The sequence below is a fragment of the Cryptomeria japonica genome, chromosome 5 (assembly GCF_030272615.1).
Source record: "Cryptomeria japonica chromosome 5, Sugi_1.0, whole genome shotgun sequence".
NCBI classification, from domain to species: Eukaryota; Viridiplantae; Streptophyta; class Pinopsida; order Cupressales; family Cupressaceae; genus Cryptomeria; species Cryptomeria japonica.
In genome coordinates, this window is record NC_081409.1 from 919831692 (window position 1) to 919903780 (window position 72089).

The following is a 72089-nucleotide window of genomic DNA, read 5'->3' on the forward strand; positions in this document are numbered from 1 at the left end:
TTAACCTAGACAATGTGATGTGTAAAGAATGTCAGTTGGGTAAGATGACTACATCTTCTTTTAAGAGAAAATATTTTTCTTCTGAGCATATTCTAGATTTGGTGCACACTGACTTATGTGGTCCTATGAGGACCAGAAGTTTTTATGGCGACAAATATTTCATGATATTTAATAATGATTTTTCTAGAATGATGTGGGTTACTTGTCTGAAGGAAAAGTCAGAAGCTTTCAACAAGTTCAAGGCATTCAAGGCCTTAGTAGAAAAGGAAACTGGTAAGAATATTAAATGCCTGAGATCTGACTGGGGTGGAGAGTTTACTTCTTATGAGTTTGTGTGATATTGTGATGAAAATGGAATAAAGAGGTAGTTATCTACTCTGAGGACACCACAATAGAATGGAATTGTAGAAAGGAGAAACCAGAGCATTGTTGAAGCAGCAAGGACTATGTTGATACAAGGAGATGTACCTAAGATGTTTTGGAGAGAAGCAGTCAGCACTACAATATACACATTGAACCGAATACTGGTGAAGAAAGGTAATGACAAGACACCCTATGAATTATGGTATGGTAGAACTCCTAGTGTTAGTTATTTCAAAGTTTTTGGCAATAGGTGTTTTATAAAGAGAGATGATTATACTAGTAAATTTGACCCTAAAAGTGATGAAGGAACATTCCTTGGCTACTCTACTAAGAGCAACACATTCATGTGTTTTAACAAAATGACAAAGAATATTGTGGAAAGTGTGAATGTAAAAGTTGATGGATACTGATGAATTTGATGATACCAACAAATATGATACAACAGATGATGAACAAAAGCTTGTGATTATTGAACTAGAAGTGCAAAAATATGTTGAGCAGAACAGTGCAGATGAAGATTCTCAACCAATAGAAGATGAAGAACAAGAAGAGGTTATTGCACTGGAATAGGTTATTCTTAGGTATGTAAGGTTAAATCATTCTGAAGACCAGATAATTGGTGACAATAATGCTGGAGTACAAACTAGAAGGAAAATTAGAGAAAGTGCATGTCTGATTTCTACAGTTGAACCAAAGATAGTTAGAGAAGGTCTTAAGGATGATGACTGGTTAAATGCAATAAATTAAGAACTTGATCAAATTGAGAAAAACAACACTTGGTCACTTGTTCCTAGACCTTATGAAAAAAAATGTGATTGGTACAAAATGGGTATTTAGAAACAAGTTGAATGAAGATGGAGAAGTTGTTAGAAATAAGGCAAGACTAGTATGCAAAGGGTATGCACAAGAAGAAGGTGAAGATTATGGAGAGACCTTTGCACCCGTTGCTAGGATTGAACATGTTAGAATGCTACTTGCATTTGCAGCCTTTAAAAGTTTTAAATTTTACCAAATGGATGTAAAGTCAACATTTCTGAATGGTATTCTTGAAGAAGACGTGTATATTGAACAACCAAATGGGTTTGCATTGACATAAGATAATGATATGGTATGCAAACTACATAAAGTTTAATATGGGTTAAATCAAGAACCAAGGGTATGGTTTGAGAGACTTCATGCACATCTAATAAAGAGAGGATTTCAGAGAACCAGTGAGGGTATAAATATTTATTTAAAGACTGAAGGAGACAAGATGTTGATTGTAGAAGTATTTGTTAATGCCATCATATTTGGAGGAAATGATGATATGCATATGACTTTTGCAGATGAGATGAAGAAAGAGTTTGAGATTTTTCTGATAGGTGAGATAAAAAAAATTCATTGGGTTGTAGGTCCAATAGCTGAAAGGTGGATTTTTTATTTGTTAGTCTAAGGATGTGAAGGAAGTGTTAAAGACCTTTGGAATGGAAGACTGTAAATTGATTGGAACACCTATGGTTATAGGTTGCAGATTGTCAAAAGAAGATGATTCACCCTCAATGGATGAGAAGGAATACAAGTCCATGATTGGGAAATTTCATTATGTTATTCATAGTAGACCGAATATTGCCCATGCAATTGGTTTAGTAGAAAGATTTCAAAAGAGCCCTAAGGAGACACATATGACAATAGTGAAGAGGATATTCAGATATCTTAAAGGGACAATTGATTATGGATTGTGGTATCCATACATAGGCAATTTTTGTTTGTAGGTATTCACTAGTGTTGTTTGGTTAGGAAATGTAGATGAACAGAAGAGCACAATCGGTGGTGCATTCTTTCTAGGTGGTAGACTGGTATCTTCGACCAGTAAGAAATAGATCGGTATTTCTCAGTCTATAGCAAAAGTAGAATATGTGGTTGATGAATACTAAGAGGGGTGGGGAGTGAATTAGTATACCAAAAATTACTGTAAACAAACTCTTAAATAGTTTAGCAAATAACTGCTGCAATAGATTCACTAATAAACCAGTTAAGATAAATGCAAACCAAATAGAAAACAAAGCATTCACCCACAAAAGAACAATCACCATAACACAATATGTTTGACGTGGAAACCCAAATGGGAATAACCATGGTGAGAAGAAACTCACAAGAAACTATCTGCAAAATAGAAACTAGATCGGTTAAGGTCATACAATGTTCTTCGTGATAACAGATCCTGTTAGGAATCTAGATCTCTGTTAGGAGATAAGTCTTGTTAAAGGATTTCAGATCCACAGTCTTGAACCACCTTCTTAGAGGATTTACAAAGGCTTTGCTAGGCCTACCCGATTAAGGATTTCAGACTTGTCGAAGATATTAGTAATCAACAAGTGAATGATCTAGATAATAGCACAATATGCTTAGTTAGATCCTTGAAACCTCATTGTTAATTCATTTCAGCATTACTTCAGTCTTCAATATCTCCACACTTTGTCTCTTCACACATATCATGCATCTCACATGAAAAACCTAGACATGATGTCCTTATAAAGGAAACTGATTTCATGTCGGTCCAATAGGATTAGACTAAAAGTTCCTAGGTTTAGTGCATCTAGACACATTTGGTAACATGACACAAAATCACCACCAAAGTGTCGGTGGATGATAACTCATCACACATTACATCAATATCAGTTAGTAACTCATCACAATGTAATACCGGTTGGTACAATATACCGATTACCGGTTGTCAAAAATGAATATTGGTAGATCACAATGTACTGATCAAAAGTTAACTACCGCTTGGTTCCTTCGTACCACTTGAGATCCTCGAACCACTTGAGGTCTCCATACGGCTTGAGCTCTTTATTCAATCTGTGATCGGTAAACATCTTCTTCAAAATACCAATAGTCTAAAGACTATGCATTCAATAATACACAATACTGGTTGGACCAATTACCGGTTGAGCATAACTCATACATCAAGAAAGTGTGTGTCCATCATCAAGAAAGTGTGTGTCCATCAATGACAATCAAAACATCATCAAAATGCCAACAATCTCCCCCTTTGGTGTTGATGGAAACACTTAGGAAAATTTTGACATCTAAGTGTTTTTACAATGAAAATTGCCATAATCAAAATTACTCCCCCTAAGCATATACACTATCCCTTTTGCAGAAATTGCCAACAATGACAAAGTAATGCAAAGTAACCCCTTTTTGCATATATAATAAAAATAGAGTAAATGTTCATGACAATAAGGATTGAAATTTCTCAAAAATAGATTTAAAGTCCTGCATAAAAGTTTTCATGGCCAATGTCCATGACTCAAGTAATGAGGTAGAAACCTCACTTTCAGTCTTCACCTAGAATGTCAATTCTTCCATTGCATCAATGGTACTCATATCTTGAGTTACCGTGATAGCTTCTAGGTTGAGAAAACATTTCTAAAGAATCTGCAGTCTTGGCAATATGAGAAGTTGAAGCTCCTGCAAATCTTTAGACCAGTTGCTGATCTCTAAGTCCATCTTGGTAGTCTGATACTGATAATGATGAACATTTTGTCCATAGGTGGTGAATGAATCATATGGCATCTTGAAATTGTTGAATTGTTGATATATGCTTGTAACTCTGATTGGAGTTTAGCTTTCTGGTTAAGCACATCGTCACAAAATAGATAGGGTTGGCTGATTTTACTCAACAGTAATTTACCTTCACCCATAGCAACACTGATACCATTCTAGTGCTTCAGTAGTTGTGCCCATATTTCATTCATTTGCTTGACTAAGGCAACATTGAGTGTCTTTTGATGGTTCTTCTTTGTGGTTGGTTCAACAACATCTTCCAAGCATTGTACCTAGTCCTCTACTATGGTACGCAAAAGTTTTAGCTTGGATAGAGAGGAATCGGTACTGGGGAGGTTTGTACCAGGAATCAGATTGGTAAGGGTGTCAACCACAATTCGTATGACATCCTATTCTTTCTTCCTTTACAATGCTTCCAGTCTCTCTTGTGCAAGTTTGATGCTTTGAAGTAGCTCAGACTCATCTACTGATTGAAGATCAATAGGACTGGTGGTATCAACCTGTTTGGTTTGATCACCGATTTGCTTAGGAGTCTCCGCTTGTTTGTTCTTCTCTTCTTCCTTCTCCTCTTCTTCTTTTTTCTTATCCTCTTCTTTCTTTTTTTGCTCCTCTTCTTTTTTCTTCTTCATTTCTTCTTTCTTCTTGTCCTCTTCTTGCTTTTTATTCTCTTCCTCCTTCTTCCTTTCTTTTTCCTTTTTCTTGTCTTCTTCTTTCTTCTTCTCTTCTTCCTTCCTCTTCTCCTCTTCTTTCCTCTTCTCCTCTTCTTTTCTCTTCTCTTCCTCTTTCCTCTTCTCCTCTTCTTTTCTCTTATCTTCCTCTTTCTTTTTCTCTACCTCTTTTCTCTTGTTTTCTTCCCACCTTGCTTTTTCCTCTTGCTCTTTCTCCACTTTCTCTTTGTCCTATTTCTCTTTTTCATCTTTTTCCTTGTCCTATTTCTCTTTCTCTGCTTTTTCTTCATCCTGTTTCTCTTTCTCTGCTTTGTACTATTTCTCTTTCTCTGCTTTTTCTTTATCAGGTTTCTCTTTCTTTTTTTCAGGAGTGACATCCTCATTATATAATGTATCCACATCAATAGGATCAATTTTCTCTGTCACTCTTTCGCCTTGACTATCAAACACTTCATTCGGTTGGTCTAAGGATAGGTCCAGTGCTTGGTCAGCTTGCTTAGCAGCTTTAGATACTCGGTACATATTGATAGCAGCTTTCACATGTATGTGAGTATCCTTTTCCACTTCAAAAGCTTTTCCTTCTAGTAGTCTAAATCTTCTCCTTCTCATGAAGAAGATGCCTTTGTTCTTATCCATTATCTCAAATAATTATAAATTTGAAGCATCAGGAAAGTATTGTGCAAAAAATTTATCCCTGATCTCCTATTCTTTCTCAATGGCAATGTGCCTTTTATTATCCAAAGAATTATACAAAGAATATAGTATAACCGATCTAATCTCAGATGGCAACTGATCATTAACACATAAATATTTGATGACTTCTTGTTCTACTTCTTCTTTCTCACTATCAGTAAAATCATCAAAATATTCCTTTAAATAATCAAGCACTTTCCTCTTAATATACTTTAATGTCCTCTGACAATGTGTCATTGTCTTATTAGAGGAAATATCTATATTTAGCGATGCTGAAGTTGCACGAATATTACCAGTAGACTTTGCCTACTTTCTTGATTGCCTTGTCTTCTTTGTTTGTATTTTCAGTTCAGTGTCCTCTGACTTCGGTGAGTTGGTTTTGGTTTTCCACTTCCTCTCAAATACCTTCTCAGGTTTCTTCTTAGCTGGTGACCGCTTGGTCACTTTCGGATTGGTAGAGGTAACCGGTGCAAATACTGATGGCACTGCTTTGTCCCTTTTCTATTTTGGTTCTTCAACCAGTGTGACCCTTTCTAGGTAGGTACCGGTTCTCTTTTTCTTAGAATCCAATGGAGAGGTAAGTAAGGTAGAGGCATACCTGATCAACATTTCATACATCTCTTCATACCCTATAGGGCCAACTACTTCCTTTCTCGGTTCCACTGCTTCCATTATGCAGTCATCAATCCTTATTGTGAAGCAGATGTCATCTTTGTACTTCTTCACAATATCACCAGATATCCTTATTCTCTGGCTCATCTTCCACTTGAATTCATCAAAATATTTATTCAAAACCTCAGGATATGTAGTTCCCTCTACTTGTAGACTTTCCTTAATTTTTCTGGAGACCGGTAGGTCAGTAGACCATTGCACATCACCTACTCCAGGGAAATAACCTTGAAAATAAAAGAATAAGCCAACCAGAAGTTGCCCAAACCTGAACCTTAGAGAATTGTCCTGTTTGATGGACTTTAGATTCAACAACAATTGCTTCTATAGATAGGTACATAGGTCAAATGTAGTGTCTTCCTTGATCATCCTATAAGTGGCATTCACTGCAATAGCAGGGACATAATTCATTCTGCTGGAATAAAACATCTGGTAACCAATCACCATGCAAGCATACTTCACTAGATCATCTTTAATGGTGTTGATGGTCATCACTCATTGGTCACTCACAGAACTAGTGAGCTTTATCATTTCAGTTTTGGTGACCTTCCGTAAAGCTAGTACCCCTCCAGTTTTGCAAAAACTGGTGATCGCATAAATTGCTTCCGGTGTGATGTCATGCGTATGCTCGAGATACTTCTTATCACTGTGCACTCTGCTAAGGATGATGCAAATATGATCTTCTGTGAACTCTTCCAGAAAATATACCGCATTGTGCAGTTTCATCTTTTCAAGGATACTATACTAAGGTTTGATCTTCTTGTCATCCCCATAGAATAGACTTAGCTAGGAATGGATTACTCGGGATCCTAGGTCTTCCAACTTATAGTCTATATACCCTAAAATGTCTTCCTCAACAATAACTCTGGCGGGTATTTGAGATAGGGCATTGTATTTCATTTTCTTTTGAAGAAATTCGGCTGAATCTACAGGTGCACTAGAACTAGAGTGCGATGCAGAAGCCATGATAAGAGATAATTTTGAGAAATACCTTCACAATCCAAAATTTAGGGTTTGCCAATGTCACCCACAATACACCACTTCAGTTTCTAGATTACCGCTTAGTGTTCTTCACTGATAGATTGAAAAAGATCACTGGATTCCTCTGCAAGATTTTTGAATTCACTTTTGAATCACTAGACGAATCACTCTTTTTCACTCTTCTCTTGAAAATTATTCTCTCAAAAAACTGATAAGTGATAATGATGAGGAAAATCCCTTTTAAAGAACTTCTCTCCTACCATAATAAATCTAGGGCACAAACCCTAATTTTTCCTTTTACCGCTTCAAGTCTTCTACGGACTGACATGTAACATATACCGACTAAGGTCTTTACCGATATAAATCGGGGGTTCAAAATATTTCACCGATGTGTTCCCCCTAAGCTTTTCTGAAGCTCAGTTTGCCACTTCAGAGGCTTCCACACTAGGTGCAGAAACAGGTTCATTCTATGACTCTTCTTTAGATTTCTTTTTCCAAGTTTTATTCATTTCCACTTGAACAGTTTCAGCATCAATCTTCCCTTCTGAAGTGATAGGTATATCATTCGATAGGTTCTTTCTCAGTCTGCAAGTTTTGGCAGTGTGTCCCAGTTTGTTGCAATGATAGCATACCATTCCAAGTGTTCTCCATGGTCCATTATTCATACTTCCATTCTTCCTTCTTGTTGGCGATACATTTAAAAAATTTCATTCTATATGTCACCTTATTGAGTCATGTCCTCATTTGGTCTTTTGGTCAAGTCATGCACTTTGAATTCCCCATGTAGTTTAGCCTTTGCTATTTTCTTTAAGTTGCACTGTGTTGAACTTGAACCTTTTTTGGTTCAACGTTCAAATTTCAACGGGCGTCGTGTTAAAAGTTTTTCCTCTCGTGTGACTTTAGGTCTTCTTTAGTTTTTGTTGGCATTTAGCATTGTTTGAACCTTTAACTTGAACCTTTTTGGTTCAAGGTTCAAAGTTCAAGATTTGTCATGTTTATGTTTTATGTCGTGATTGTTCCTCAAGATTCAGAGTTTGATGTTTAGGCTTCTTGGAGATCATGTGACTTGGTATGAGGTGACGGCACATATTTTACGATATGATAAATAGCGGTAGAGAAGAGGAATATTCTTTCTTTAATGATTTGAAATCTGTCATTTATAGCAAGTGTGGTGAGGGGATCCGTATTGTCAGATACAAAGTGACTTAGCATTTAATGCATGTTTGAATGTGATCATTTCAGAGTATGGTCACATGAGTGAAGAGTAATGAGGATAGTTCGTGGTAATCATGGGTAAGATTTTCTCGGATTTTAAATTGAGTAGTTGTCATGTCGAGATTATCATTTTTTTTTGGATAAGTGTTAAGAAGAGTTTTGGAGTGGGAAGAAATAGACTGCAATAGGGGTTTGTAGATGATAGAGGAAGGTATGTTCAATAACTTTCCCAATTGTTGCAGTTTGTTTTAGAAAAGATCTGGGTATTTTGTTAGTTGTTTGTTTCTATTTTCCCTTTTCTTCTTTGTCTGAGTTGATTGGAGAAAATCATGAGCTAAGCATGAGGCCCACTCTACCTAAATTAGTGAGCTCTTCTTCCCTTGTAAGTTCCTTACCAGAGCTAGGTGATCCAACTTTGGTTCAACTAGATTTAGATGATTTCCAAAAGAGTATGGAACCCATCCGTTGATCCTATGATGAGAGACATTGAACAGAGTGGTTTATTAGAAGCAGTTGCATTTCCCACAGCTGCTCCTTACATTGACTTGGTTTTGGAATGCATGAACCACTATGATAAAACTAGCAGATGCATAAGGAAAAATAATGGTGAGGTTTTGTTGTCCATTGATAGAGAAATAGTAATGGTTGCCATGGGTATCCCACAACGGCAACCCTATGAGGATTGGACAATTGGAAAATCTTATGGAAGTTATTTTGAGAAAAAGTAGTATTACAGAACTATCTTTGCATGAAATTGGCTTTTGAAGTTTCAAACAGGGGGCTCAAGGCTGCCAAGACCCTTAACCCATGAGTATTTGATTCCTACAATCAAAGATTTGGTAATATTATTGAGCAGAGTTAAGGGAAATTCACACTAATTCTATTGGGAGGACTAGATGTATTTCTTCATCTAGGTCACTCTAGAAAAAAATAGATTCATTGACTGGGGAACTGTTATTGCAGAAAGATTGCATGAGGGTTTGAGCAATTATCTTGGGATGCCAAATTTCTACATGACTTCATACCTGTTATATATGCTAGCATGTATAAGGGAGTGCCCTAGATTATTCCATGCTGAATGGGTTCAAGGTATTAAAATTTAAGAGTATCACCCCCATTTGACTTTAAAAGGACATGTTGATAATTACCTTCGCTGGAATGACATTTTTGCTGGGAGGTTGACCTTTGAATTACAAGATAACTTGCATAGGAGAATGTCTACAGAAGCAATTTAACTAGTAAAAATCTATGGTAGTTTCTTTACATAGTTTAATCACTTCACTTACATAAGGGTTGGAGGTTTTAAAGGTGAACCCTTTAGGTTTCCTAGATATGCTTTAGACTCATGTATTTTGATTGAAGTTTCCAAGCAGCTAGCCTATGTTGCAAAGGATTATGGTGAAGACTGACACAAGTGGAATTTTTCCCATCGATTTAGGCCATTACAGTTGTAGGTTTGTCTTTGATGCACTAAATCTTGAGCTAGAGGTTAAGAGATTTCATTTGAAAACCTTTGTGAAAAGGGATAACTATGATAGTAAAGGTTTTATTGCCCAATATGTGAAAAAGATAGTGCCTGATCAACATGTGTCCTACTTGGAGGATTATTGGGTGGATTGCCTAGATGAATTTGAGGTGAGAAAGAGGAGTTGGTCTAGGTTAAGTTTGAAACAAATTCATGACATGAAATTGCCAATGGATACTTCAGGTGTCACTACTGATAACGAAGATGTACTGGATTCATAGTTTATGAAATGAGTACACAATGAACCTCTCCTAGAAGTTGACTGGGGTAAAAAGATGGATGATAGCATTCAGATACGTACTTGCAGCATAATTCACAAAACATAAAATTGTCTTAGGAGTTGCCGATTCCATCCGACGATGGCAACTAGTGCAAGAAGAAAAAATGGAAAGAAGAAGATTGGAAATAAAGCTATTGTTTTAACTAAAATCCCTATTTTTGTTGCAAGAAAAAGGCAGACTAAGATTAAAGAAGAGAAACTTGACATTGAAGCTGCACTTTCTATTGGTGGTCAGGTTACTAGGTCAAGAAGCAAGAAGAACAGTGTAGTATGGCAATCCCTATCTCGGATGTTGATAAGGTCTTAGCTGAATCAGATACTAGTGCTCAAGATTCACATGTGCTTGATACTTGGTCCAATGCAGACAATGCTACACAACCACCTTTAAGATATATGTAATCTAAGGAACTGACTTTGGCTCCTAAATGCTTAAGTGACTCAATTACTAGGAAAAGAAATGTGGTTCCTATTTCAGTGTCGATGGAAGATGTTGTAAGTAAATGCTTGGGAATATCCATGAAGCCAAAGCGGTTAAAAATGGAGACAACGATTGGTTTTGACGAAGACACAAAGCACTAGACTGTAGACATTACCAGACCAACATCTGATAAGAATGTTGCCACTGCTTCAGAGGTAGATTATACCATTGAGCAGGTTAATTTGGGGGGTGGAACTAGAGCAGTTGATGTGAAACATTTGGAAACTTCGACCAAACAGATTATCTCCCGTACTTGGAAGGATGAGAAGGACAAGACTGAGTTGAAGCAAAATTTGATGCAAATGGCCCAATATATTCATGCTCTGTAGAACAGTCCATTGTCATTGTCTCAGAGATCGGTCCCCTTTAGTTCAAAATCCCTAGGGAATCAGAAGTTCTTTGATGAGGTTCAACGAAACAAGATGATTGCAAATATTTTCTCTGAATGGCTCACCTCGATCATGCATCAAGGAACCAATTACATATCAGATTTAGTTCATATTTTCAAAGATGCTAATGAAGTTACCAAGGAACTGGATGCCGATTTAATCTCATGGCAAAAAGAAAAGACTAAATGGGTGGTGATTTCAAAGCAAATGCATGATATCCAGTGCTATGGCTTGATGAATTTTCTTGTAGAAAGACAAGTGCCAGGGCTGAATGAGGACATAATGTTTATATGCAGGGAAAGCATAGAGTGGTGCAACCAAATCATTGAACAAGGTCATAGTGAATCTGCTAATCTGTGAGGTGAACTAACAACCTTAAGAACAACCATGCTAAAGGACTTGCGTTGCGTAGATGTTCAATTTCTTAAGGAAGATAGCCAGACTTTGGAAGATACTACAAAGATGATCAATCAATTCAGCAGCCACATTAAACAAATTAAAGTGGAGAAATCCTTGGTTGTGGAAGATTTTATGAGGATTTCCAAAGTGGAATCGATGCTCATGGTTTGTCTAGATCACTTGGATTCACACAGGGACAAAGTATAGATGGTAAAGAGGAAGAAAGAACTTTGGAAGCAAAGAGTAATACACATCAGCCTGCCGCAAGTAATAGTAATTCAGGAGTTTTTGAAGGTGCATCAAGAGTAGAGTGCGGCAAAGGCAGTTATGGTGTGCATTCAAACTAATAACCCAGGCAATCCAACTGAGACAAAATTGACGACATGACTAGCACTGCTAGCAGTTGTCTGCCAGCAAGTCTAGTCATTTGTTTTTAGTTTCAGTTATGCAGTTAGGGTAGTTTCTCATTAACTCTTTCAAGTTAATTTTATCTTTGGTTCAAACTATTGGTCTGGCGACCTATTTATATATTTTGTAATGACTTTATGGGGGCTCACTAAGTTTTTGAAAAACTATCTCTTGGATTTTGCTGAAAGACTCTCTGTGTATGGAAGGTTCATAATCATCTATGAATGAAAATCGAATAACAGTTATCTTTGAATTTGAATCTATGCATTTGATGTCTGAAATTTGATTTATGTGAGAATCTGTTTCAAGTAAAGATCTATTATATCTTTCTATGTGCGTAGAAAATTACTAGTGGGATTCACCTTATAAGCTTTTCATTTTGTTTTAGTGTACATGTGAAGTATGTCGGCTTTATACAAAGAGTTATATATAAATAAATTCTTGCATTCATTTGGTGTTGACTTGTAAATGCAATAACCTTTTCTATGCTTTCTGGTGAAAAGTATAATATTGGTTGTGTGTAATTTGAAGTTGATTGAATATTTGCTAGAGGGAGTTGTACCCTAATTCAGAGGTTAATCAATGTAATTATTTTCTAACTGTTTGGTGAAATTTGTCTTTCATTTCTTTGTCTTAAGGGTATCCAAATTCACTAAAGTGCGAAAGAAAAATCTATTTACCAACACTTCTGCATGTTGCAGCAGTGTGACCGCTACCATGACAGATCAAACAAGTTCTTCTCCAACTAGTTGCCGCTTGATAACCACCTGACCGATGGTCATAGCTATTGTACCGGTTGGGATTCCAGTTCACAGAAGGTTCTGGGATAACTCCTTGAGTCCTTGGAGGATGTCTCCCAGTGTTGTGCAAAACTAACCTGCATTCAAATGCTCTATGCCCAAACTTGTTGCATGCATAACAGTTTCCATTAAATCTATTGGATCTAGGCTTATTGTTTAGAAAATACGGAAAATTGTTGTAGGCCTTGCTTCTACACATATTGGTAGTATGTCCTTCTTTGAGACAATTAAAGCAAACAGGCTTAAATTTTTTCTTACCGTTATCCTTTGATGTCAGTTGCTTCTTTGATGCTTCAACTTTTGTTCCAGAGGTCTCAGCTTCCTCATACCCATAGAAACCAATTCCAGTGGTATCGTTTGCTGGCTTTGCTGATTCTAGCTTTTGCTCTAGCTTAGCAGTACTTTGATTGAATTTGGCAAGTATCTCCTTTGACTCAGTAAGTTCCTTGGAAATAGAAGCATTGGATTCCATCAAGGTTTCATTCTCAGAAATAGCCATGTTTAGTTCACCTTGCATTTCTTATTTTTCCACTTTACTCTCTTGGAGATGAGCGGTAAGGATGTTGATTTCTCACTACAGCTTGGAGATCTCATGATCTTTGTCTTTTACCAGATCTTCAAATTTCCTTCTATTCTCAAGCTCTTGACACATTTTGATAGTCAGTCCTTCCAACTCTCTTCTCGGTTTGGCTTTAGATTCATTCAATTTTTCAAATTCTTCAACTAGGGCATCCATATCTGCTTCATCAGAAGAGCTATTTTCAATGAGTTCCATCAGTTTCTCAGCATGCTCTCTTCTCTTGGCCAAAGAGGATTTATACTTGACTTTGATTTCATCATAGGCTCTCTCAGTCTGAGTGAGACGATGAGTAAGTTCCCTCACACTATATTCCCCCATATCTCCTTCCAAGTGGTTAGACTTATAGAAAGGTTGGCTCTGATATCAATTGATGAATACTAAGAGGGGGGGTGAATTAGTATGCCAAAAGATACTGTAAGAAGACTTTTAAACAGTTTAGTAGATAACCGGTGCAACATATTCACTAACAAACTAGTTAGGATAAATGCAAACCAAATAGAAAACAAAGAATTCACCCACAAGAGCACAATCACCATAACACAAGATATTTGACATGGAAACCCAAATGGGAAAAACCACGGTGAGAAATAGCTCACAAGTAACCAGACCGGTTAAGGTCATACAATGTTCTTCACCAGAATAGATCTTGTTAGGAATCTAGATCTCTGTTAGGAGATAAGTCCTGTTAAAGACTACCCATTAGAGGATTTAAGATCCACAGTTGTGAACTACCTTGTTAGAGGATTTACAAAGGCTTTGCTGAGCCTACCCGGTTAAGGGCTTTAGACTTGTCGAAGATGTGAGTAATCAACAAGTGAATGATCTAGATGCTAGCACAATATGCTTAATTAGATCCTTGACAGCTCCTTGTTAATGTATTTGAGCATTACTTCAATCTTCAATATCTTCAGACTCTATCTCTTCACACAGACCTAATCTTCTCTTCAATGATCGAACATAACCTTTTCTATTCTATATCTCACACATGCAAACTATAGACATGATGTCCCTATAAAGAAATCCGATTTCATGTCGGTCCAATAGGATTAGACTACAAGTTCCTAGGTTCAGTGCAACTAGACACATTTGGTAACATGACACAAAATCACCGCCAAAGTGTCGGTGGATGATAACTCATCACACATTACAGCAATACCGGTTGGTAACTCATCATAGAGTAATATCGGTTGGTACAATATACCAATTATCGGTTGTCAAAAATGAAGACTGGAAGGTCGTAGTGTTCCAATCAAAAGTTAACTACTGCTTGGTTCCTTCGTACTGCTTGAGATCCTTGAACCGCTTCAGGTCTCCATACCGCTTGAGCTCTTCAGTCAATCTGTGATCAGTAAACATCTTCTGCAAAATACCGATAGTCTAAAGACTATACATTCAATAATACACAATACCGGTTGGACCAGTTATCGATTGACCATAACTCATACATCAAGAAAGTGTGTGTCTATCAATGACAATTAAAACATCATCAAAATGCCAACAATGGTTGCAACAATGAATTGTACACAAGCTATATGGATGAGACATGTCTTAGAAGGATTCAAGCAAGATATGACAGAACCGATGATCATAGATTGTGATTGTGTGTGTGAAAAGTGGACCTGTATTTGTATCTATAATACACAACACTTCAATTAAGCCATTAGATGCATGGTTAGTAAATCAATAATCAATGAATAATAAACCATTACAAAGCAACCCATTTCCTTCTAGTAGATGTGAGTTTAGATTGCTCTCAGATTGCAAAGCTATCCAGTGATTAGACAATACCTAAACGAAGGATTTTTAAATCTATATAAGCATGAATATGAGTTGAATGGATGCAAGATGTAAGCTAGATATGCAAGATTAATCTAACATGATTTAAGCAATATATAAATATTTAAGCTAAATGATTTAAGAAATATGAAATAACTAATATGCAATATCTCAACGCGCAAATCTCAATGAACCTAGAGAAAAAACAACATGATAACAATATATTTTCCAGGATCCTTGAATGAGAGATGAGAGCCTAAATTTATAGAAAATTCATAAAGAAACCAATGGCTAAGATCAAATGATGATGAGTGGTCAAGATTTTCCAAGAGGAAGCACAATCCAGGTGAATTGATGTGATTGGATGCTTTTCTCAGTTTTAAAGGAAATTGAAATAAAATTGACATAAAATAAGGGAAAAACTAATTTATTCTCTATTTCATTCAATTTTAATATTTAATTGTTTTAATTGCTTTCTCTGAGATTATTTATCAGTTTTTAATTTTTTTCAAGATTATCTCCAATTTATTTCTTTTCTCAAATTTTAATTATTTTTTGTCAATTAATTCCTTTTTTGATGAATTGATGGCAAATTGATTTATTTAATTAAATATGCTAGGATATTTAATAAAATAAATAGCATAATTGTTTAAAAAATGTTTTACTTGGAATGATCAATTAATTAAATAAATATTTAATTAATATCGGTTGATTAATTTGCCATGTGACCTTGGTGATTTTAGAAATTAATTGTGTGCTCAAGATTTTTTTAATTGCCTTTGGTTGGGACCTTGGTGACATTGTCGAGATTAGGGGATCATGGTTTAGATGACCATTTTTAGGGTATTACATTTGCCCCTCTTTGAATTAATGTGCGAGCACCGCGTTGGTTCAAAGAAAATTTGATGTCTAGGACATACTAGTCTGAACTTGATTGATCACAAACTAGATGAAGAGAGAGGTATTCAGCTTGTTTTGAAGTGATGAAACTGAATAGAGTTGATTAAAGTGAAACCAAACCTGAACTTGATTGAACTAGGAATGATAGAGAACAAAGATACTGAACTTGAACTTGATTGGTCAAGAAGAGGATCTTACTGATCTAGAACTTGATTGATCTAGACATAGTGAGTGAAGAGAAAACCGATCTTGAACTTGATGGATCAAGACACGTTGAGAAAAGATAAACTGTCCAGCTTGATTAGAAGCGATGAAACTGAACACCTACTTAGATTGAGTGTGTGATCAAAGATACTCTTTAAAATTTTGATTAAGTTTAAACGAATAATCATCTTGATGAAAAGCAATGAAACTGATTAACATTAAGAGATTGATTCAGATGAAGACAATATCAGCTTGATATGAAGAGATAAAACTAATATGCCTCTAGCGATTGATTTGATGAAGCTTAGCTACTTGAAGATTTGAAAATTTTCTTGTCATTTGAAGATGTGAGGTCATAAGGTCATGAGTATGCTCCCTTAGGAGCAAAATCAAAAGATAGCGAGGGTACACAATTATAGGCAATTGTTGAGCGATTATAAGTTATTTGAGCATAAATGATTCAGCAGAATATTTGAAAATTAAGTGAGAAATTGAGCACAAAGTTGATTTGTAGAATAAAATTGAGATTCGGCGTTGATTTATTGAGAAATTGAGCACAAAGTGAAGAAAGAATTAGCTTTTGATGAAAAGCGCTAAGTGGTCCAAATTTTATGAAATTGACTAGCAGAATGATCTCAAATTTTGATTTCAATCTCGAAAATGGAATCAGGACGGGTAAATTAGCTAAGGGCATAGTTTTCATGTCCATTGGAGCAAGTTGAAAAATTAGGGTTTTGGCTATATATGGGGTTAAAGTGTCATTTTCAATTCATTTTAACCCTCCAAGTTTGAAAATTCAAAAAGCCTTCTATGAAGAAAAATGGTGGTTCCCACTCATGTGCATTGATTCGAGCACCAAAAATGACATAATCGACCTTGAAAATATGAGCCAATGGTAAGTGATCTATCTTAAGCCTGTTATTCATTTCAAAATTGATTTTTTTGTTAATTTTTCATGTTTTGGGTATGTTTAAGTCGAGCAATCTCATTTTGTCGTGTGAGACAGGATCCTATCTCGTACAACAAACTGGTCAATTTTGTTTTATCATTTAAGTCCACTAGTTTTGTCATTCTGCATCTATCCTTGTGTCTTACAAGAACATTCAAAAGATCTCATTTTGTCATTTCAAGGCTAGTCCTATGTTGTATCAGTATGTTTTCTCATATAAGAGCAATTCCTATCTCATACAAGTTTTTGTCTCTATGATGTTTTTTTCATTTGGAAAATAGTGAGCATTTTTTTAGGTGTAAACTTGAAAGTTTGATTTTGCAATTAATGTAGTTGGATTTGCATGATGTTTTGCTTCCTCTATCGGCTACTTTGGAATGTGTCCTGATGATCCTTTGTTTGACTTTTGCAGGTTCGATTGCCCCATGTATTATTCAGATGTGTATATCCACCTACGATGACATTAGTTTGGTAGTTATCAGATATAGACCGGGTGCATATTGATGCATGCGGATTGACTCATCTTCTTGGGTTGCCTGATATCCATGTGAATCATGGTATGGTAATTGCATTAGTGGAGAGGTTCCATTCAGAGCATAATACATTTCATTTGCCAGTTGGGGAGATGACCATCCCTCCCAAGGATGTATACCAGATTCTCCATATCCCTTTTGCTGGGGATAAGGTAGATTATGATTTAGCACAACATCCTGGCCTTCTAGTCCTAAGGCAGGTATTTCATGATGTGAACATTCTGACACGGTCGATTAGTTGGGATGAGATGATGACCACATACAGTGAGGACTTTCCACTGGCTTGCATCTTGGCAGGTTTTATCAGCTATTTTCTTATGCCTGACCGGGGACAGCATGGGTTTTTATGCGGATGGGGCGGGATGTTAGAGAGACTTGTGGAGAACCCCCAAAGATTAGGATGGGGTTCATTTATAGTGGCACACATGTATCGTGAGATGCAGGAGATCGTCTACCGGGAGGGGAAGAGTATGGATGCTAGAGTTTTGATTTTGCAGGTATGGGCTTGGGAGCATCTCCCAGTATGCAGGCCGATTGTTGATGAGGCCAGAGATCCACATCAGCCCATTGCTTATAGATATGCTGGATATGTGACGCAGCCCCATTTGGGCAAGACTAATTATTGGAGATGACAGCTAGATGATCTGATAGCTATTACATGGAGACCTTATAGGGGTTTGGAGCCTTGGGATGATTGGAGAGCTGTGTGTAGAGACTTATTCATGACATGGCCTCTCATAGGCAGATCAAGGATAGTGGTCGAGTGTTTTATTATTACTCGAGTGATGAAGCAGTATGGTAGACCTCAGGGGATCTCGCTGGAGTTTACTACATATGCACATTATGCAGATGAGGAGAGACAGGGATGGGGACCTAGACTATCACATGCCTTTAGCATGCAGGAGCTGACTAGGTTACAGTGGCTTAGATGGGAATACCTAGATGATATTGTAGATGTGGGGGTATTGCCCCAGTATAGGGACTAGTTCTAGCAGCATCCATTCCCAAGATTCATGAAACTGGCTGAGCAAGCATCTCGCATAGAGGAGGTAGAGGATGATGCCACTACATAGGGACATGGAAAGAGGCAGGGACAAAGAGTCAATGCTCTGAGGTGGGTAGGTGTTGATCCTAGTGTTAGCACCAATAGGGTACCAGCTGGTGGTAGGCAGTAGAGAAGAGAGGGTGGCTCCCAAGGGACAGTTGGAGTGACGCTGAGCGGAGCAAGGGTAGTTGAGGGTGGAGAGGAGGAGAAAGTAGTTTGGAGACATTTTTGACAGAGGAGAGAGGAGCAGGGGGAGATGGAGGCAGAGATGGAGGAGGCAATGGAGGAAGAGATGGAGGTAGAGAGCATGTGATAGATTAGGGGGCCGATGCAGCTCAGTCGATGAGAGCACACCTAGCGGGTTTGTAGTCACAGCTAACAGTGAAACAAACTCCACTGGCAGATCCTAGAGTAGAGATAGATCGTTAGTTAGCTAAGCTCAGAGCTGAGCGTGATCGTCAGCTGGTGGAGCTCAAGCCAGAGCATGATCTTTAGGTCATAGCGATGAGGGTAGAGCGAGACGCTCTTCAGCAGGAGGTTCTCCATCAGCCTATTATGTTGTAGCTTATAGCGTAGCAGTTTTGGTAGCACAATAGGTTGTACCATATTCACAATATATGGCTTGATCAGAGGGAGCTCGGGCACCTAGGTAGGATCCGGGTTAGTAGGCTCCACCTCCTCCACCACCTGGCGATGAGGGAGAGGCAGAGAGCTAGATCTTTTTGTAGCTCTAAGAATTTTTTTGTAGCCCTTACAATTCTTGCTCTGATGGGAGTTTGTATATATCTGTTGACATCCTTTTGTACCCTGAGACTTTATCATTTAATATATACGAGATCTTGATTTGAATTCATTGTACTTGTGTCAATCGATTTATGAGATGCTTGTCTATATACTTTATTTTATATGTATGCATATATGTTCAGTATGGATGTATGTAATGCAGATGAATATGGATATTTGTTTTTGTTTGTTTTCATATGCAAATAAAATGAATGAAAATGAGTAATGAGGAGAATGAGTAACTAGTAATGCAAATGTTTATTTTTCAATGCAATAAGATGAATGAAAATGAGTAATAATGAAATGTACGAATCTATATAAAATGCTTATATATGCACCTAAACATCTCAATACACAAGTACTCGATCAGAGAAATGATAAAGAAGAGACCACTTAGCTAAGAAATGATGAAGCTTGAAACTCTCATTCAGAAGATAAAGAGATCATTGTTACCATACCAAATTCAATCTATATTCACAAAATGCAGCATGAAATGCAAAATGAGATGCAAAATGAAATGCAACCTAGACCTAGTCATTGGATTTGAAATGCTTAAGGTTCATCATTGAGAATTTTACAACTACATCAGGTAGATTAGAGTTCCTTGCTTTTCATGTGCAATATTAATTATCTCATCCACAATGAGCCTTTTTCATTCATATCCTTGGATAGATTTCGCAGGGACCTGGATTGCAGGATAAAGAATTTCCCTTAAAACAGACAAATAAATGATGGTAACCTCCCTGTAGCATTCAAATAAGTGGAGTCGAGGTATGTGTGGCGATTTCACCTTGATGTGAAGGCTCTTATCATAGAGACCCAGCTGATTAGATGTTTCCAGATCATTAGAATAATTCCTATAAGTAGAAAACAAAGAAAATATAATGCCCCCAATCCTTGCTCCTCTTAGTCAAGATAGAATTCCTCGAGTTAATCAGAGGGATAATAATCGAAAACCAATATAAAAGAAAGCACACAAAGAAAATTTTCATGCATAGCTCAAACTGTTTAGTGATTGTTTTTTCAGTAATATTGTTTTTCTTGTGTACTCAGTGATAAAACTCTTCAGTAGTCAAGAGATAGAGGACTGACTTCAGATTAGATGACTTGGTTGATACTCCTTAGGACATGTAAATTGCTTAGTCGATTACCCTAAGACTAGGACATTGATCGGTTTCAAGCCATGAGGGTTCCAAAAGAACCAAGATGCCATGAAAGTGACTAAAAGGTATGCACAAGTGAAAGAAAAGATGCAGGAAAGCGGGAATGAAAATAGGAAATGCTAACATTTCTTTGATAGATAGAGCACTTGAGTACAAGAGGCACCTATTTACCAAGTTTTCACCTGCTCAGCAAAGATCCTTTTTTTTAAGGACTTTTTCTGATTTTTAGGATTTCTTCAGGACTTTTTATGATTTTTTAGGATTTCTTCAGGACTTTTTATGATTTTGAGGATTTCTTCAGGACTTTTTGTGATTTTAAGGATTTTTTGAGGACTTTTTCAGATTTTTAGGATTTCTTCAGGACTTTTTCTAATTTTTAGGATTTTTTAATGTTTGCCCCTAGTGTCTAGCAAGGCAAAAGGGATTTTGAGTACATGAATGGATAAGAAAATGATTGTGGATGCTTTCAAGGACTATCTCACAACATTAATCCAAGCACAGGGTCCAGATATAGCAATGTAAAGCAAGGATATAGTGTAAGGAAGCCATATGGTCCAAAGAAGTGGCCATGTCAAGAGGTTTGTGGAAAGCATGTTTTTGCATTTTGTCCATGGTGTTGATCAAGATCAAGGAATAGATCTAGATAAGGGACAAATAGGATAATCAAGATCAAAGGTGGTAATGAAAGATGTAAGAAAGCAATGGATAGGAGATAAAGGGTCTGGATCAAGTGTAATAGGTAGGACACATGAAGCCTGCAAGGATCCTTAACCTTGTCAAGATCAAAGGTGGAATAGGGATATGAATGTAGATAGAGCGAATGAGGGATAATGGAGGATGAAGGATAATAGATGGATGTACATAGATGGAACTTTCCCCCAATGTAAAGTGCAAAAGGATAATGGATTACACATGACGCCTGTTTGCTAGGTTTTCATCATGGTACTTTCCCAAGGCACCACAAGAAGTGGTTTTCACTCGAAGACGAAATTATTTCTCTTTAATTTTTTTTTCCTGATTTTTTTTCTTTCGGAAGATAATGGAGGCATGATAAGGAATGGAAGAAGGACCCCACTATCTCACTTCTTTGGATGGTACCCTTGGAATATGAGTTGCAATAGACCATGGCTATGAAGGTATGCTCAAAAATGTTGGCAGGATTTATGCAAAGGATTGGATAAGAGGGATGGAAGGGTGAAAAAGAGGTGTTGGATAATGGATGGGATGTTGGAAGAATTGTGTATGGCTAGATGGAAATGTTGGAAAGACCAACATTGGCATACATCTTTTGGGATGTTGGACATATGGAAGAGAAGTGAATCTCAAATTTTGAGATTTGGATGGAGGAAAGGTTACAAATTTTGGGGCATAAGAACCCAAAATGGATGAAGGAGGTGATGGAGGAATAGACTCGAAAGGTTTGGATGGAGGAAAAATGATTTTGGATTCGAGTTTTGATTTTTCTTTAAAATTTTGTGCTTCAAGTAGCCGCTTAGGGATCCACATGGCTTTTGATTTTGATCCTTTATTAGTTCCTTAGAGCACATTGCTTGTACAAGTGCCTTACGAACCCATATAAATTTTGACTTTTATTCTTTCTTTCTGGGCCTTTGTGGCGTTTTGTATTTTTCTTTTTCTTTTTGGATCATATTTTTCTTTGTTTTGACATGTCTATTAGATGGGACATGTTGATCCTTGAATGCATGTGGATTACTTGACTTATGACTTTTATGCTTGGCATCCAAATTGCTTGGAGGGAGATGCATGGATAGATAGGAATGATATGGAGTTCTTTTAGATGAATGGAAGGTACTCAAAGATGTGTGCCTTTGTTGATCTTGCATAAGGGATGCAGTGATATAGGGATCTATAATGGATGGAAGCAATGATGGGAAAAGCGTATATTTGGATTTAATTGGAAAAATGTATGATTTATGAGAGATACCAACATCTTGAGAAATTTCGCTAAGGCCATGACCTTTAACATTTTCTTTAATATGAAGGGGTTTTTGCTTGCATAGATTTACCCCTTTGCCTTTATAAATATTTTGACTTGTATGATACACTTTGCTCTGGAAAGAAGGCATGAGTCCATTATGAGATGGAGGTGGAATGTATGGAATGATAGGATCATGAGAGGGATTTGTAGGCATGATGGATCCTTGAGGTGAATATGGAGGATTATGACAAGGAGATGAAGGGATACTTTGATCTTGACATGGAAGAGGACCATTGGATAGAGTAGGAAGGGTGTTTGACTCTTCATTTTGAATAGGACCATTTGAAAAGGTGGAAGATGCATCTTGATCTTGCTTAGGAAGGATGCTTTGCTCTTGAGATGGAAGGGGATCATCTTGGAAGAAATGGAAAGGTATAATGGGATCCTCATGGGATTCTAGTGAAATAGGATCTTTTTCAATCATTAGATGAGATTGAGGAGTTTTGGTGTCTTGATCTTGATTTATGATAGGACTTGTTTCTTCATTCTTCAAATTATCCTCTTGACATGAAGCCATTTCTAAGTACGAGGTAGTGTTTTTGATATGCATGGAGGATTCTTGGAAGGTGTTCATATTTTGGTATGATGGGGAAGCATTTTGAGTGGGACTCTCTAGAGTGCATGATGGCATAGGATCTGGGATTTTAAATCATGTGAAGAACTTATATCAAGATTGGGATTAGCTTGGATTTCCATAGGAGATAGCCCTTGAAGGTAAACATGAGAAGTTTCATTGTTTAAAGGAGATGGTATGGATTGTTGCTGAGAATTTTTAGGAGATGAAGGCATCATGGAAGGGATGGAGGGTACGTGTAGGACATTTTTATATGCAGGTTCATAATTTTGATCATGCTTGGTAATGACATCTGGTTTCTCTTTAGGTGAATTATTATGATCATCAATTTCAATAACACCATCACCAATGAGGTCTTGAATTTTATGTTTTAATTCCATACACTTTGAAGTCTTATGTTCATTTTGTCTATGATATGCACAATACTTACTTACAAATTCACATGCCCATGTGGTCTTTTTAGGCAATATGATAAGATTATGCTCAATAAGCTCTTCCAAAGTCGACTCAATAGATTGCCCCAAAGGTGTAAACTGTCTATCTAGAGGATATTTGGAGGAAATGTCTTTATGTCTTGGTGAAGATGTCTTGTGAGCTTGTTTGATATTCGGCTTTTGATTGTTAATTATTTGTTGGTTTTTTATTGTGAAATCATATAATTGTTTTAGCATTCCTTGAATTTTCCCACTCTTGATATCATGCATTTGTTTCTCAAATGGAGTGATTAATTTATTTTGTTGGATTTTCATGTCATATATTTCTTTCTTTATATCTTGAGTCATTTGAGCCAAGGTAGCCATGGGAATTGGAGCTAAGGTAGCCATTTACAATTGATAGCGAGAGGTGTTAGAGATGTCAAGGTGAGATCAAAGCTAGTTGTTCGTTGAGGCTAGAGGTTGATGTTCAAACTTATGCGGGTGAGATACGCTGACTCTAATTTTGAGTTGAGGCTAAGTAGCCTAAGTGATACTCGAGAGTGAAGTTTGGACAATAGATTGGTTGATTGGATTAGGTTGATTGAGGTAGCTAAGAGGTAACCAACAAAATCATGCAATACAATGACAAGGGTACGCTATCAAGATTGTTTATGCTCAGAATTATGATGTCCAGTTTTATGCTCATTGTAGACTGATTTGAGCAGGTTTGACTATTTTGACTGACAAGAACAAAAATTCGTACGATGGAGTTTGCAGACCCAGATGATAGTTTAGCTATTTACAAATGAAAAAGACAATATTTCGTACGAGTGGCTTCCTGATTTCGTATGACAACTGGGCAGACTCTAGACGATAATATGTTGAATGCTATGTATTTTCGTATGATAAAGTTTAAAAGGACAGACGACTGTTTCTGTAACTCGTACGATAGATTTTGTAAAGCCAGATGACAAGCTATGAGGATCAATGAAAGATCGTACAATAGTAGGTATGTAACAGGATGATATTTCAGCATGCTCGTATAATAGAGGAATGGACAAAGATGAAATTTTGATAGACAGAGTTTTTATGACTGACAAGGACCAATTTTTGATATAGGACTGATTTTGAATGACTGACAGGGACTAGTTTTTGACATTGACAGAGTTTATCACTGAGTCATTTGGTATTGTTTTCTCTATTTTTAGTGTTTTAGTTTCAGTTTCAGGGATGAAAACATAGAAAACACGCAAGATGTTCAATAATTCCAAACATAGCACCTATGGAAGTTGGCTTAGAGAAGAAAACCTTTGCTTGCTGACTTAGGTACACACCCAATAGCTAATTAGAATATAGTTGCTAAGTCTCATGCAATGGATTCTCAACATCGTATTAGCCGACTCCAAGCGTTAATGGGGGCACGATATGGCAAGTGTCTTGGGAGAGTTACTATCTCTCTTGCACAAAGATTATCAACCTTTTGGAGGTGAACCAGGTAGCTTCTAATCTTATAGTTCTTAGTCATGAATTTCATTTGAAATTACCCCTTGAAGTCACGCAAGCATGATTGAGGCCTATAGCTCGACAAGCTACCGAAGCAAGTTGTAGTCATGTAAACATGATTGAGACTGCGAGGCCCTACAAAAATGCTTGATATGAGAGATCTCAAAGAGAAAACTCAAATAATCCCATCCTCTGAGACTTTAATCATCAGAGGCCTATTTATTATAGTGATTTGGAATGCTTAGGTCCAATTGTACTCACTTGAGTCATTCTTATAGGGTGATTACTTTTTCCCACTGTGACAGGCCCGCTGAAGGTATACAAATATCAAAACATAGAAAAAGCTTCGAGGGTCTAAATTTCTAATTGTCAATAAAAGACAAGATCATACTCTCCTACCTCTTTGATTTTTCTAAAAACATGAAAGACAGATTTGTTCTTTAACTAGATAGTAATTTAAGTGCCTAAAAATGAAATTAAAGAATACACGACATTTGGTCGATTCTCTTTAGGCAACCTGCAAAACCAATGCATTAGTAGTCATGTTGTTTTTTAATTATTTGACAGGCATATGTGTGATTGATAAATTATTTGACAAGCATTCTGCAAGAAACCAGTTAGGCTGTGAAAATCTGAGGCAGACAGAAGACAATTCAAGGTTAGCGTCAACATCATCAAATTTAATCCAAGAAAAACCTTGAAAAGTAATTTGTTTAAAAAAAAAATCCTAATCTAACTCCTCCAACCTGCAAGAAATTGTTAGAAGCCTGCAAGAAGAAAAAGTTAGTGAAATATCAAATCTATTGGTGAGCTTACACAAGCCTAATTTCAAATCTTGGTTACAATTTTTTCACTCCTAATGCTGAAATGCCCTGAAATATTATGTGTAAATATTAAAATGGGGAATGCACATACATTCAAGCACACTGCCTAGAGCTCATTTCTCAAAATATAATGACTCGAAAGGCTACAACCCTTAGGGAAGGTTCACTACCTTACAATAATATTTTAACTACAATACGGTTAAGATGAACTATAGTTCCAGTTAAGCACAATTGTTTGGCCTGCAACACACTTTGCTCTACACTTCACACTAAAAGATAAATTCACTTGTTCTCACATACACGATTCTTTGATAATACAGACACAACAACCATACATAACTAATCTCCTAAATACATGAATATAACCCCTATTTATACGAATCATCAACCTTGACTACAAGGTCAGCTCAACCCTTAACACATTTATAGAAAATTACATCACATGATACATAAATCAACCACTAGACCAATACAATATCATGACAAAATAGCATGGATCCAAATCAACTCCTCAAACGTGCAACACCATGAGAAATCTCGCCAAGATCAACCATAACACTCTACACCACTAAAAAATACCGCATAACACAAAGAATATTACCGAACCCATAAGATATTCAATAATATGCATAATGATCAATGCAGATCACCAAAACTAATAGGGAAAATTAGAAAACACCAAAAAATGTGTTAGAATCATCCACAATAGTTGTACCAACACCACTTAATCAAATCTTCATCGATCAACATGATAATACTCAAGAACACTCAACAACAACAACTCAGACAAGAAAGATATCTTGCAGAGCACCAAATCATGAACCACCTAAACTAAAGATACACATGAACATCCCAAAAACTCTCCCAAATTTGCAACACAAGATATAGTCATTCTAAAGAACAACAGATCAAACACTACAACACTGAACACCGAAAAACCAAATCTTATACTAGAATCCACAACTTGATAAAATCACCACAGAGCATCATGAAATCACTATGGAATGAATTATCTCTAGATGATTTAGCATATCAGATAGATAACCCAACTAGATCAATTCACTACAATAACTAGAGCACCAAAAACCTCTCTACTATTGGTATTTTGGTATGGTTTTGTCATTGATGTCAACACTTGCTAAATTCACCTACTTTGGAGATCCAGCAACATTCACCGGCAATCAGTAAACTGTTCAAACAGTCACCGGTATATGGTTAACCGGCAGGATATAATGTTCACCAGTACCTACAATGACATGGAAAACACTTGGTAATGTTGAAGACATCATGTGGACACTTTTCTTTGAAGTAATAATCATTAGTATATTCTTATTTGCATATTTGCTTTTACCGGCAAATAGGTCCAGGTTATCTAGGGTTACACCGACAAGTTTATCTTTTCCAGATCAACATGGCATGCTATGGAAATGGTTTATTATTGTTGTAAATGCATTCAGCCGACATGTTCAATTGGTTATTGCATCAGATATTGTATTATTTGTAAAATGTTTTTATTGTAATATCTTGTAGAGCCGACCTACTAAAATTGGTCTTAGGGTATGGTATAAATGTAAGATCTTATTTGTAAGATCAAGTGTGCAATGCGAAAAATATTTAAGGAAGGGTATATGCGAGATCAAGCAGAGATATACATGAAGACATCATTTGAAGGTGAAGTTAGGTTTTTGTAGAAGCATATCAGCATTACACCGGTACTGAATCCAGCATATGAAGATGCTATTTTGTGCAGTACATTCTCATTGGATTTAACCATCCAATTGTAGTCAGTGTGACTCCCATTTGTGATTGAGCAGTGAGCTCTAGGCTGTTGGCCTTTTTGCATGTGCAGACTCCCATTTGTGATTGAGCAGTGAGCATTAGTAACTAGGGATACATTGATTGGAAAACTTTCAGCTTTTGAAATTGAGGAATTTGGTCTTGTTGCTACTATAAAACCTGATTTGGCCTTCAAAGCATCAACATCATCTGCTCCATCTTTTGATAAATCAGACTGGAAAGCCTTTTATGCAAGAGAACTTGAAGAAACACGGAAGGAGAATGAAGAGCTTGAAGAACTTGAAGCACTATTTGCAAGAAAAATGCCAAAAGGTCCAATTTGAAGTAAGTATGAAGGTAAAGCACCCTTTAAATGTTTCAATTGCAATAAGATTGGTCATATGGCTTCAAGATGCCTTGATAGACATGCTAGACTAAGAGAAGAAGCTAGAAGGGCATACAAACCTAATCCTGAATATCAGAGATACAGATTTAAGAAAAACAAAGATAAATCTTGTTACATTGCTAATGAAGGTGTGACTGATGATTCTGATGAGGATCCAACAGACAACGGATGGGTCTTTGTTGCTAGAACAGAAGATCAACCGGTACCTATTGCTCAACCGGTAGAACAAGCCCTACCAACTAAAGTTGAATCAAAGGATGAATGGATTATTGACTCAGGATGCTCACATCACATGAGTAGAGACAAAGGTAAATTCTTGAACTTTCAAGAATACAATGGAGGTTTAGTAAGATTCGGAGATGACAAAGCCTGTTCAATCAAAGGTAAGGGTTCAATAGCTCTTGATGGTAAACATAACACTGACAATGTTTACTATGTTGAAGGATTAAAACATAATCTTTTAAGTGTTGGTCAATTAGTTGAGAAAGGTTTTCAGTTACAATTTAAAAATGGAAAATGCAAAATCATGAATAGAACTGGTTTGGAAATTACAACTGGTAATCAGACTAGAGGCAATATCTTTCATTTGAATAATAGTGAAAAGGCATCCTTAGTTGCTTATATAGATGAAAGTTGGCTATGGCATAAAAGACTATGTCATGTAAATTTTGATTGTATGGTAAAAATCAGTACTCCTAAGGCAGTTAGAGATCTACCTAAAATTGTGAAACCTCATAATACAATTTTTAAGGAATATCAATTTGGAGAACAAGTTAGAGCTACTTTCAAAAGTATTCCAGAAAAATCCAATAATGCTCTTGATTTAATTCACACTGATTTATGTGGTTCGACTAGAACTAAAAGCTTACAAGGTGATAGATATTTCATGCTAATTATTGATGATTATTCTAGAATGTGCTGGGTTACTTTTCTCAAAGAAAAGTCAGAAGCACTTGGGAAGTTCAAACTATTCAAAGCAATGGTTGAAAATGAAACCGGTAAGAAAATTAAATGTTTAAGATCAGATCAAGGAGGAGAATTCACATCCAGAGATTTTAATACATTCTGTGAAGTAAATAGAATCAAAAGACAGTTATCAGCATCTCAGACACCACAACAGAATGGAGTTGTTGAAAGGAAAAATAGAACTATTTTGGATGCAGCAAGAAGTATGTTATCAAAAGAAAATCTACCAAATGTGTACTGGAGAGAGGCAGTAAGCATTGTTGTCTATACATTCAACAAAGTTCACATCAAAGGTGAAACCGGTAAGACCCCTCATGAACTATGGTTTGGTAATACTCCTACTCTTAAGTATTTTAGAATTTTTGGAAGTAAATGTTATATTAGAAGCGATGAGTATATTGGCAAGTTTGATCCTAGAAGTGATGAAGGAATATTTCTTGGTTATTTATCTAAGAGTAAAGCTTATAGATGTTTTAATAAAAGATTACAAAAAATTGTTGAGAGTACAAATGTAAAGATTGATGAACAATTCAGAGGAACTTCAAGGTATATAGACTCTGAACCGGTAACAGAAATTATGACAAATGAACCAACAATAAATCCATCGGTATAGAATGATGATCCAGTTACTCTGGTATCATCAGAGGATTCCACAGTAATTGAAGAACAACAACAAACTAAGACACTCCGGTATGTAAGACTGAATCATTCTGAAGATCAGATAATTGGAAGCAAATTTAAAGGAGTCATGACAAGAGGAAGATTGGCAAATGAAGAGGTATGTCTTATTTCTCAAATTGAACCATTATCTATCAATGAGGCATGTGAAGATAAATTTTGGATTAAAGCTATGGAAGAAGAATTAGGACAAATTGAGAAAAATAATACTTGGACATTAGTTCCCTGGTCTGAAAATAAAAATGTAATTGGAACCAAATGGGTATTTAGAAACAAACTCAATGAAGATGGTAAGGTTGTCAGGAATAAAGCAAGACTAGTTTGTAAGGGATATTCTCAGAAAGAAGGAGTTGATCACAATGAAACCTTTGCACTGGTAGCTAGAATTGAGGCAGTTAGATTATTCTTGGCCTTTGCAGCTCACAAGGATTACAAAGTTTATCAAATGGATATTAAATGTGAATTTTTGAATGGAGATCTTGAAGAAGAAGTCTATATTGAACAACCTAATGGATTTTCTTTGACAGATAACAATGATATGGTTTGTAGATTAAGAAAAGCTCTGTATGGACTAAAACAAGCTCCAAGAGCCTGGTATGCAAGATTGGATAAGTATCTTTTAAAAATTGGTTTTACTAAAGGAAATGCAGATAGCAATTTATATTACAAAGTAACTAATGATGACATCTTGATTATGGAAGTATTTGTTGATGATATAATCTTTGGAGGAGAAGATGGATTATGCAAAGAATTTTCTCTTAAAATGCAGCATGAATTTGAAATGTCTATGATTGGAGAAATAAAATTCTTTTTAGGATTGCAGATTTTACAAACTAATAAAGGCATATTTTTGAGTCAATCTAAGTACTTGAAAGAACTACTTAAGAAATTTGGGATGGAAAACTCTAAACCAGTAAGCACACCTATGACTACAAATGATAAATTATCTCAAAGGGATGAATCTACACCTGTTAATCCAACTAGATACAAATCTATGATAGGAGGTTTACTGTATTTGACACAAACCAGACCTGATACTATGAATGCAGTATGTATAGTTTCTAGATTTCAGAGTAATCCCAAGGAAAATCATGAATCAGCAGTAAAAAGGATTTTCCGGTACTTACAAGGCACAACAAATATTGGATTATGGTATCCTAAAGATGAAAATTTTGATCTATATGCATACACAGATGCAAATTGGGCAGGAGATGTGGATGCTAGAGCTTTCTTTCTTGGAAAGAGATTAGTTTCTTGGTTAAGTAAGAAACAGAGTTGTACATCTTTATCAATAGCAGAATCAGAATATGTTGCAGCAGTAACAAACTGTACATAGGTACTTTGGCTTAAGCAAATGTTGAAAGACATAAAGGTAAAATGCAAGGAACCTATTACTATATATTGTGATAACACTGCAATAATTGATATATCTAAGAATCTAGTATTACATTCTCAAACAAAACATGTTTCTATCAAACTAAATTTTCTAAGGGAAAAAGTTGAAGAAAAGGAAATGAAACTAGTTTATGTGAATACTAAAGAACAACTTGCAGATATTTTTACAAAACCTTTGCCTAAGGAAACTTTTGAGTATCTCACAGATCAGCTCGGAGTCTTACCTCCACCGATAGAGACTTAGATAGTTGATGATTGTCATCAATCGACAGAATTAAATGGACAAATCTTTTATTCCGGTATATGATGAGGAAGCTACTTCTTAGGGGGAGTAGTTGGTATATTAAATTGGTTGGTATTTTGTATGAACTTGACTTTTTTGTGACTTTGGCATTTGATGTCAAAGGGGGAGAGATATATGTAAAAACATTAAGGAAAGATATATGGAAAAATGCATTATCTTTTTGAGGAGAGATTGGTATTGAAAATAAATCTTTGGATAAACACATATTACTCCCAGGGGGAGAATTGGTTTTTGTACTTGGCATTTCTATTTTGGCACTTTGATAGTTTTTCCATCTTGTGTTACCATCAATGCCAAAGGGGGAGATTGTTGGTATTTTGGTATGGTTTTGTCATTTATGTCAACACCTGCTAAATTCACCTACTTTGGAGATCCAACAACATTCATCGGCAATCAGTAAACTGTTCAAATAGTCATCGGTATATGGTTAACCGGTAGGATATAATGTTCATCGGTACCTGCAATGACATGGAAGACACTTGGTAATGTCGAAGACATCATGTGGACAATTTTCTTTGAAGTAATAATCATTGGTATATTCTTATTTTCATATTTGCTTTTACTGGCGAATAGGTCTAGGTTATCTAGGGTTACATGGGCAGGTTTATCTTTTCCAAATCAGCATGGCACGCTATGGAAATGGTTTATTATTATTGTAAATGCATTAAGCCGACATGTTCAATCGGTTATTGCATCGGATATTGTATTATTTGTAAAATGTTTTATTGTAATATCTTGTAGAGACGACCTACTAAAATTGGTCTTAGGGTATGGTATAAATGTAAGATCTTATTTGTAAGATCAAATGTGGAATGCAAAAAAAATTTAAGGAAGGATATATGCGAGATCAAGCAAAGATATACATGAAGACATCATTTGAAGGTGAAGTTAGGTTTTTGTAGAAGCATATCAGCATTACACCGGTACTGAATCCAACATATGAAGATGCTATTTTGTGCAGTACATTCTCATTGGATTTAACCATCCAACTGTAGTCAGTGTGACTCCCATTTGTGTTTGAGCAGTGAGCTCTAGGTTGTTGGCCTTTCTGCATGTGTAGACCCCTCTTTGTACACTTACTATCTGCAGTAGTATCATCTGATTGTGGGTAAGGTTTCCCACCATGGTTTTTCCCCTTATAGGGTTTCCACATCCAAATATTTGTGTCATGTGTTGTGGATGACTTTATGTTTATGTTTCATGCATTAATTCTTACTGGTATAGCAATTTTTTGTTAACACTGTTTACTGGCATACTTAACTATCTTACCGGTACTAAGCATTAAGCTAGTTAATAAGCTTTTGGTTTGAATTTATTAGACAACTGATTCACCCCCCCCCCCTCTCAGCTGTCCCCAGGACCTACATCTACAACACCAAAATGTAGGAATATGTTGACATCAATGACAACAACATATCCTAGCAGTAGTAATATCCAAAACCCGATTAAAAGGGTAAACAACAGTGTTCACATCTTCTCTCCAATAGACATGCAGAACATTTCCTTCAATCATCATTTTCCTAGCAACTTCTTGAATGGTTCTATTCTTTCTTTCCACAACTCCATTTTGCTAAGGGGTTCTTAGAGAAGACAACTTTCTTCTTATCCCATGCTCTTCACAATATGCATTAAACTCATCAGAAATGTATTCTCCACCTCTGACAGATCTTAGAATCTTCAACTTCAAACCCGACTCAGTCTCAACCATAGCTTTGAAAATATTGAACTTCTCTATAGCTTCAAACTTCCCCCTCAAGAAAGTAACCCACATCACCCTAGAATAGTCATCAATCAACAAAATAAAATATCTATCTTCTTGCAAGATTCTAACTCTAGAAGGTCCCACAAATAGTATGCACATGATCCAATAATCCATTTGAAAAATGCTTCTTACTCTTGAAAGATATTTTGGTTTGTTTCCCTAACTGACATTCCTTGTACATAGGGTTAGTAGGTTTCATTAACTTAAGAAGATCTCTCACAACTTGAGTAGAACTTATCTTAATAATGTTATCAAAATTCACATGACACATCCTTCTATGCCACAACCAACTTTAATCAACTTGAGCAATCAAACATCTTTTACCAAAGCTATTCAAATGAAAGATATTACCTTTAGTCTTTGTACCTGATGCAATCTCAATTTTAGAGCTACCCAATATTCTACACTTGCCATTGTTGAACTGAAGATAATCTCCCTTGTCAACCATTTGTCAAACACTCAAAATATTATGTTTTAGACCTTCTACATACAAGACATCATTAGTATTGTTCTTACCATCAAGAGAAATAGAACCTCTCCCATGGATTATACCAGCTTTGTCATCACCAAATTTCACAACTCCTCCTTCATACTTTTCCAAGATCACAAACTTACTCTTATCACCTCTCATATGATGAGAGAATCCACTATCAATCACCCATTCACCTTTCTCTTCAACTTGTCGAGCCAAAGATCTTTCCACATTCATGAAGCTAGCAGAATCAGTAGGTATTGGATCATCTTCCTTGATAGCAATAAACACCCATTCATTATCACTTGTATTCCCTTTATCTAATTCATCATCTAACACACCTTCATCAGTAGCATAATAACATCTCTTCTGAAATTTAGGCTTGTAAGGTTTTCTAGGAACTCTTTCCAAACATCTTGAGGCAAAATGTCCTATCTTATTGCATGAAAAATATTTAAGAGGCAACTTTCCTTCAGACTTATCGACTCATTTAGATAGTCTCTTAGCAATCAATGCTTCAAGATCCTCAAGCTCTCACTCTTCTTGCTCCATTTCCTTCATCTCTTCCTCATACCTTGACATCCTCCTTGAAAATTATTCTTTTGGATCATATCTTTGCTTATCCTTTCTGGAAATAGTGGCTTTGAATGCAAATTCTACCTTAGGAAGAGAGTCACCAAACTCACTTAATTCAAAGGCTAATAGCTTTGCAATTAACATGTCTCTGGTCAAATCAGTCATGGTTAGGATCTCCTCAATAGTAGCAACTTTTTATCTATAGGATGCAAGTAATTATCTAAGCAGTTTAGCAACAATCTCTGATTCTTCCAACTTTCCACTAGCACATCTAATATTGCACACTAGTTCATTCACCTTCTTCATAAAAGAAGTAATGTTCTCATCTTCACCCATCCTTAACATCTCATACTTTCCCTTTAAGCTTTTCAACTTAGCATTCTTCACATAGTTGTTTCCTTCATATAGGGTTTCCAACTTCTTCCAAATCTCATGAGCAGTCTAGAATTCCATAACATTTGTCATCTCAGAATCAGTGAAGGCACTTAGCAATGCTTCCTTTTCTCTAATATTACATTCATCTTCCTTTATCTCATCTAGAGTTGTAGTTCCATTAGCAGGAACAATATACTTGTTCTGTGTAATAGTCTAGTGAGATTCGCCAATGCATCTCAGGTGACACTCCATGCGGCTCTTCTAAAAAGAGTAATTAGTCGCATCAAATCTCTGACTTTCTTGTAAGTCACCATCTTGGATCACCTCAAGAAGTTAAGCTTCTTCGAAGGAACCTACTCTGATATCAATTAATAAAATAGCTTTGATAATCGACAAAAAACTAAGAGGGGGGTGAATCAGTTGTCTCTCAAACCTACACAAATCAAATTTATTTTTAGATCTGATTATAAATAATGAAAGCATATATCAACAACATATCAAGAACACATAATGCCAAGATTTTTGACATGGAAAACTTAGTCAAGGGAAAAAATATGGTGGGGACCTACCCACAATATGATGATACTCTATAAGAAGTATATGACATATTACAATGGGAAATGCACATGCATTCAAGCACACTGCCTAGAGCTCACTGCTCAAAAACAAAAAGGGATACAACCCAAGGAGGACTCACTATCTTACAAATAGATTTAGATTACATCTGGAAGATCATGAACTAAAGAATAGCATCTTTTTAATGCCTGGTTACAATTCCAGTTCAACACATAATTGTTTTCTACCGGATCTACAAAGTCAACCACAAATACAAATATGATAAATTGCATCAACAACAAAGATAAGAAAATAGATAGCACAACACACAACACCAATATTTTTGACATGGAAAACCCAGTTAAGGGAAAAACCATGGTGGGAACCTACACACAATAAGATGATACTATGTAGTAGTATGTGAAAATAATTATAATGGGGAATGCACATGCATTTAGGCACACTGCTTAGAGCTTACAACTCAAGATACAATAACCTAGAAGGCTACAACCCTCAGGGAAATCTCACTGACTTACAACAAGATTTAGACTACAATCCAGAAGGAATAAACTACAATAATAACATATGCTAATGCCTGAAGATGGTTTCGGTTAAGCACATTTGTCTGCTCTACACCAAAATCTACTCAATACACCACACTGAAAGATAAATCCTTTTTCTCACACATACACCACTCTCTGATAATGCAAACACAACCTCGATACCTAAATTACATGATAAATATAACCTATTTATACAATTCATCAACCTTGACAACAAGGTCAGCTAAACCCTCAACACCTAATTACAAAATTACATCACATGATACAAAGATTGACCACCAGACCAATATAATGATATACATGACATAACATTGACCTAATTCAAATTTCCAAACACTCATCACCACTGATAATCGCACCAAGATCAACTGCAACACCCTATACCACCAGGAAAACCACATAGCATGAAGATTATCACCGGTTCACCATAATCACCAAATTATCACACAACGATCAATGGAGATGATCAAGACAAATAGAACATAATTAGAAAACACCAACAAGCATGTTAGAATCATCAGCAACAGCTGCACCAACAACACTTATCAAATCTTCATTGATCAATATTTGAACCTCAAGAATACTCAAATAGTAGCAACTGTCACAAAGAAAGATAACTTGTTGATGCAGGAGCATCTACGGTTGATGAGAAATCTTGCATCAACCAAAAATATTTCCTTTTAGTTTTGTTCTTGTTTAGTTCTTTGTGTAGTTTTAGTATGCTTACCGATATGTACTGATAGTTGATTGTTCTTCATGGAAGATCTTGTTTGCAATTTCCTGGCAGTTTCATGTGGTTGATTCCAGACTTCTAGTTCATTTGGGTTCTTCTCTGGTCAATTAACACTTCCGGTTGGTTGTTTCTGGATTCTTGAGACAGTTCTTGTGCTTACAGGTTGGTTTTCCTTCATTATCGGTGCAATTATTTGTGTGTGGATCCATCTTAGGTCTTGTTCAATGTTATTAGGCATGTGGCAGACCTTCCTATTGAAGCACATCACTTGGTTGTTTTTTTTCGGAAAGATTTCTTAAATCTTAGGGCCGTCCTAATTACACGTTTCATTTTTCTGCATTGGTGAATGTAATCTTTTGAGGCCGACTTGGATATGTTTCGGTGAGTATAAATATGATGTTATGTAATCATTTGTAAGGGTAGAGGAAGTATAAATTTGAATAAGGATTGAGATTCACATGTTGTGATTTGGTTGATTTTTAGAGTCCCGATTGGGTTGTTTCTAGCTTGAAGCCTGCATGTAACCGGTTAATTACCAGATGTTCCTTGATGATAATTTGATGATTACCAGATGGTTGCCAAAAGTTCCATGGTTTGAATATGATATGTTTATATGAATTTCTTATGTTTTCTTGTTGTTTGCATTTTGTCTCTCTTGCTGCATAAGTCAGTTGACTCTTCTGAGGGTTTTTACCGGTTATGGCTACATCAATTGGTATCAGAGTTGGTTATGGACCAGCTGGTGGAAGAATCGTTTGCAAACATTGAGGCATTTCTTGAGGTGGATAGATTGTCGATTGGAAGCAGGCTACATGTGTGTTCAATAGATCGTCGAGGGGAGGCAATTTAAACTAGTAGTCAGATCACTGAGTTGGGGCAGTTCACCAGAGTGAAAGAAGAGATGTCATCGAGGAAAACAAACCCCTAGAGGGTAGAGAAGATGATGGAAGACTTCAAGAATGAAGTGAGGAATAAAATATAGAATGCTTTGGCTAGTTTGCAAAGAAACCTTGATTCCAAGGATGAATATGAGGAAGCCGGTGAAGATCTTGAGGTGTTGGCATTTGCATGAAGATTGCAATAATGATATTTTATGTTGTCATTGACGTCAATTAACCAGTAATGATATTGTTGATATTGTTGTAATATTGTTTTGTAACTGGTAGGATGAGCTAGTGAAGGAAACTATAACTGGTAGGAAGAATTTGTGGACTAAACCGTTATTCCTATACATTGGAGAGTTGAACTGGTAAACCCTACTTGTTGTTTTTTGATAAACCATAACCAATTAAGTTTTGTGAATTGGTTATATTGGTTTATGATCTGATGATGAGCGGTAATGATTATTACATGTATGATTATTGTATAGAGAAAATTTCAAGTGATTTTGGTGTGTGGATGTAACGATTTTTGTCTAGGGAATGAGATAGTATATTACATATAATGCAAAGCGCATGATGAGTTACTAAGTTTGATGAAGTGGTGATCAAGGAGCGATTGAGGTTTTCTTGATTAATATGCAAAGATTGCTATATAATCCAACGGTCATACTTGAACCGACTTATTTGTAATCTCTATGAGAATTAGGTTTTTGTTGTGTTACTAACCTAATTGATTTGTTTATAAGGTCGATGAAGTTGTTTAGTTTTGTTGTTGGCAAAGATCAGTTGAGTGTGTGGTTGTCAAACCAGATGATGTATCTAAAGTTTGAGTAAAGGCAGATAGGAGCATAAAAAGGATCTGAACAAGCAAGTGTAGTGCTATTCAAACCGATCAGCAAACTCCTATTGTTTTCTAACAATTAAAGAAGAATTGAAATCCCCTAACCGGGTAAGCTCTAACAAGGTGATCCATTAGCTTGAATTTTCAAATCCTCTACTGAGGTTACTCCTTATAGGGTATTGCTTCTAACAAGGCATTGTAGTCAATCCCTTAACTGGGTGGTCCCTAATAGGATCTATTCTCAATAGGAATTTTGTAAAGCTTTAACAAGCTAGGCTCCTAAAAAGGCAAACTTCAGAAGAGTTAAGATAGTTATCTTGTGAGTCTCATCTCACCGTGGTTTTTCCCATTTGGGTTTCCACATCAAAAATATTTGTGTCAAGTGGTGAATGTTTTTGTGGTTACGTTCTTATGGTTCATTTTCTTAACTACTTAACTACTTTGATAAGTCAAGATAACCAAAAGCATTGATAAATGAAGTATGTTGACATATGATAAAGCATTTGGATGTTTATGAGTTTGAAGTTGTTTACTATTAGTTTGTTGTAATAGTCAATCGGTTTATCTTATGAATTTTTATCTTGGCAGTGCTATTACTTTGAGAGATTGATTTTGAGATTGGTGAAGTTAGTATTAGTTTTTATATATACTGATTCACCCCCCTCTCATTAGTTGACTGGATACTTATTCTTTCATCATACCATCATGAGAAAGCTGAAGGACCGGAAGATGAGGGAGAGGAAATATTCCTAAGAGCAGTGGTGTAAGAAACTAAAATGCATAAAGTTGAGGTTTCTAACTTTTTTGGAATGTTGAACCTGGAGGATCTGATCGATTGGATCAGAGAGTTGGAGGACTACTTTGAGTTTGAGGATGTCAAGGACCCACATAGAGTCTGCTTGGAACATACCTAGTTGAAAGGGCATGCTTCGTTGTGGTGGAATGAGTTGTAGAAAGAAATAGTAGAGAATGGTGAATTTAAGATCACCTGGTGGAGACAGATGGTTGCAAGGTTGAAGGCCAGGTTCATACTGGGAGACTATAAACTAGAGTTGTTTAAGAAGTTGCAGAACCTAAAATAGATAAACATGACTATGAAGGAATATAGTGAGGAATTCTACAAGGTGGTAATCAGATCTAGACATAGAGAGATTGATAGAGAAAAGGTGGTGAGGTACATATATGGCCTTGCTTTTAACATTCAAGATGAGAAGAGTATGTTGAAGGTTTCAACAATTGAAGAAGCTTACCAGTATTCTTTGAAGGTTGAGGAGAAGGTGAGAAGAAGACAACCAAATAAGTGAAAGGAGAAATTCAAGATGAATGATAATATGAAGAAATTGGTTGAAGAAGAGGAGGAAAAACCTAAGTGGAGTAAAGAACCAAAGAAGAAGACACCAAGGAAAGGTAGCAGCAGTACCGATAGAGAATTTATTGGCAAAGGTTTCAAGTGTTGAAAAATCGAACATAGATCCTATGAATGTAAGCAAGGAATGGAAAGAAGTTGTGTGGCAAGTGAAGAACTGGATGGTACTGGATCTGACTGTGCATCGGAGCAAGGAGAATCCCTTATGTTCAGAAGAAAGGATACCGGATCTACTAAGAGGAAGAGTCTTTTCTGGACTGTATGCAAATTAGGTGGTAAGTGTTGCAAGGTCATTGTAGATTGTTGGCATTGCACACTCTATTGGTAGCTAAAGGTGATTGAAGGTGTTTTCATTGATGGCAACCTTGCAATCTTATGGCACTAGCAGGCACCGGCACCGACAAACTCTACACGGGCAGCGACAATAATCTTTACCGGCTGTAGACACCTAAAAATGGTCAACGCTTGCGAAGTCATACTTTAACATTTGCGCATTGCCTCATTTTAGGTCTTTGCGTCACATTAACATTTCTCCTATGATTCGCACTTGGTTTTTATCATTTGCAAACATCGAGTCATTCTTCTACATTCTTCATTCATCTCACTCTCGAATTTGGTCTTGTCAACAGTAATATCCAGTCATGATTTTAATCGATCTTATCCTATTGCATCAATGTGCGTGCTTATTTGTCATCATTTTGGACATCGTCAATCCTAATTAGGGTTTTGTCCTCCTGTGAATCTTGCGATCTATTTTGTCATCAATCATTGTCCTCTTATCAATCTTGTCATCTGGCGATCGATTTATCATCAATCCTTATCATTTTCAATCTTGTCGTTTTAACGATTGATTTGTCATCGGTCGTTGTCATGTTTGATCTTGTCATTTTGCAATCAATTTGTCATTGATCGTGGTCATTTTCAATATTGTCATCAATTCTTGTCATCTTGTCAATCTTGTCATTTTGCGATTAATTTGCCATCGATCATTGTCTGTCTCAATTATGTCAATTTGGATCAATTAGTCATTGTTCCTCGTCAATTGGCACATTTATCAGTCAAACCATTTATCACATTGGTCATTTATCAATCCAAAATCAAATCATGATCGAGTCAATTATCTTTCATCAAGACCTAATTCATCTTCTAGGGTTTTATGATTTAATCATTTAACCTTGTGTGTCATTTTCTTCCTTTAGGATTAATAAATTATTTATTTATCCTAAGTCTTCTCATTACAATTAAATGTTCATTTAATTGGCTAATTATTCCTCTTTGTGAATTAATTAATAAATGACAAATTATTAATTAATTTACCTAATTTCTTATTTTCATCAATTTCTTAATTCCTAATTTCTTAATTCTCTAATTTCTAATTTTCTAATTCCTAATTTCAATTCTCTCCTATTTCTCTACTAAATTCATGGAAATGACATGTCAATTTGTCATAAATTTGTCATAATTGACAATCAATCAATTTTGACATAGAAGTTGTCATAATTTGTCATAAATTATCAATCAACAAATTTTGCATAGAAAGTGCATAATTTGTAATAATTTGTCATAATTGACATAATTGATTTGCAATTTCCATTTCAGTTGAATCATGCTAATCTTGTCATCTCTCCAATTCTTCTAGAAATTGGATGATCTTCATCAATCAAAGCTAATTGATAATCAGACTATCGAATTTCTAGTCAATCATATTTCGAGTACTCTTGATCATTAATCTTGTCTACTTGCTTTCAATTATGTGTGTGTGCTTGTAGGTGAGATCCACAATCAAATTCATTTGAAGAGGAAAGAAGAACAATGGAGCCACATGAAGAAGCATTCAAATCTACCATTGGTTTGCATATGTCTTTAATTTTGAATGTTTTGATTTCATGTCTCTATTGAGTGTGCTTAGGATAGATTCATTACATTCTAGCTTTTTGTGATTAGGCTAAATTAGTTTTTATATGTTGTGATGATTTCCTATTTCCTAACCTACATTAATTAGTGAACCCGACGTGAACACTAACCATCTAACCTCTTTATGGTGTTTTTGAGTGCTTTCAAGTTGATTTGTAGGCCAAAAACCCAAAAACAGGGTCGTGCAGGGTTTTCTGGAGACTTTTGCGCCTATGTGAAGCAACCTGCGCCTGTGTTAAGCATTCTGCGCTTGTGTTAGAGACATTTTGCGCTTGTGTTATGAGTTCTACGCCTATGTCATGGGTTCTGCGCCTATGTAAAGTCTAGAACAAGGGTAAAAATGCAGTGTTTTACTTGAAATTTGTTTAGTTTTTGCATTCTGTTTTCTGTGTTTTGGATTTTGGTACTAATTATCTATGTAGAATCTTGGCATAGGCATGGCAAAGACAACAAATCAAACTACTAACATGTGTTATGCAGAATCGATAGTCAAAGACAACAAATTAAACTTCTAACTTGGGTTTTACAGGTTGCCTTGGAGAAACAACTAAACTTGGTGTTTGTCTTTTAATGTTTTAGGCACATAGTGATTTCTAATAGGTTTGAATGAACATGTTTTTGCTTTGATTGTCGAGTGTGACATTGGAGTAGGAGAGTATGCTCTCATCCTTTTAGGGTGATCAGAAATCCAGAGCTTCGATACCATGCTTTTGTCCTTGATTGTGTGTCTCCTTTAGAGGGCCTGCCTTCCCGACCACTTTGCTTTTGCAAGCAAGTGATAATCGTGAGAAGGGAACGACCCAAAGTGAGTATGGCTAGAATACCTTGGCATTCTAACTCACTATAAAAAAATACCTGATGAGCGAAAGCTTTGAAGGAAGTGTTACGTGGGAATTGCAGTTACTTGGGAAGTGATGACCCTTGAACTCTTTCTCATATCAACATCTAAGTAGGGCCTCTTGGTCTAAATCATGCTTGCGTGACTACATTTTTTTGGTATCTTGATGGGCTTAATGTCTCAATCACATTTGCGTGACATCAAGGAGTAACGCTTAACAGAAATCCTTACTAAACACCTTGTATTTAGAGGCCAAAAACCCTTCTAGTTGCTTGAGAAGGACAAGTTCGGATACTTGGAAGAGATACTAAGTTCGCCATGGGGAGATTTCCATGGGGACTGATGCTTGGCTGCCCTGAGAAGTGAGTGCTGTGGAGGGGAGCCCGTGGGGTCAAGCATCTATGTATTCTCCTTAAATCCCATAACAAGTCTACCTCTCAAGTACCTAATGTCCTTGCCTACCATAAGAAATGTGGGAATGAGCATGATTGTCTTGAGTCTAAGTTGAAATATCTTGTCTTCTTTGCTTGTCAAAAGTTGAATTGTATCTCATTTCAAGAACAAGACAAATTGATTCAAACCAAGGTTAAACACAAGGACATTTCATCCAACAAAAGTTCAAGTTCAAAACACCTTCAAACATGGTTGTCAAACATTTTTCAAAATCTTGTCTCAACACCACATGTCACTTAGATTTAGGGTCATTCTAGGTTTGCATTTTGCAAAGTCATTGTCAAGTACCAAGGTTAAGTTTCATCTAGGTCATACTCCTTTGCATAAGGGTCATCCATTTGCATGTGTCCTCTTGCATTTAATTCATACCATTATCATACATTCATATTTGCATACCTTAGGTCTCTTCATTAAGCTTAAGTCATTATCATATCATATTAGGGTCACTTGCATAGTAATTGTCCCTTTTGCATATAGTCTCAAAACTAGGTTTTGTCATACTTGAGTAATTCCAAATCTTTGATAAACCCTAAGTCATTGTTAGGAAGTCTTGACCTTATCAAACTTTTTTCTTTTTGTCATCCATGTCATTTGGTCAAACCTAGCTTAGTATCCAAGCATATAGGGGAGACATTGTCATTTTGTCCTTTTGTTACTTGGTCCTTTTGTCCTTTGAGGTCTAGACATCATTTCAATTTCCTAAGGGTCTCTTTTTTAGATTTGCATTCCAAAAGTTTGTCAAAATCTTGAAAAACAACTAAAAACATAGGTTGCATTCTTGCCATAGATTGCATTCTCATTCATTTAGTTTGCATTTAGTTGCATATCATACACCATCCTTTTAAAATAAAAAATTCCAAAAATATTGCATTTGCATAGTGACATGTCTATTGAAACAAGGTTCCAAGCACCAATGATACAACAAAGTTTGACATATCAACCGACAATGCAATCAAATTTTATTCCAAGGCAATCACAATTATATCCAACCCAACAACAAGGCAATATTGATCAAACTTATCATGATGATGTAAATGTCCAAATACAAAAACTAGAGGAGAAACTAGCTCAAGAAAATGAGATTTTGGAATAAAGAGTGAAAAACATTGCGAAGAATAGATCACAAATGTCCAAAATGTTTCGAAAACTTCCAGGTCGAAATCCAAAGATTGATCCAATTGATGTAAGATCTCTTCTTGAACGATCAGACATACCGGCTCTCCTCTCCCAAATAGAGATGATGAAACAGTTTCATGAAAAGAGCCAACAACATTATGTGCCTTCACAACAAGAACAAGAAAGTGTTTACTATCAATCAGATTTTCAACCAACACAACCTATGGTCCAATTTCAACAATATGTCCAACCAACTATACAATGTCCACAACTAGTTCAACCAATGGTGGAATATCAACAAGTTCAATCAACATATCAATGTCAACAACTACAATCACAAATTCAAAAACAAAACTTGCAACATGCACCGAGCCAAATTTTGAACATGTCAAACCAATTTGATCAGCATCTAGTCCAATATCAAAACATGACATCAGACCAGAACCAACTCCTTGCCAAACAAGTTCAAATTCCGGATACAACCATGTCAAAACCTCGAAAGAAAGGTGGCTTTATTGCAATGCTCTTAAGGAAACTACCAAGTAAGTTCTTTGAAGAAGATCAAGATAATACACTTATGTCTAGCAATGCCTCATCCCCCCACAAACAAATTGACTCTCCAGTGGCATCTATCCCTACACCTTTAGAAGTTTCACAAGAACCTTCCATATTGTCCTCATCAAACAATACACCCAAGGATGCAATTATCCAAGGGCTATCCATAATTGATTTCCAAGATAATCCAATTCATGATGCACATCCTTGTCATGTTTCAAAAATACAAGACACAATGCCACCATGCACTTTATTGCCATTACCTGTTTTAGAGGACCCCATTCGAAGTCCCTCTTCCTCATGTTCAAGCATTGATTCCTTGCCAGAATCCATCACAAATGTTCAAAGTGCATCTCCTTCATGCCAAAACATTGATCCCTTGCCAAAATCCCTGATGTATATCCAAAGTCCAACCTCATGTCAAGAGGATAGTTTAGAGCATGAAGAAATGTGTCTTGAAACAGATCAAGATCAAGATCCCGAAACCTTATCATCCCATCCAATTGTTGACCAGGACCCCATATTTCTAGAAACTCATGATGATTCCCCTATTCTTGTCCATCCTATCCAAAGTCCTATTGACACTCCATTCCCCGGGCAAGATCAAGATATCCCAGTCCATCCAATCCTAAATGATCCCCTTCCATTTCATGAACACAATGTCCTTTCAAATCCCATTGACATTCCACTTCTTGAGAAAGATCAAGGTATCCTTTTCATCCTTTATGATGATCCCATTGAAAGTCAAGAGCAAAGCACCTTTAAAGAGGATTCCAATGATTTTCCTCCTTGTCAAGATCAAATTATTCCTTCAGATCCTCCACAAGATCCTTTTGTTCCTCCATGTCCTTGTCCTAATGCTCCATATACACTCCAAGATCACATTTCTTTTGATGATCCCATTATTTTTCCCATTCCATCTCTTGAAGAGCCTATCATTGAACCATGTCCACTACACAATCCTAGTCCCCCTCATGATCCTAATCCCACTCATGATTCTAAAGGGTCAGTGCAAGATGTTCATGAACCCTCGACATGCATAATGGGTTCTTCCACTTTGGTCCAATCCGATCCACTTCAAGATCTCATTATTTCTCTCATATCATATCCACCTCATAATGGACTCGCGTCTTCTTCCCAAAGAAAAGAGTATCCTACAAGTCAAGATATTCAAAAAGGCAAAGGAGTAGATCTCCATAAGCAAGCATCCCTTCATGTTAAAGAAGATCTTAAGGGTCATGTCTACACAACTCACTCTCAAGATGTTGGTATCCCTCCATCACAATCAAAACATACACCTTCTCCATCGTACTTTCCATCCATCTTAGGTCCTTATATTCTTGCGTCCTGTATGCAAGGTCAACAAAGGCACACATCCTTGAGTAAATTCCATCCATCCAAAAGAAGTCCATTTCATTCATAACCATCCATGCATTCCTTTCCCCCTCCAAGCAATTTGGATGCCAAGTATAAAAGTCATAAGTCTAGAAATCCACATGTATTCAAGGATCAACATGTCCAATATAATCGACACGTCAAAACAAAAAAAAAATTGATCTATAAAGAAAAAGAAATATCCAACAGGCCACAAAGGCCCAGTGAGCAAAATAAAGCAAAGTCAAAATATATAAGGGTTCCTAAATCCCTTGTGCAAGCAATGCACTCCAAGGAACCACAAAAGCATGAAAAATAAAAAACCATGTGGATCCCTAAGCGGCTCCTTGAAGCACAAAAGCCTAAAGAAACATCCAACTTGGCATCCAAAATTGCTATTCCTCCATCCAAACCATCCAAGTCTATTTCTCCACCACCTTCTTCATCCATTTTGGGCCCTTATGTCCCAAAATCCATATCCTTTCCTCCATCCAAATCTTACAATCTGAGATCCATTTTTCCTCCTTCAGTTCATCACCCCTCAAGGTGTGTGCCAATGTCAATCTTGCCTTCATTTCCATCTGCTCAAGCCCAATTCTTCCAATACCCTATCCATTATCTGATGCATATTTTCCATCCTTCCATCCCTTTGGTCCAATCTTTTGCATAAATCCTAGCCTTAGTTTCATCTCATTTTCCATGTCCTTATCCTACCAACATCTTTGAGCATGCTTTTAAAGGTCATGGTCCATTTGTTTTCAAGGCTACTCTCCAAAAAAAAAAAAAAGACACTTGAGTCCTTCTTCTATCCCCTGTCATGTGTCCATCTTCTATTGAAAAAGTCAAAAAATACAAAAAAAATTTAAAAAAAAAAAAAAAGACAAGAAAAAAAAAACGTAACACAAAAAATAATTCGTCCACTAGTGAAAACCTGGCAAACAGGCACCTTGGGCAAGTACCATGATGAAAACCTAGCAAACAGACATCATGCATAATCTATGAACTTCTTGCACACCACACTTGGGGGCAGGTTTCCTCCTTCCTATCCTATTGCCCTTCCTTACCCTATCATACCCCTGTCATTACCCTTCATTATCCTATCATCCCTCATGTCCATTTCCTCTTTCCACCTTTGATCTTGACAAGGCTGAGGATCATCATGAGCATCATGTATGCAGCTTTCAGTCATCATAGCTTTTGGTATTTATCCATTTGCTTATTACAACCTTTCATCCATATTCCCTATCTTATTGCAACTTTCTGCCACTATCCCTTAGCTAATCCCAACCTTCAATCCATGTCCCTTATCCATTCTTGGTCTTGCTTATCCTCTCCATATCTTATCATTATCCATACACTTTGTTTCATTCCTTGATCTTGATCTAACATAAGGACGCAAAATTTAAACATGGTTTCAAAAACCTCTTGACATGTCCCTCATGCCATGTTCCTGCTTTACATTGTCATATCCAGTCTCTTGTCCCATCATGCAATAGCCCTTGGAAATTGCATCCGTATTGTCTCCATAATAAAAGGCCTTTGTCTTCCCTCTATCCACCATCATTTTAGCAAGCCTATTTATTCACCTATCATATTCCTTTCCTTGCTAGACACTGGGGGCAAAATCATAAAAATTTAAAATGTCCTGAAATAATTCAAAAAAAAAAAAACATTTAAAAATGTTCTGAAAAAATCTCAAAAACATTTAAAAATGTCCTGAAAAAAGAAGTACAAAAAAAAATCGAATAAAGTCCTGAAAAAATATCTAAAAATTGAAAAAGGAAAATCCATAAAAATCAAATAAAGTCCTGAAAAAATGAACACAAAAAAATTGTAAAAACTCGAAAAGGAAAAAAACAAAAAATAACCCCCCTGTGCATAGACAGATCACCGAGTATACATCCAATGACACGCAATCAAACACTGCGCTTTACAGAAATCATGCATTAACAGATGAACTCTTTTCACTCAAACCAGACATTCAAACTGATCAAAATTGTCTTATCAATCGAACGTTACCATCAAAATCATTCGTCCTTGGCACACTATCATGAGTCTTATACAGGGTGTGGTATACTCGAAACCAGACTGTGTCCTGTCTTAGACGGGGTACCACATTCCCTGAAACCAGACAGCATGATCGTCCTATCAGCACTTTCAACTTTTGACAATGAAGATCAAGATGTTTGTTTGATTTGTTTTAAATTTCTACATCTTATCTTTTTACTGATTTATTTTTGGCTTTGATCATGTTCCTATGTTGCTCGATGATGTCATTGAGTGATTTAGAGTGACCGGGATGGTTCATGGTCCTTTTTCTTTTTTGTTGTGATTGTTGTTTGTCTGCGATGTGTCTGTCTTTTGCAAAAAAGGGTTGCATTTCAGCTCTGGCCTTCAATGCCATGATGCTACGCATCCATTTTGCTACATTAAATAAAGGTTCTCACCTACAAAGTGCATTAGTGAAAGCAAGTTTTTCTTCATCTCTAACTATTTTCTGTCTCATTTCTTCCATCAGTCTCGGCAGTCCATTTGATCCTATCATGTTCTATCATTCTTATCGATCAATTGGCCTCTTTTCTAGATGTTTCCGGCCAAATCCTCGAGGGGGCATGCATATGTCATTGTCTGGGGCATTTTCATTATAGTTCTTTGAAACAACGCTTAAAATTGCATTGTCTCAAAGAGGGGCAAAATGTAGACACCTAAAAATGGTCAACGCTTGTGGAGTCATACTTTAACATTTGTGCATTGCCTCATTTTAGGTTTTTGCGTCGCATTACCATTTCTCCTATGATTCGCACTTGGTTTTTATCATTTGCGAACATCGAGTCATTCTTCTACATTCTTCATTCGTCTCACTGTTGAATTTGGTCTTGTCAACAGCAATATCCAGTCATGATTTTAATCGATCTTATCCTATTGCATCAATGTGCGTGCTTATTTGTCATCATTTTGTACATCGTCAATCCTAATTAGGGTTTTGTCCTCCTGTCAATCTTATGATCTATTTTGTCATCAATCATTGTCCTCTTATCAATCTTGTCATCTGGCGATCAATTTATCATCAATCCTTATCATTTTCAATCTTGTCGTTTTAACGATTGATTTGTCATCGGTCGTTGTCATGTTTGATCTTGTTATTTTGCGATCAATTCGTCATTGATCGTGGTCATTTTCAATATTGTCATCAATTCTTGTCATCTTGTCAATCTTGTCATTTTGCGATTAATTTGCCATCGATCATTGTCTATCTCAATTATGTCAATTTGGATCAATTAGTCATTGTTCCTCATCAATTGGCGCATTTATCAGTCAAATCATTTATCACATTGGTCATTTATCAATCCAAAATCAAATCATGATCGAGTCAATTATCTTTCATCAAGACCTAATTCATCTTCTAGGGTTTTATGATTTAATCATTTAACCTTGTGTGTCATTTTCTTCCTTTAGGATTAATAAATTATTTATTTATCCTAAGTCTTCTCATTACAATTAAATGTTCATTTAATTGGCTAATTATTCCTCTTTGTGAATTAATTAATAAATGACAAATTATTAATTAATTTACCTAATTTCTTATTTTCATCAATTTCTTAATTCCTAATTTCTTAATTCTCTAATTTCTAATTTTCTAATTCCTAATTTCAATTCTCTCCTATTTCTCTCCTAAATTCATGGAAATGACATGTCAATTTGTCATAAATTTGTCATAATTGACAATCATTCAATTTTGACATAGAAGTTGTCATAATTTGTCATAAATTATCAATCAACAAATTTTGCATAGAAACTGCATAATTTGTCATAATTTGTCATAATTGACATAATTGATTTGCAATTTCCATTTCAGTTGAATCATGCTAATCTTGTCATCTCTCCAATTCTTCTATAAATTGGATGATCTTCATCAATCAAAGCTAATTGATAATCAGACTATCGAATTTCGAGTCAATCATATTTCGAGTACTCTTGATCATTAATCTTGTCTACTTGCTTTCAATTATGTGTGTGTGCTTGTAGGTGAGATCCACAATCAAAATCATTTGAAGAGGAAAGAAGAACAATGGAGCCGCATGAAGAAGCATTCAAATCTACCATTGGTTTGCATATGTCTTTAATTTTGAATGTTTTGATTTCATGTCTCTATTGAGTGTGCTTAGGATAGATTCATTACATTCTAGCTTTTTGTGATTAGGCTAAATTAGTTTTTATATGTTGTGATGATTTCCTATTTCCTAACGTACACCGGCATCCCACCTGACAGTATTTTGATTATTGTATTTTGTATTTAATTGTAATATCTTTTTGTAAGTCGACATGGCATGTTGTAATAAGACTCATATATAAGTATGAGATCTTGTAGATCATTTGAGAGATACATATAGAGGATAGATATGATTGATATGTAGAGCGAATATTAAGGCAGATTTTGTAGAAGGGTTTATGGTTATTGTATGAGCTTAAACCGGTACTGAACTTGGCATAGCAGATGTTGTTTTGTAGCAATACATTATATTGGATTCTCATAATCCATTTTGTAAGTCAATGAGACTTCCTTTTGTAATTGAGTAGTGAGCTCTAGGCAGTTTGCCTTCCTGCATGTGCAGACCCCTCTTGTAAGTAATATCCATTCATTGGCCAGTGAGTGAATATTGTGGGTCACAAATCCCACCGAGGTTTTTCCCACACTGGGTTTCCTTGTTAAACATCTTGTGTTATGGTGTGCTTTCTATGTTTTCTTTACTGTTCTTATTTACTGCATTAATTCTTCTTTATTGGTACATTGTTTTGGAATGCAAAATAATTAATAAGGTCAAATTTTTTGTTAACTGGTTAGATACTAATTCACCCCCCCTCTTAGTATCGTTGGGACTATCATCAATCCTAACAATTGGTATCAGAGCCTGGTCCTCTATTTTCAAAAGCCTAATAGCTTGAGGAAGATTCTGACACCGGTACAGATGGAAAACTTGAGAAAGCAATTGGAAACAACTCTTGAAGACTTTGATGCAAAAAAGTTGAAGAATATCAAACTTGAAGATTACTTGAGGACTACACAGGACTTCAGGAGAATCTCACTATTGATAGAAAAAAAAGAAGAGAAGTTCATGAGAAGATATAGAACGATGATGATGAAAAGGAAACTCTTAATGAGATTGTAAGCAAGATGAGGCAAGAAAACATGACCTTGAGGGATGAAATGCAAGACATGACTATGAGATTTTGTAAAGACACTGAAGACAGAAAGAAGAATGAGGATGACTTGACTAGGAGAGTCAATGATGCTGGAAATGAAAATCTAAGATTTAGTCATGAAAATGAGACAGAAGGAATTTTTGGAAAATGAGTTGGCTACTACAAATCAACATAAAGAGAAATTCAAGAAAAGTTTAGAAGAACTTGATGATATGCTGAAAAGTCAGAAACCAAATGGAGACACTAATGGACTTGGATTTGAAGTTGGTGAAAGCTCCAATACTACAAATAATCATGATCACAGTAAACCGGTAAGACAACCTAATGCCTACAAATTTAATGGGAAATGCTTTAACTGTAACAAGTATGGTCATTGAGCAAATCAGTGTAGATCTAGAAACTATCAGAACACTAATGCACCCATTGGTCAATGTTCCAAATGCAACAAAATTGGTCACAATTCAGAAAATTGCAGAATGAATGTAAGATGTTATGTTTGTGGAAGATTTGGAAACTTATCTAATCAATGCAGAACACAAACCGGCATAGGATATGGAAAGGCTATTCAGAAAAACAATGTGACTTGTTATGCTTGTAACAAGATTGGACATATTGCAAAATTTTGTAGAAGAAAGACCTCACCAGCAAATAATAAAGGACCCAATTTGAAAGGCAAAGAAAAGGTAGATGAGGTAAAGCAAGAATTTTCAAAACAATGGATTAGAAAGAGAGATCAGAATGTTGATGAGACTATTCCTTCACCGGTAGAATAGAGTATTACTCCACTGGTAGAAGATTCTTCATCCAACTGAAAAGTAACCCTTGGGGCTATTGCAACAAATTGAAAATCATGCAAGTCTACCCTTTTTTGATGGTAAGAAGATGAACTTCTTCTTTACCGATAGATGTGTTAAGTTTCACTTAACCGACAAGCATTTATTAAGGTTGTTGAAGGGAAAGACATTATAGATTAGTGTTTTTCCCTCTTTTTCATTCACCGAGCACTCAAACTTTTAGAGAGCACGAAAAACCTGAGCGAAGGCATCAAAAGCGAGAAGTGAAGCAAGTTATTTCAAGCATCCAAACCTATCAGGAAGATTAAGGTATTTATCAATGGCTTCCTCCTCTGCTCCAGAATTCATTGTAAACCCTACTATTATAGAAGTAATTAAACACCCTAGGCCCATTTTCAAGATTATCCTTGAAGTAGCGAAACAAGATGATATCCTAGGTGCTTTTTCAAAAATCACTAAAGGAGTTGCATATGCAGAAGACCCTAGAATTTACATACATTGCCATATTGAGGAATTAGGTTCTGAGGAAATCATGAAAATGCACAAAAATGTTATCTATGATGAAAATGGAATTGTGAAACCCAAACATAAAGTTATAGAAACCCTAGGTTTTGTGGAAATCCTTGACATACCAGAATTTCCTAAGGAAGTTGTAAGGATTGTTCTTAGCAAAGTTCATGGTGAATTCTTTTGGCTAGACTCTATTCATAAAATCACTAGAGAAGTAGTTAGAGTAGTGACTGACTTACCATCCACTGGTAGCAGGCCCGATAAAACCAAGAAGGTTCCTAATAACACAGTGATGACTTTAACAGGAGCAACCCATTACAACAGATCCCTGAGAGTTAATGATGTAAATAATGAGAATGTTAGATTCATTAGCATGATATTAGGATACAAAACCACACATGCTAACCATATGAACTTAGTTTCCAGTCTATGTATTAAAAGTGCATATGATATGGTTAACAATGATGCTAAGATAGATATATGTGAATGGTTGAAAGATGAGTTGATTGACAATCTGAAGAAAATAAAAGGAGATAAGAAAGGTACTTTCTATTTTGGCAATCAACTTTTATACTTAATGATGTATCTTACAAAAGAGGTTCTCGGTATTGGCAAGAAAGACTTTGGTTATGATATACTAGTAGGAAAACAACTGTTAGATATATTCACGGGTATGGGGATAGATAAGGACAACAATATTATTGAGTATTTCCAAGCATTTAAAGAAAAAAAGAAAACAAGGGAAAGGTTACCACAAAGCATTGTAGATAAGTATCAAAAAGAAATTTGTTTTGTAATTAAGAAGGATGAGATCTGAATGAAGGAAATTCTTCCTATAACTGTTTGGGTGATAGAAATGGGATATGTGGCTGATGTAAACATAATTGAAAAATATGCCAAGCCTTATTAGAAGCCCCTAGAGAACCAGAGGAAATTTTTTTGGTAGTGCAGAAACAAAGGAAGAGAAGAGAAAAATATATAAGGAGTGCATCTAAGCAGGTTAAAGAAATAAAGGAAAACATAATGAATATCACTAGTATCAAGGAAAGTGATCTCGAAGGATTACAACCATAGGCTCATCTCTCACCGGTTGGTACATCCTCTGACAGTAAAATTCCTGCAGAGTTTAGAAGGGTTGATAGGAAGAGAAAACCCTCACCAGTACCCTCTCCTCCTCCCAAGAAAACAAGGACAACAAGGCAAAAGTAACAAGTAGTAAGGCCATCAGCTAAGAAGATGACACCTAGAAAGAGAAAGGAAAACTTGCTTATACCTCCACTTGACAACCTACTAAATGAGATAACATATGATGGTAAGTTATCAAATGTAAGTAAAGTGTATGATACTTTTACAAATGAGCAGAAAGAAAGCATAGAAAACAGTATCATCCTACACCTTGATATTTATAAGAAAGTTTTGATAGAGGTTGTAGATGATTTGCCTAGTGATCTATATAGGCAGTTAGATGCTAAAAGGTTATCCATTATGGAGCTAGACAAGAAAATCAAGATTGAGGAACTTCTATTTGTTCACCCTGTAAAATCAGTTGAGGAAATTGATGAATTGGTTAGTGAAGCTAATAGAACAGTCTTTTCAAGTGGACATGAGCATGTAAGTCTAATGGTTGGTAGGGTAAATGAAATCTCAAAAGAGACAATAGATAAATGGGATATTTTCTTTGTTGGGAAAGAGAAACAAGAAGAACTGAACAAACCTAAAACATTCAAGGTATACCAAAAGGATAAGGACAAAGGAAAAGGCAAGGTAGGTGGACTACCTAATATAAAAGTAACTGATAATCTACCACCACCTTCAGTTACTCCACCGGTACTAATTGACAACACACTGACTATTGAGAATGTGGAGACTCCACATGAGGATACAAATCTCGAGTCTGAAATTTTGTACACAATGAACATAGACACTCAACAAGTAAATATTGTAGTTGATAAAGAAAGTACTGAGGATAGGAAGAAACATGTTGCTACTAAGCAACCGACTGACAATGGTGGAACACAAGCTGAAAATGTTGAAGTTGAAACACTAGCTGATAACATTGAGATTGGGATTAGTAAAATGGTTACTGACAGTACTATTGATGCAAAAATTGAGAAACCAGTAGAGATAGAGATACCGACAATGGAGAATACAAAGAAACCAATTGAGATATCGGTAGTGGACAATGCAGAGGTACAAATAGAGAAACCGATAATGGATACAACTGAAAAACCATTAGAAAAACTGGCTGATAACACTAAAGAACAATCAAAAAAACTGGTAGAAGAGAGCACAGTGAAACAGACCAAGACACAAGCTGAGAAATAGGTTGAGAAACAAGTTCACACAGAGACAGTGCCACCAGCAAATGTTGAGAAGCCTAAACCTTTGGTAGTTGAAATTCAAACACAAACTGACCTACCAGAGGTCGAGACAAGAAAAGTTGTTACTACCACCGATAACATGGAGATTGTTAAGGTAGTTGGTTAGTCATGTGGTACTTCCATGACTGAATTCAGACCCACAAATGTGACTGAAGTGCTTTTGGATTCTATTAAGAAAATTATAGATTGTAATGTATTGGCTTATGAGGCTATAGATGACATGATACCCATTCTTAAATTGATTGCACCCAAGTGTAATGTAGATAATAAGGATTCTTTGAGTCAGTTAGACACATTGTCTAAATACATAACTGACAATATACTGACTGTGGACTAAATAAATGAAGAGACATTTAAGGAGAAAATGGACAAGGAAAAAGAGAAATTCTTCAAGGAAACAATAAAGAAATGCATGGAACACATTGACCCTCTTTTATTGGCACTACATAACACAATTACGGAGTTCAAGGAACTATACAGAGACACTTGTAAGACTAATCTTCTGACAGTGGATATCGATAAGGAAATCAGCAAAGTGCAAAAGGAAATTGATGACATAGCTGATAATATCATTGGCTCATCTGAACCAATATCAGTTATTGAGCAAGAAATTTTTGGATTTGAAGAGAAACTTGAGAAGTTAGAGAAGGAAAAGGAAAGGTTAAAGGGAAAAGAAAAAGAGCTTAAATGCAGACTCAGTCTGAAATTGGATATCCTCATCTCTCTATGGAAAGAGATATTTGAGGCACTTATTCAAGGATAGAAGACACCAGAAGAGAAAATGCATCATCTCACCAGTACTATTAAGAGAACAGAGGTAGCATTGAAGGACAACAATAGGTTTACTCAAAGTTTGAACTTGGTGTTAGTAGACTTATTCTAGATTGTAACCAACCGGTTACAAGGTACCAGCTGAGCAATGCACTCATTGACATTTTGACAACCTTTGTCATTGATGTCAAAGGGGGAGTAGTAGAACTGGAAAAAAAATTCCAATGACTTTGCGAAGAGATCATTTGCTCAGGGGGAGCACATAGTTTTGGTAAGATTTTTTTTGACTTCAATTTTGGGGATACTTTTTGGAATTTTCTCATGAGTGTTGCTATCAATGCCAAAGGGGGAGATTGTTGACATTGCACACTATAATGGTAGTTAAAGGTGATTGAAGGTGTTGTCTTTGTTGGAAACCTTGCAATCTTATGGCAACGGAAGGCACCGGCACCAGTAAACTCTACACCGACAGATAGTTCATCGACAGTGACAATAATGTTTACCGGCATCCCAACTGACAAGATTTTGATTATTGTATTTTGTATTTAATTGTAATATCTTTTTGTAAGTCAACATGGCATGTTGTAATAAGACTCATATATAAGTATGAGATCTTGTAGATCAGTTGAGAGATACATATAGAGGAAAGATATGATGGATATGTAGAGTGAATATTAAGGTAGATTTTGTAGAAGGGTTTATGGTTATTGTATGAGCTTAAACTGGTACTAAACCTGGCATAGCAGATGTTGTTTTGTAGCAATACATTATATTGGATTCTCATAATCCATTTTGTAAGTCAGTGAGACTTCCTTTTGTAATTGAGTAGTGAGCTCTAAGTAGTTGGCCTTCCTGCATGTGTAGGCCCCTCTTGTAAGTAATATCCATTCATTGGCCAGTGAGTGAATATTGTGGGTCACAAATCATACTGAGGTTTTTCCCACACCGATTTTTCTCGTTAAACATCTTGTGTTATGGTGTTCATTCTATGTTGTATTTATTGTTCTTATTTACTGCATTAATTCTTGTTTACCGGTACATTGTTTTGGAATGCAAAATAATTAATAAGGTCAAATATTTTGTTAAAGGGTTAGATACTAATTCACCATCCCCCCTCTCAGTATCTTTGGGACTATCATCAATCCTAACATAGATAGTGGAAGTACTGATAATTTAGTATCTAAGGAGATTGTTGAGAATCTTGGGTTGAAGAGGCTTGAGCATCCTTGTCCTTACGAGGTAAGTTGGTTACAAGATGATCAGAAGATAGAGATAAAGGAGCAGTGATGGGTGAGTCTCAATATTGGTCCTTTCAAAGATGAAGTTTTATGTGATATTATGTCAATGAATGTTTGTTGTGTCTTGTAGGCAAAACCTTGGCAGTATGATAGAGGAACTATTTATGACTGTAGAAGAAACCTAGTTACTATTGAAAAGGATGGGCAAAAGTTCACATTGATTTCTTTGAAGGAGAAAGAGAAGGAGGTGAAGAATCTAAGTCCTGAGAAAAGTTGCAAGAAACTGGTGGTAGAGGTTATACCGAAAGGTTTGAAGGAACTGATGGTAGAGGTTATACCAAAAGGTTTGATAGAATTGGTTGTAGAGGTTATATTGGAGGATTTGAAGAAAGATTTGATAGAACCAGTTGCAGAGGTTATACCGGAGGTTGACATGAGTTTGTAGAAGGATTTGATGGATGAGTCTGATGGACTAATGGAATCAGTCGATAGAGAGCTCATGGTGACAAACCAGATGAAATCTTGTGGTAGAATAAATCTTGAGTTACAGAAGAAAGAAGGTAGTACACAAGAAGAATTTGTAGATCTGAAGCAAAGAAAGAAAAACAAATGGATTCAAAGGTTAGAGAAGCCGGTTGATGCACCAGAGGAGTCAAAGCAGAGGTTGGCAGATAAATAAGATGTTTGGATTAGAAATGAGCATGGGATCTTCATTCTGAATCCTTTTAGATGTTCATGAGTTGCCTCTCATGGAACATCTTTTTCTACCTTGGTTGTCTGATGCAGGAGCATCCCTAGTCGATGAGAAATCTTGCATCAACCAAAAACATTTCCTTTCAATTTTGTTTTTGTTTAGTTCTTTGTGCAGTTTTATTATTCTTACCGGTATGTATTGGTAGTTGGATGGAAGATCTTTTTTGTATTATCCTGGCGGTTTCATGTGGTTGATTCCAAATTTCTAGTTCATCTGGGCTCTTCTCTGGTCAGTTATCACTTTCAATTGGCTGCTTCTGGGTTCCCGAGATAGTTCTTCTACTTACCGGTTGGTTTTCCTTCATTATCGGTGCGATTCTTGGCATTTGGATCCATCTTGGGTCTTGTCTAATGTTCTTTGGCATATGGCCGACCTTCCTAATGAAACATATCACTTGGTTGTTATTTTTCAGAAATATTTCTTAAATTTTAGGGCCGACCTAATTAAACCTTTCATTTTCCTGTATTGTTGAATGTAATCATTTGAGGCCGACCCGGATATGTTTCGGTGGCTATAAATATGATGTTATGTAATCATTTGTAAGGGTAGATGAAGTAGAAATTTGAATAAGGATTGAGATTCACATGTTGTGATCTGGTTGATTTTTAGAGTCTCGGTTGGGTTGTTTATGGCTTTAAGTCTACATGTAACCAGTTAATTACTAGATGTTCTTTGATTATAATCTAATTATTACCAAATGGTTTCCAGAATTTCTATGGCTTGAATATGATCTGTTTGTATAAATTTTTTATGTTTTCTTGTTGTTTGTGTTGTGTCTCTCTTGCTGCATAAGTCGGTTGACTCTTCTGAGGGTTTTTACTGGTTATGGATGCATCAATTGTAGAGAACCAAATCACAAACCATGTGCAATGAAGATACACATGAACATCCCAAGAAAACTCCCAGAGTCTCAACCCAAGATTTGATCACACAAGAATATATCAGAGGAAACACTAAACTCTATAAAACACTGATCACAAAAACTAAACAGCAAACCAGATCATAAGATATGATCAATTAAGCTTCTCGGATCACTGAAACCAATACATAAAGATATAATAATACAATAAATACTCCACACACCAAAACATGATCCCAATAAACCAATCTACAATCACTGGAGTAATAAATCATAGGAATATGTTGACATCAATGACAACATATCTTAGCAGCAGTAATGTCCAACAATCTCTGCCTTTGGCATTGATGACAACATATGGATGTGAAAAAAAAGCAATGAAAAGAAGGAAAAATATCTCCAATAGGCTCCCCCTAAGATCAAGCAGATAAAACAGTTTACCACATGGTTCTCTCCCCCTTTGACAATAATACCAAAGATTCTGAAAATAGAAAACTAAACTTTCCTCCTTAGATGAGCAAATCATGATTCTCTCCTCCTTAAATGGATAAGCAATCCAAAAGACTACTCCACCAAAAGAGCAACATAAACTCATCAATCCGTACAAAAGAATGAGACTGTGAAGTCCACCAGATTGATGCAACTCAATGCATCTAGTTCTCATCAAGAGGGGTGGATACCTCTAACTTGTCTCTCAAATAGACAAATGTATCTATAGGAAAAGGCTTAGTGAATATATCATCCATTTTTTCCTTTATAGATACATATTCTTGCTTTAGTTCCTCTTCACTGTCTTTTTCTCTCAAGAAATGATATTTGATTGATATATATTTTTTCTTTGAATGTTGGACCGAGTTCTTTGACATATTAATAGCACTAGAATTATTACTGTTGGTAGTGGGACAACATCCCTCGTGGAGATTTGTGACATGGTTTAACAACCTCCTATGGATTCTATAAGTCTAATGGTTGTATCGGGCATTGACAGGTCAATCTTTGGTGCAACGACAACCCTAGCTTGTAACAAGTAGTATCAGAGCTTGGTCATAGGTTCGAATCACATAGGCCACAGTGAGTGACATTGGGAGGGGGATTGTTGGCAGTGGGCTAATGTCCCTCATGGAGATTTACGACATGGTTTAACAACCTCCTGTGGATTCTATAAGTCTAGTGGTTGTATCGAGCATTGACAGGTTGATCTTTTGGTGCAATGACAACCCTAGCTTGTAAAAATTATAATATATGATAGTAGGCTCATCATAGATAACTCTGATATCCTTCAATATTTTCTTCATCCAAAATACCTAAGTGCAATTACTAGCAGCAACAATATACTCAGCTTCAACAGTAGATAAGGACACTAAATCTTGTTTCTTACTAGCCCATGAAACCAATTTATTACCCAAAAAGAATGCACCACCAGAGGTACTCTTTTGGTCATCAACATCACCAACCCAATTAGTATTAGTGTAAGCACATAACACGCAATCATCATTCCTTAGATACTACAAACCATAATCCATAGTCCCTTTCAAGTACTTGAATATCCTCTTTACAGCAGTGACATGAATCTCTTTTGAATTAGCTTGATATCTAGCAACCATGCACCCAACATGCATAATGTTGGGTCTAGTTTGAGTTAAGTATAGTAGTCCACCAACCATAGATCTATACAAAGTGTGATTAGATTTTGGAGATTTATCATTTTTAGACAATTTGCAACCAGTCACCATACGATTTCCAACCAGTTTCATCCAACCCAAACTTCTTTAGCAATTTCTTCACATATTTAGTTTGCGATATAAAAATACCTTTACCAGTTCATGAAATCTGCAAACCTAAGAAAAATTTCATCTCTCCTATTATAAACATCTCAAATTCTTTCTTCATATCACTAGCAAACTTCATACTCAAATCATCATCTCCTCCGAAGATAATATCATCAACAAAGACTTCAACAATCAGGATGTTATCATTCTCAATCTTAAAATATAGATTATTGTTAGCAATGCCTTTATTAAATCCTAATTTCAGCAAATTCTTATCCAATCTAGCATACCAGGATCTAGGGGTTTGTTTCAATCCATAAAGAGCTTTCTTTAGTTTGCATACCATGTCTCCATCATCTAATAATGAAAATTGACCAAGTTTCTCAATCTATACTTCTTCCTCAAGATCACCATTCAAAAAAGTTGACTTGACATCCATCTGATATACCTCAAAATCTTTATAAGAAGCATATGCAAGAAACAATCTAACAACTTCAAGTCTCCTCATAATCAATCCCTTCTTTCTGTGAACATCCTTTGCATTACAATCATGCTTTATTTCTAACAACTTCACTGACTTTCTTCAATTTATTCCTAAATACCCATTTAGTACCAATCACGTTCTTGTCTTTAGGTCTAGGCACAATTTCCTATGTGTTATTCTTTTCAATCTGATTCAATTCTTCTTCGATAGCCCTTATCCAATTTTCATCTTTTCAAGCTTCAAAAACATCTCTAGGTTCAATTTTAGAAATCAAACATACCTCTTTAGAAACTAGCCTTCTCCTAGTCATCACACCTTTATTTTTATCTCCAATAATATGATTTTCAAAGTGATTCAATCTTACAAACCTCAGGGTCTTCTAATTATTCTAATTTTTTCAGGTTCCTACACCTCTCCACTGGTAGTAACAACATCCAGATTAGTTGTCTCTATGGGATCATTCTTCTTCAACTCTTCAGTCTGAATAGGCATTAAAACAATATGTTGACCATCATCATATCCGCATGCTTTGATCTCTTTTCCATAGTTCTCATCAACCTTCACATTTGCACTTTCCACTATCTTTATTAGTCTCTTATTGTAGCACTAGTAGGCTTTGCTCTTTGTTGAATATCCCAAGAAAATTCATTCATCACTTCTTGCATCAAACTTTCCTATATCCTCATCTCTTTTGATATAACACTTGCTACCAAAAATTCTAAAATATCTCACAATAGGTGTTGGCATTTTAATGATGTTTTGATTGTCATTGATGGACACACACTTTCTTGATGTATGAGTTATGCTCAACTGGTAATTGTTCCAACCAGTATTTTGTATTATAGTCTTTAGACTATTAGTGTTTTGCAGAACATGTTAACTGATCACAAATTGACTGAAGACCTCAAGCAATATGGAGAACCCAAGTGGTATGAAGACCTCAAGTGGTTTGAGGATCACAAGTGGTACGAAGGACCCAAGCGGTAGTTTACACTATGATCTACCAGTCTTCATTTTCGACAACCGATAATCGGTATATTGTAGGAATCAGTATTACTCTATGATGAGTTACCAGCCGGTATTTTTGTGATGAGTTATCATCCACTGACACTTTGGTGGTGATTTTATGTCGTGTTACCAAATGTGTCTAGATGCACTAAACCTAGGAACTTGTAGCTTAATCCTATTGGTCCAACATGAAATCAATTTCCTTTATAAGGACATCATGTCTAGGGTTTGCATATGTGAGAGATCTATGATGTATGAGAAGGTCACTTGTGATCTTTGCAAAGAAGATTAGGTATGATGTATGAGTTAGAGTGTGGAGATATTGAAGACTTAAGTAATGCTAAAATACATTAACCATAAGCTATCAAGGATCTAACCAGGCATATTGTGCTAGTATCTATATCACTCACTTGTTGGTTACTGACATCTTTGACAAGTCTGAAACCCTTAACCGAGTAGGCCCAGCCTTTGTAAATCCTCTAACAAGGTGGTTCACAACTATGGATCTAAAATCCTTTAACAAGGTAGTATTTAACAAGACTCATCTCCTAATAGAGATCTAGATTCCTAACAAGATCTGTTCTGGTGAAGAACATTGTATAAACTTAACCAGTCTAGTTTCTATTTTGTAGATAGTTACTTGTGAGTTTCTTCTCACCATGGTTTTTCCCATTTGGGTTTCCACATCAAAATATCTTGTGTTATGGTGATTGTGCTTTTGTGAGTGAATGCTTTATTTTCTATTTGGTTTGCATTTATCTTAACCAGTTTATTAGTGAATCTGTTATACCAGTTATCTGCTAAACTGTTTAAGAGTTTGAGTTCAGTATTTTTTGGTATACTAATTCACCCCCCCTCTTAGTATTCATCAATTGGTATCAGAGCCAACCTTTCTATAAGTATAACCACTTGGAAGGAGATATGGGGGAATATAATGTGAGGGAATTTACTCATTGTCTCACTCAGACTGAGAGAGCCTATGATGAACTAAAAGTCAAGTATAAAGCCTCTTTGGCCAAAAGAAAAGAGCATGCTGAGAAACTGATGGAACTTACTGAAAATAGCTCTTTTGATGAAACTGACATGGATGCCCTAGTTGAAGAAGTTGAAAAACTAAATGAATCTAAAGCCAACCCGAGAAAGGATTTGGAAGGACTGACTATCAGAATGTGTCAAGAGCTTGAGAACAGAAGGAAAGTTGAAGATATGGTAAAAGACAAAGATCATGAGATCTCCAAGCTGAAGTAAGAAATTAGTGCCCTTACCGCTCATCTCCAAGAGAGTAAAGTGGAAAAAGAAGAAATACAAGGTAAACTAAACATGGCTATTTCTAAGAATGAAACCTTGATGGAATCGAATGCTGCTATTTCCAAGGAACTTATTGAGTCAAAGGAGACACTTGCCAAATTCAATAAGAGTATTGTTAGGCTAGAACAAAAGTTGGAATCAGCAAATCCGGTAAAGAATACCACTAAAGTTGGTTTCTCTGGGTATGAGGAAGGTGAGACCTCTCGAACAAAAGCCAAAGCATCAAAGAAGCAACCAACATCCAAGGATAAAGGTAAGAAAAAGTTTATTCCTATTTGCTTCAATTGTCTCAAGGAAGGACATATTGCTAATGTGTGTAGAAGCAAGGCCTACAATAATTTTTCTTATTTTCTAAACAATAAGCCTAGATCCAATAGATTCAATAGAAATTGTTATGCATGCAAAAAGTTTGGGCATAGAGTATTTGAATTCAGGTATGTTTTGCACAACATTGGGAGATACCATCCAAGGACTCAAGGAGTTATCTTAGAACCCTCTGTGAATCGGAATCCCAACCAGTCTAATACCTATGACCATCGGTCAGGTGGCTATCAAACGACAACTAGTTCTAGAGCAACCTGAACTATCTATCATGGTAGTGGTCATACTACTGCAACATACAAAAGGAAGAATGGTAGTATGAATAATGGACCATGGAGAACACCTGGAATGATATGCTATCATTGCAACAAATCGGGTCACACTGCAAGAACCTGCAGAGTGAGAAAGAACCTATCGGATGATATACCAATCACTCCTAAAGGGAAGATTGTTGTTGAAACTGTTCAAGAAGGAATGAATAAAACTTGGAAAAATAAACCTGAGGAAGTGTCACAGGATGAACCGGTTTCTGCACCTAGTGTGGAAGTCTCTGAACCGGCAAACTGAGCTTCAAAAAAGCTTAGGGGGAGCATATCAGTGACATATTTGAACCCTTGGTTTATATCGGTAAATACCTTAACCGATATACATTACCTATCAATCAGTAGAAGACTTGAAGTGGTAAAAGGCAAAATTAGGGTTTGTACCCTAGCGGTGGTGCATTTATTATGGTAGGTGAAAGATTGTTTAAAAGGGATTTTTGTCATCATTTTCACTTATCTATTTTCGAGTGAAGAATTTTTAAGAGCAAAGTGAAAAAGAGCGATTCGTCTAGTGATTCAAAGTGAATTCAAAAAGCTTGCAGAGGAATCCAACAGACTTTCAATCTATCGGTGAAAAACACTAAGCAGTGTTCCAAGCAACCAAAGTGGTGTGTTGTGAGCAACATTGGCAAAACCTAAATTTTGAATTGTGAAGGTATTTCTCAAAAAATTTGTTTATCATTCAATCGTGGCTTTTGCATCACACTCTAGTTCAAGTGTACTTGTAGATTCAGTTGCTTTTATTCAAAAGAAGATGAAATACAATTCCCTATCCCAGATACCCATCAGAGTTATAAATGAGGAAGATATTTCAGGATATATTGATTGTAAATTGGAAGACCTAGGATCCCTAGTGATCCATTCCCAACTAAGTCTGTTCTGTGGGGATGACAATAAAATCAAACTGGAATATAACATCCTAGAGAGGAAGAAACTACACAATGCGGTTTATTTTCTGGAAGAGTTCATTGAAGATTACATCCGCATCATCCTAAGCAGAGTGCACGGTGATAAAATGTATCTTGAACAGACACATGACATCACACCGTAAGTAATTCATGCCATCACTGGTTTTTGTAACATAGGAGAGGACCTAGCCCTAAGGAAGGAACAACTTCTCTCCAATATATCTTCAGAACATTTCCTTCAATCAACATAGTCCTTGCAGCATCCAAGATAGTCATGTTCTTCCTTTCAACAACTCCATTATGTTGAGGGGTTCTAGGAGTAGATAATTATCTTCTAATCCCATGCTTCTCATAGAATGAATCAAACTCACTAGAAAAAAAAAATTCCTCCTTTGTCAGATCTTAGACATTCCACCTTCAATCTTATCTTAGTCTCAACCTTCGCTTTGAATATCTTTAATTTATCTAATGCTTCAGATTTTCCCTTCAAAAAGACAATCCACATCATTCTAGAATTATCATCAATTAGCAACATAAAATATATGTCACCCTACACAATTCTAACATTTGTAGGTCCATAAAGGTTAGTATGGATAAGATCTAGCAATCCATCAAACGTATACTACTTGATCTTGAAAGAAATTCTTGTTTGCTTACACATTTGACATTCTTTACATACTGGATTAGTAGGCTTAACAATTCTAGGCAAATCTCTAATAGCTTGAATAGATCTGATCTTAATCATTGAATCAAAATTAACATGACACATTCTCTTATGCCACAACCAACTTTCATCAATCTGAACAATCAAACAACTTTTCTCACTAGCATTCAAATGGAATATATTACCTTTAGTCCTAGTTCCAGATGCCATCTCTAAACCAGAGGCATTTAGAATCTTGCATTTTCCATTCTTAAATTGTAATTCATAACCTTTGTCAACCATATGTCCAACAATAAAAATATTATGTTTCAAACCTTCAACATACAAAACATCATCGGTATTATGCTTACCATCAAAGGAAATAGAACCTCTACCATAGATCACATAGGCTTTGTCATCTCCAAATCTTACTGTTCCACCATCCTATATTTCCATACTCACAAATTTTCTTTTATCACCGGTCATATGATGTGAACAACCATTGTTAATCACCCATTCATATTTCTCTTCTACTATAGTAGCTAAAGCTTTCTCCTCAATAGTGCATCTTGTGGAATCAACAAGTACTTGTCCATCTTCTGTAACTCCTTCATCAGCAAAATAGTATCAGTTCTTCTGATGCTTATACTTTTGGTTAGACCTGTAAGGCTTATCATACTTCTCATGCTTCCCATATCTATCATTCCTATCATGCTTATCAAACTTATCATACCTATCATATTTAGCCATTCTCTTCGGGCACCTAGAAGCAAAATGTCCTATCTTATTGCAAGAGAAACATTTTAGAGGCAATTTTCCATCATACTTACCAGCTCCCTTAGGTGATCTTTGGGCAATCAATGCTTCAAGCTCATCCAATTCTCTTTCTTTCTCTTCCATCTCTCTTCTCTATCATTCATATATGGATATTATGCATTTATCAGGATCATACTTCTACTTTCTGGATACAAATTCTCTAAATGTTGTCTCACACTTTCCATGTGATTCACCAAAGTCACTAAGAACAAATGAAGCAATCTTTCCAACCAACATATCTCTTGTTACTTTATTCACACTCTGGATCTCATCAATAGCAACTACCTTATGTTTGTAAGAAGGAAAAGATCTTAGCACCTTATCGATAATTTCGTCATCTTCAAGGGTTCCACTAGGACATCTGATACCTAGGACAAGGTCATTCACCTTAGCCATAAAGGTGTTTATGTTCTCATCTTCTCCCATCTTCAACATCTGATACTTCCCTTTCTATTGAACACAATGTACCACTGAGAGGGAGGGGTGAATCAGTGGTTCCCAAAATCTTTTCATTTTAAGCAACCTCGAAATACCGGTCATCACCTTAAGAAATAAACAATCAAACCAATAAGATAAATGTGGATATCAAAAGAGGAAAATAAACAAATGTATAACCCACAACACCAGATGTATGAGGAAAACCCAATATGGAAAAAACCTTAGTGAGAAATGTTGCTAGAGTCTATTGCTCCAATCCAGCCTCGCAATGAAACAATAGATTACAATAATTTAGGGCACCAACCCAAGGAGCACCAACCCCTACACCAAGCTCCAGCTTGGTGTTGTATAATGAAATACAATTTTGATATAGTTATAGCACCTGGCTGCAAATGAGTTTTTAACACCTAATCAATGGATTTCTGTCGGTTAACAACCTCCTCTTCTTCACTCGTTCTCACACTGTCGGTTATCAGATTACTCTCTCTCCGATCACTTGCCGGCTACTCCTAGCCTCTCTTCTTTCTCCCTCAGCCTCACACCATACTATGTCACTCTTGGATTCCTTCTTAACCAATCACTCCTCACCGGTTTGCTTGACTATTAGATTGTAATAGTTTACCGGTTACTCTATTTCTACTAGTTAGACCCTCTCTCCTGTTCGCCTGCTAACTCAGAATAAACTCTCGAGCAGACAATATTTCTCCTTGGTCAGGTTCTCTTCTTTTTCACACTTCATATCAAGCATCCACATATTCCAATCTCGAGCTCACATATTTATCTTTTAGGGTTCCCGCCAAAACAACATTCAAATGGTGTCGTGTTAGGTTTTTCTTTCACCAACCTGATCCGTATTAGATTTGATCTGGTCTACTTTTCTGGAGAGATGATCCGCATGTAATCAATCAACACTGCCAACACCTCACATTCCAATGTGTGTTTTCTATATTTGGATGTTTGCACTATTCTTTTCTGTGTTTCTCTGTCACATGCCATTAATGGCTCGATTGTTTCCTTCAGCAAATGGGTACAAAAATCAAATATTCTTGTAGGATCAGCTCAACTGCTAGCCACCTTGTCTTCCTCAAGCCGCAACCTTCTGCCATCCTTCCATGATTTGCGGGTTCTTCATAAAAGCTAACCTTCTTCCTGACTATTACATCGATGAACACTTCAGTGACCTCTACATGATTACCACCTAGCTTCCACCTGTCATCTTTGTCGGCATTCATCTATGCTTGGTTTTCTATGTCAATTTGACATCCTTCACTGACCAAGATTGACTATCGGTTCAACTCACCTTACCAGTATAACCTAACTTAACCGGTGGGCCTTCATACATGCAAACCTCTTCTCTATCAGTGGATCAACTTGGCCTTCCATCAAACATGTTTGTCCTACTACTCAGTCCATTTACTAGCAGCATTAATCTTCTCCGAGTATACCATTTTACATCCTCCAGTTCTTCTCTTTCTTTCTTTCTTTGCCTTATTGGTGGTCCTGCTTCTATCTATACCAGTAACCTACCTTCTATCTTCTTACATACATATGGATTGACATCATCATGTCTTACTTCTCCCATACCGGTCACTACTTCTTACTCACGAGTGACCATGCCAAACCGGTTGACATCAATGACAACTTAATGTCAATAATGCCAACAATCTCCCCCTCTGGAATTGATTGCAACTTACTGCAAGACTTCACACCAGTAGATTTCTCCCCCTTTGACACAATGACAAAGGGTCAAGGTAATGCATTCTCCCCCTATTATATAGTGTATTCTCCCCTTTTTGGCCACAATCTGCTCAACCAGTAGCATAGAAAATTTAAATTTAATTGTACTATGAGTGCTTCCAAGTGGGAAAGTAGATACCTATAATCATGAGATTCTCCTAGGTATTCCTACAACAATATCCTTCTTCTGTAGTTGATGTTGTTAGTACACCCATAAGTTCAAGCATGTCGGTTCTGCATCATAAACACTTGATCTCCCCCTATGTCATGCATATGGTTCACGAGATAGGAGATTTTACAAAGAACTCCCCCTAAACCATAGATCTCCTTCCAATCTTAAGTGCACAAGGAAGGTGACATAACTCCCATCTTGTGTCTTAAGTACTCCAAAGTGCTTATCGGTAATGGTTTGGTAAAGATGTCTACCACTTGTTCTCTGATAGGAACATATTCCATCTTTACTTCCTGTCCCTCAACCTTCTCTCTGAGAAAGTGATACTTGATGGCTATAAGCTTTGTCCTTGAATGCATTACCAGATTCTTTGATATGTTGATGGCACTTGAATTATCACACCAAGTAGGAATAGGATCAAAAATATCCACCTGTATGTCCTTGAGGGTTTGCTTCATCCAAAGCACATGAGAGTAGCATATAGCAACAACAATGTATTATGCTTCAATAGTTGATGGGGAGACTGAATCCTACTTCTTTCTATGCCATGAGACCAACCAGTCACCTACGAAGAATGCACCACCACTTATGCTCTTTCAGTCATCAATGCAACATGCCCAATCAGCATTAGTATATGCTTCCAAGATGAAGTCCCCTTGTTTAGGGTACCATAATCCATAACTGAGTGTCCCTTGCAGGTACCTAAAAATTCTTCGTACGACATTCATATGTGACTGCTTAGCTGTTGTTTTAAATCTAGCCACCATGCGCACTACCTGCACTACATCTGGTCTAGAAGCAGTAAGATATGTAATAACCTACCTATCATGGATCTATACAATGTCTGATCGACCATCGATGATTCATCATTCTTTCTTAATTTTTCCGATCACCATGGGTGTACTCACCCGTTTGTAGTCCTCCATTTGAAACTTCTCTAGCATTTCCTTTACATACTTGGTTTGTGAGATAGAGATTCCCTTATCTAGTTGTGATATCTGTAGACCAAGGAAGTAAGTCAATTCTCCAAGCATTGACATCTCAAATTATGACTACATCTGATCAGCAAAATCTTTGCAAAGAGTGTCTTTGTTGCCTCCAAAAATGATGTCATCTACATACACAACCACAATGATCATGTGATTTGCATATTTCTTGATGTATAAATTGTTGTCAGCACTCCCCTTTTTGCATCATTTCTCCTTTAGATACTGATCTAGCCTTGAATACCATGCTCTAGGAGCCTTCCTTAAACCATACAGGGCTTTCTTCAACCGACACACAAAGGTTTCATCATCATGGAATAGAAACCCTTCTGGTTGCTCCATCTACACTTCTTCCAAATTTCCATTTAGGAAGGAACATGTTACATCCATTTGATAAACCTTATAACCCTTATAGGCAGAAAAATCTAGAAACATTCTAATTGCTTCTAATCTAGCTACTAGTGCAAATGTTTCTTCAAAATAAATACCCTCTACTTGAGAGTAACCCTTGCACACAAGTCTAGCTTTATGCCTAACAATTTTACCTTCTTCATCCATCTAATTGGTAGACCCATTTGGTGCCAATGATGTTCTTGTCTTCATATCTAGGGACTAATTCCCAAGTCTTGTTCTTCTCAATCTGCTGTAACTCTTCTTCCATGGCATCCATCCATTTCTGACTTTTGTTTGCCTCATTGAATGTTTTAGGTTATACTTTAGTCATAAGGCAAAAATTGACTTGTTCATCATTCTGGGCAAGTCTTCTCCTAGTTTGCACACCATCACTCTTATTACCTAAAATCTTCTCTTCCAGGTGGTTTATCTGCACATACCGGTTATGGACCTTTTTGGATGCCTCTCCCAATTCATTGTCTGATTGAGCTTCTTCACCTTCATCACTAGAATCATCATACTAGTTCTCTTGTGCTTGTCTTCCTTTGTGCATATCCTCATCAACTCTTGCATGCACACCCTCAATGACTCTTCTTAGTCTTTTGTTGTAGCATTTATAGGCCTTGTTGTTAGTTGAGTAACCAAGGAATATTCCTTCATCACTCCTGGAATCAAAACTACCTAAACCATCCATATCTCTCTTGATAAAACACTTGCTTCCAAATACCTTGAAGTACTTGACTGATGGTTTTCGGTCATACCACAACTCATAAGGTGTCATTTTGATGTTTTTTCTTAGTTGAACTCGGTTCAAGGTATATGCAGTGGTATGAACCACTTCCTTCCAATACATGTCCCCAAACTTGCCTCATTTACCATGGTTCTAGCCATGTCCTTGACTATCCTATTCTTCCTTTCTACCACACCATTTTGATGTGGTGTCCTGAGGGCTAAGTATTGCCTTTTTATTCCATTTCTTTCATAGTAATCTTCAAACTCATTTGATGTGAACTCTTCACCTTGGTCTGATCTTAGGCATTTTAGTTTGCACCCACTTTCCTTCTCTACCATCTTCCTAAAGATCTTGAATTTGTCAAATGCCTGTGATTTATCTTGTAGGAAAGTAACCCATATCATTCTTGAATAGTCATCAATGAAGAGCATAAAATATCTTTCACTAGTAAGAGCTCTTGTCCTAGTTAGACCATGCATATCTATATGTACAATTTCAAGTGGTCGTGAGGTGTTGTGTTCTTGTGTCTTGAAGCTCATTTTAGTTTGCTTCCCTTTCACACATTCATCACAAAATGTGCTTGCTGGTTTAAAAATTGGTGGCATATCTCTTACATACCCCTTTTTCCTTACTGCAACTAGATTATCAAAATTTATGTGGCCTAATATTCTGTTTCACAACCATCTTTCATCCACTTGTACCAACATGCATTGGGATTCAAAACATTATTTCAGATTGTATACATTACCATCTATCCTCTTGCCTTCGGCTACAGTCTGACCAGTACTCTCCTTCTTTATATGGAAGCCAATAGAATCAAAGGTAAATTTATAACCTTTGTCACATATCTGTCTTACGCTCAACAAGTTATTCTTCAGGCCTTCCACATAATACGCATCATGTGCTTTCAGTTTACCATCAATTTTTAAAGTACCTTTTCCCTTTATCTTGATAGATGAGTTATCTCTAAACCTTACCAAGCAACCATTCCAACCATCAAGCTTGATAAATTTATTTTTATGACCGATCATGTGGCTGGAATAACCATTGTCTACAACCTATAGATTTCTTCTTTCAGCATGTAGGGCAGTCTGCACTATCAGACTTGATTTTTCCTTGTCCTTTTCTTTCTCAACCCATACTGGTTTAGTTTCCTACTTATGAGCTACAATTTTATGCTCCAATTTAACAAACTGTTCCTGATCAGGGTCTGTCCTCTTTTGCTTGGTTTTCTTGTACTTATAAAACTTTTCTATATGTCCAAACTCTTGACAGTTATAGCATTTTATATTTTCATTGAAGGATGAATCTTTAAAACTATTGTAGGACACTTGTTTAATCTTCCTACATTCAAACCTCCTTTGACCAAATCCATTGCATGATAATAGACAACATTCATATCCCAAAGTGCATTAAATGGATTTCTACTTTCATAACTCATAGTGGGCTTATTGGTTAATCTACAGCTAGCTAACTTATGTCCAAATTTTTTACACCGGTAACAATAACCATGAAAGTTTGGAACATATCGGTTAGGTTGCCTTGGTACTACAAACGTCTGCCTCACCAGGGGTCTTCCTTTCATGTTGTTGACTCTGGTACATCCTTCATGATCAACTCTTGCATTTCTCCTAGGATCTACATGTCGGTACATTGAGTGTGGCCTTTGGTTCTTTGATTGTGTATACTGGTTTGTGTGGCAGTTTCTAATGACTTTTGCATAAGTCTTCTTACCGGTATCCTTTCTTACCATGAATGTCTTCTTCTCTTCACCTTCACTTGAAGAAGTGAACTGTATCTCCTTACTGGATGTGTCTTTTATATTTGAACTTTGTCCTTCTTCAAATCCTAAGCCACCGATATCTTTATATTGCTTCTGTTTACTCAACATCTTGTCTAAGGCTTCGATACTACCCTCATATTTGATTCTCACTTTTAGTTCATCCTTACTCTTTTCAAGCTCCTTTCTGAGCTTC